The following is a 71,247-nucleotide window of genomic DNA, read 5'->3' as shown; positions in this document are numbered from 1 at the left end:
TAAAGCTATCTTAAAAGGAGAAGACTGCCAGTCAGAGGCCAAGGAAAACGAACCCTTCCTTCTTAAAGTACTATAAAGCCAAAAAAGGGTGAAGCAAAAGGCTGACAAGGAGAGGGGAAGGATGAGCTTGGGTCCGTGGGATGTTGGTGACATGGGGACTTTCATCGTACTATTGTCAATTGTCGTTTAAGGGGAAAAGGTTCCATCGACGCCCAAGAATCTAGCATTGCAGAAAATTAGAATTTGAAAAGATCCACCCTTTTAATGACGAAAAAATTCATGATCAGCTAATTGACAAACCCAATAAAGTGAACAAATTGCATCTCCTCGATCAGCGCTAAATCATATACCGTTCGAATCGAAAAAGAAATACCTATCACTACGTGGAAAAAACAAGAAAAAAAAACAGGGAGAGAACAAGATCCTATCATAAAAACTTTCTAATACAGACTCAAGCCGCCGCCTGGCTTGTGGCCCGATCAACCTTGCGAAGGACCGAAAAGTGGAACTTGCAAGAGACCGTGTCCCAGAACATCCCGATCTCGTCCCCAACCTTCAACTCTCGCCCCTTGACGAACGACTTGTTCCAGTTCCCGTTCAGCACATAGCTCTTCGACGACTCCCAGTAGCGGAACACGAGCCAGTGCTCGTCGCCTGTGTCCGCGTCCCTCACGACGACCCCCATCCTATCCTTGCTCTCGACCCGCTCCACCATCTCCGGGCTCATCCAATCGCGCACGTGGATCTTCACGCAGCCCCACGGAAGCAGAAGCCGCGACAAGTGCCCGAGGTCGCTTTTCGTTAGCTTCTTCTTGATCTTCCAAGGGTCGTCGTAGAGCACCAACTCCGTGGAGACGCCAGCATAGTACTTCTCCTCTTCCTTGCATCCCGGAACAGGCCGCTGCTTCTTTTTGGGAACGACGCTACGTGATGATCTCTTCGTCTCTGCACAGATAATGGGCGTCTGATCAGAGTTGACGACTACCGAGTTTTCAGACACATCATTGGATGCCTAAAAAGAATCTCCTTTTGTCTCTTTTCTTCTCTTCTTTCTTCTCTTTTTCTTTTCTAATAAACTACTAATTTCTCAGAATTATGTATCAGCATAAACCATGGAGGTCGCCATAGGATGGCTTGCGTGTGGGTCAATTGAACGAACTGTGCCTACATACCCATTCGCCTGAAACGTGGAAGACCAACTTTGTGGCCGGCGTCTTCTTTCCCCTCACGCCGGATCCGACAAGGGGTTTCTTGGACACGAAGGAACTCAGTGCCGCTCCAGCCCAACCGGAGCGAAAGTGCATGGCCTCCCTCACTGACGACGGAACTCTGATTATCGATAAGAAGGCAAAGTGCTGTAGAAGCCAGAAGGAAAAGAGGGGGGCCTCAGAATGTGAAGTAGAGAAAGAGAGATGCGGGGGCGTTTCAACAGCGTTGGTGCTGCCGCTATGACCCTTACAAGATCAAGAAGACGCTTAATAAGAGCGATCTTGACCACCCGTCCTACGGCTTTGAGGTGGAGGGACTGCTGGATTCTAATTCGTGAAGCGGTGACGTGCTCCGAGCCAGTCGGTCTTTGCTGACTGGGCATCCTCAGGATCCTGTGGCTTGAAGGAGTGCTGAATGAATGGAATTCGTGGAGGAAGCGGACACGTGCTCCGACCCAATTGGTGTTTGCTGACTGGGCATCGTCCTGCGCCTTCTTGAATGAATGTAGGGGTGCTTACGACCAAAAAAAGAAGGGGTGCTGCCGTGCTGGATTGGAATTCGTAAAGCGGAGGGGATTGGACGCAGGCCATGACATCGAGATACATTGGGATCCTATTGCTAGCAACTAGCAAGTTCCATTTCAGCCTTCTCCACAAGGCGAATTAGCGTCTCGTGAAATCGACTATTGATCAATTAAGTGACCGCCCTATTAGAGTAAGTGGTGGGTGGGGCTCTCCAGCCACCCACATTCCACGGACCTCTATAAAGCGTAAGTTGCTCTGCATATGTACCGGGAAGGCACCTGTAAATTTAAGATCCATTAGCGATCCATTCATGCCGAATGTTTTCCTAATTGTTCGTGGCTTGTTGGCATGCAGCAGGGCGGGATCGATATTTCAACGCGGGTTGTTGGCGCTGTTGTCTACTACCGAGAAAGAGAAGTTTTCTTAAATGTTATTCAAGTTCTAAGTAGGGAACAAGTTAAGGGTTGGCTGGGAACGTCAAGATGAAACTTCTTCCTGGGCTCCGATTCTCCGTCTTAACATCGTCAATGTTGGGTAACAATTGAAAACATAGGTCAAAGAGGCCATTGATGGTGCCAGCGGCGAGTGGTCGATCACGATTAGAGGAGTTTTGCGGTTGAAGAAAAGCAATCTCAATGGGTTTTTTTGCTTTCTTGTGATTAATGTTATTTCTTTCTCCAGAGAGACGGTGAGAGAGTAGAATTGGTGGATACCAAAAGATGGTGACTGTCGTAGATGGTTGCGAGCGATGGAACTGCAGTTGGACAAGATCATGTTGTGAAGTAAAACAATCACAAATCCATGCGGTTCTCTATTATTGAAAAAATAAAAAACAATTAGTGGCAAAATTTAAGTGGAAATTAATGAATTTGTCCTTCAATCCCTTACGGAAAAGGGAAGAAAAAAAGGCGATCTTATTTAGGAAATCAATCTGGAATCTTGGATTTATTTCCTTTTCCTTTTCTTTAATAATCCCCGACGAACGCTAATCCCAACCGGACTCCTAATCCCATTTCCAACAGCAAACAACGGTAAACTATAAATTCTCTCCAACCTCCTAGTCCTCGTCGTCTTGGTTTCTATTCTCTCTCCAACGTTGTCTTCTCTCTCTCTCTCTCTCTCTCTCTCTCTCTCTCTCTCTCTAAATTTCTCTGCACCGTGTTGCCCTCTGTTGTTCTTGCGGAGAACTTTTTCCTGCTTCTTCGACCCGAAAACCATGAAGCTTGTCAATCCCTTCACCCTGGAATTGCCTCCGACTGGCGACGTCCCGAGAGGCGAGTTACACACGCTGCTGCCGTCGATCGGCTCTTCGTCATGCGTTTCTTATCTGCACGACCACGAGAGGAATCACGAAGAAGAGGGTGGAGAAACTTCGTCTGCTGCAGTGGTGGTGCCGGCTCGCGTCTTCTTCCCCCTCACGCCGGATCCAACAAGGGGTTTCTTGGGCACGAAGGAACTCAGTGCCCCTCCAGCCCGACCGGAGCAAAATTCCACGGTCTCACTCACTGACGACGGAACTCCGATTGTGGATAAGAAGGCGAAGCGCCGTAGAAGCCAGAAGGGAAAGAGAGGGGCCTCAGAATGTGAAGCAGAGGAAGAGAGATGGGGGGACGTTTCCACGGAGCTGGTGCTGCGCTATGACCCTTACAAGATCAAGAAGACGCTTAAGAAGAGCGATCTTGGCCAACTGTCGAGGCTCTTGATCCCGCGGGCGGGCGTGGCGACCTACGTGCTCCCGTGCATGGATGAAGAGAGAGCGAGGCGAGCCAAGAGCAGCGAGGGTGCCGAGGTCGTGGTGTGGGACGAAGACACACACTCCGAGCACCAACTGGTGTTTGCTTACTGGGCATCGTCAGGGTCCTACGTCCTGAAGGGGTGCTGGATGAAGGAGTTCGTACAGCGGAGGGGGTTGGCTGAAGGCGATGAGATCGGGATACATTGGGATCCTATTGCTAGCAAGTTTGATTTCAGCCTTCTTCACAAGGCGAATTAGCGTCTCGTGAAACCAACTACTGATCAATTAAGTGACCACCATATCATTCAATTAAATTTGAACTTGAATTAGTATGTCTTTTGTTGTTTGGTAGGTGACCAAGGGAAAAAAAACTAATAATAACCTTCGGAGAAAGTGATGGAATTTTTCTGTTATTCAATTCTTGTTGAGTGTTTCCTTTAAAGCCCGGTTCTAATGTCTTCTATATTGTTGAGGCGTTTCCTTTCTATTATGGTAATTATGGTAATATACGTACTTTTCTGTTCCGTTCTTATATATTATATACACGCATAAAGGTATACTTCAGAGAGAAACATATCGTGTTGGCTTCTTTAAATGATATTTGATTAACCTGGAACATGAATGAAGCTTAGGGTTTCCTACTTCATGGTAAAAGCTTGTGCGAATTGGAATAGGTAGCTTGACCATGGATGTGCATCGATTGTTGGTTTTATATCTTAACACAATCACATCATCATCTCAGTGACCAATCTTTTAAGCTTGAACACAGTATATGTCATTGTCATACAAACAGTCAGATCAATGCCTCACCTCCATATACAAGCCTACACTTAGGTAAATATGAACAGAGAGAAAATAAAAGCGGGTTATAAGGGTAATACGAGTAATTAGCGAGAGGAACCAGTAATTTCATGCGAAGGCAAAGGTCAAGTAATCCCTTTTGAGATAGGGGACTTCCCTCCTTTCCCAACCGTACGCTTAAAGAGTGGACATTCCAAGTAAAACTATCCTGTAAATATTTTGCTAGGGAGTGCACAGCAACAAGATCGACCATAAAAAAATGGGATAAAATATAAGAAGGAAAATTGGATAATGCACCATGATATACATCAACAACCAGTTTCAGGTATATCCTGTGGAAGAAAGAGAATTGAAGACAGTTGAAGCTTACATCAACTGAAAGGACAACACTATGGTATGCTTCTAATAGAGATACACTCAAAACAAACTCACTTGTGACACCACAAGATCATTAGAATGCAATGCTGATATCAAAGAACAGAACAATTGTGAGACTGCTAACAATATCATCATTGATGTGAGACTGCCAATATGCAATGTCTTGAGAAACAAGAATTCTACTCATTGAATTTATTATAAGCCGCCGCCTGCCTTGATACATGGCAAGAACAAGAAGCACCTTCACAACCAAGACCAAACAATTAATCATAACTCCAACCCAACAAAGGTTAGCCAGGCCTCTAGAGAAGGATAAATTGGTTTGCTCTTTGATAATTCCACGGAGAACTCATACCATGGGAGCAAATGTCAATTAAATAATATGTAATGACCTCTTGTGCACACAAACTTGTACGTGGAAAGTTGCTGATGGTTCCCAATAATCGAAAGTAAAGGACCAGCACATGCAACTCCATTATCAGAAAATGAACGTCTTTTGAAATGCTAAAATTGGAAGCCAAAAGAAGCCGATTCACATATCACATGAATTCCTTGTAGTGAAAACTATTACTTTGCATGACAATCTCTTGCAACAGTCAAAGATTAGTCGACTTAGCAACATCATACAGCATTGGAGGCAATAATAGGTTTGTTGTTAGCTTCACTTACTAGGTTTGTCATCTCATACACAATGAGTGCCGCGGCAGCTCCTCCATAGTACATGGGAGCCAAGCTGTGGTATCGCTCTTGGCCAGCTGTATCCCAGATCTCAAACTTCACAGTAGCATCATTTACGGCCAAAGTATGAGAAAAGAAGGCAGCGCCGATGGTGGATTCCTACAACATCAGAAGTACTTCATAGTCAAGCTGCTATGATAAGAAATGAAATCAGCTGAATAATATAAATCAACACTCTAGTTTTGTGAACCACAAATTCAACAAACTGGCCTTTGACAAACCGCAGTACTAAGCTAGAAATTTGGGGATATATTGTTAAATCGATTCTCCATCTTAAATTGTCAGTTTGCAGATCATTTCATAACGTGGAAAAATCATATATATGTTTCAAATTGTGTATAATTCCCTTAAAAAATCATATATTATAATGTCACATCTAACCCCAAATCCATGACATCCCTTTTACTCTTTATACATTTTGGCTCTGTGCGCAACCATCTTTAGCTGGAAATAGCAAGTGTCAAGAAATTGAAACCGCTAAGAGTAACCATTGTGAACTTAGGCCTCATTTTGTTTATCGAAGACGAATGATTTGAAAAACATTATCCTAAAAATGATTCTTGTATCATTTAAAATAATTAGTCAATAAAAATGTTTGAAATTAGGAAAGTCAGTCTTTTGAAGTTTTATCCTCATTATAGATAATCGGTTGGGAGATTGTTCATGCTGCTTTTTTATCCTTATTCGTAACCTTGGGCTATCATTATGCATTCTGGACTCCTAATGAAAGGTGGAACTTGATGATTACTAATTCCCGAAGGTGGAAACTTATAACTATTGCAAAGTTCAGGCATCAAAATGACTTTATTTGAGTTGGTTAGATAAAGTGGGCACAAAGCAAAGAACGAGTGTCTCCATTGATTTCTTTACGATGTGAGTTGACTCCAATTCAACGTGGCCATTGTCATTTACGGAGATGACCAGCTTTTTTGAAGCTCAAATGGAAGACAAGCTATGTCGATTTCACTGTCAATAGGCAAGGCATGAGAAGAAGTTGATTGATTACGCAATGGCACTGTTGACAATGATTTTATAGCTCAGTTTTTAATCAGAATAAAAGTTTTATTGATCATCTTTATAATTATATCAGTCAAAGGAGAATCTGTAGGTTTGGTCCACATCGTTGGATAAGGACCGGGACGTTAATGAGACTCATTTTCAATTGTTGTCCTCTATAAATTGCTCATGTCTGATTCCATTTTACTGCAGGAAGCGCAAACATATGCCCAAGAACACGGTCTCTTCTTTATGGAAATGTCTGCAAAAACTGTTGCAAATGTCAATGACATTATCTATGAAATAGGTATTACTGTCTTGTCAATGTAGTCGTCTCGTGAATGCATAATTCATATCATGCATGCCATTGCATTGACTGTTTTTCATTTACATGTACCTGTCTTTGCTGTAGATACTGCATAATGTGAACTCTGTAATTAGATTTACGAATTTGGATATTGTGTATAATTTGTCTCTGCTCTCAACCGAGGATGGTGATTACAGCGAATTATATATAATACCTTATAAATGTTCCCATGAATTTTTGTGGTGCACATTTTCTTACTTCGTTGATGCCATATAATTTGCTGCTTTATTTCTCATGGATACAGCTCAGAGCCTACCCAGAGTTCAGCCTGCACCGAACCCGTCGGGAATGGTTCTCATGGACTGACCCACCGAAAGGACGGCGACTGCATCGTGTTGTTCTTAAAGTAGCCCTCGTTCGTGCTTTCTGTAATAGCCCTTGACTCCTCCCAAAATGCATGAGGAATTTTCCTCTCTCAGAAGTTATCTGTGCCGAATTATCGGGCGGAAATGTGCATGCGATGTCAATTTAGGCCCCTCTAATGCACAGTGTTACCAAGGGTGTGTGATATATAATCTTTCATATATAAATGTAATGACTATGGTTTGGCTCCCATGTTGGTCTCTACCCGTGAGGATTGCGAATCAGTTTCGATGCTCTTAATGATATTCTTAGGATCCTTTTGGTAAGATTGTGGTGGGTTGGTCATTGTGGTTTCTCAGCAAAGTTTGCAACTCTCTTTTTCATGTTTTGATGGTCGAAAATCTCTCGTTTACAGCAATCACCTCTTGTTTTTTCTCAAAAGCTTAAAAGATTGGTCACTGAGACGATGATATGATTGTATTAAGATATAAAACCATACAACCAAAGCTCATCCGCGGTTCAGTTTCCTATTCTGATTCGCATAAGCTTTCGCCATAAAGTAGGAAACCTTGAACTTCATTCATGTCATAGATTAATCAAATATCATTTAAAGAATCCAACACAAAATATTTCTCTCTAAAGCATACCTTAATGCGTGTATATAATATATAAGAACGGAATGGAAAATTTTGTATATTACTATAATAGAGAAGAAACGACTCTAGAATATTGACAACATTGGAATTGGGCTTTAAAGAACAAGAATTGAATAGTAGCAAGATTCCATCACTACTGTTCTAGCTCTAAGGTCCATTCGTTTCGCGGAAAATATCACGTTCCCGGAAAATATTTTCTAAGTCATTTTCTTTGAAAACGACTATATTTTCCGGTGTTCAAAATTTGAACTTTGAATGGAAAATATTTTCTACTGTTCGTTAGCTAATTTAATTATTTGGGAAAAATGATCAAAATTTGAATTTTAATATTTTTAATTGACCAGAAAATTAGTTTTATTTTATATATTTTTAAATGATTTTTTAATTATTTGTATGTTTCAAAAATTGATTTTTTTATTTTAGATTTTAAATTTATTTTCTTTTTCTTTTTCCTTCATCCTCCTTCTTCCTCCTCCTTCCTCCGTTGCTGCATGCCCGACGATAATCGCAGTTTATTAACTTATGTGGTATACATAGGCCAGTAGTTTACTTGCTAAGCTTTGTGCTCACTTGTGGTAGATCATTACTTTTCAGATTAGTAGCATTTTGGGAAGACAAGCCAAGATATTGGACATATAGATGACATAGTACATATGTAGTATCCAGATTGGGATTATACAGACTTGAGTTTTTGGGTATAGTACGGAGTAAAGTACCTTTTGCTTGTCCCCTAGTGCACCTTGACCTTGTACCTAAGACATATATAAATAAGAAATGAAAGTGCTTGGTTTTTATTTTTGCATGTGTTGCTTGAAATTTGTGTGTATTGAGTTGTTGTTACACGTTTTCGCATGCTTAAAAATGGAAAGAATTGGTTAGTCATGTTAACTGTGAATCACAGTGATGCCAACCATTAATTAAGGGTGCGTTGGGTTTAGTATTTTGAAAGCTCATTAGCAAAATGCAAATTAGTTTAGCCTAAAGGACTTTAGGCAAATGCAAAAGCCGTTTGGTAAACTATGTTTTGAGAAACAACTTTGAGAGAAATGTCGTTTAGTATAAAACATATATGAAAAGCCCTTTATGTGATTAATATTATTTTTTTAATTTCATTTGTTTAAAATTGAAAAAAAAAAAATAATGTATGCAACTTTTAAATATAAATTTTGACAATAATACTAAAAAAATATTAAATACATATATAATTTTTTTAAAGGCTAAACCATTCATCAGAATTTTTTAATTTTTATTTGCTTAAAGTTGAAAAAAAATAATGTATGTAACTTTTTAAATATAAAATTTTGACAATAATGCAAAAAAAAAATCAAATACATACATATATATATATATATATAAATTTTTTTGAAAAAGACCAAATCCTTCATTGAAATATTTCAATTTTTATTTGCTTAAAATTGAAAAAAATTAATGTATGCAACTTTTAAATATAAATTTTGACAATAATACTAAAAAAATCAAATACATACATAATATATATATATATAATTGTTTTTTAAAAAGACCAAATCATTCGTCGAAATTTTTTTTTTTTTTATTTGTTTAAAATTGAAAAAAAAAATAATGTATGTAACTTTTTAAATATAAATTTGAAAATAGTGCTAAAAATAAAATACATATATATTTTTTTGAAAGACCAAACCCTTCATCAGAATTTTTTTATTTGTTTAAAATTAAAAATAATAATGTATGCAACTTTCTAAATATAAATTTTGACAATAATGCTAAAAAGTCAAATATAAAAATAATTTATCTTTAAAAAGACCAAAATATATTTAATTTTTTTAGCATTTATATAAATTTGATTTTTAGCATTATTTTAGCATTTTAAAAATAATAAGAATGGAAAAATAAGAAATTTGAAGATTAAGTAATGATATTTTTGGAAAAAAAAAAAATCGGCATTTGGCTAAATGCCGAAAGCCAAATGCCGAAAGGTCAAAGCTAACATTAGGGTTTCAGCATTCTCCAAACTAATTTTTACTTAAAAGCTACTTCAAAATTATTGTCAAACAGTCCAGCATTTTTCTAAGTGGTTTTGGAGGCCGAAAGTCCATTGGAAATGCTGAACTAAACGTATCTTAAATACTGACTTAGTTTGGAATTTTAAATGTTGTTTGAACGGAAGAAAAAATGTCCTGTGTTTGTGTCTGGAGTTAATATAGAAATTTGGTTTCCCTAAATACAAGTTCGATGAGAACGGTTTCGACGAAACCCTACAAACTATTTCATCATTAAACGGTCGATATTTTCACGTTCTAATTTGCCGCACTGAGAGATTCTTGGACGCCAACGGAACCTTTTCCCGCTTAAAGCAGCATAATCGACAAAAGCGACGGCGTAAGCCCCCGTGTCGCTAAATCGTACGGACAGAAGATCATGGCGGACCCCGACCCGTTCCACTTTTGGCATATTCCACAAGATGTCGACTGTTGACTTGGTGCACAACGAGGCGATGGTCCTGCCAATAGGCTTGTTTAATGCTTTGACTTTTGAGAGAGAAGAAGAAGAGGAAGTTAGAGGACGCTAGGACCCACGTAAACCGCTCAATTTGGGAAAGACTAATATATTCAATTAATTCCTAATTGAATATGTTTTCTTAAGAGATACAGGAGAATCACACGTGGATTAATAACTTCCTGTACTTCATCATATTAAATTATCAAGTCTTATGTCCCTCCCCCCAATAAAAAAACACACACACACAAATAGACAATCATTGCACTATCTTTGATAAGAGCACATTTTGTATGTGAAAAAATTACTTTCATAATATCATCCCATAAAAAACCAAATAAATTAGTCTTAATAATCATACTCATCACCATGTTCAATATGGTGCATTTATGCCTTTCGACCAAATTTTTTTTTTTTCAAAATTTTCAGGTATAGTAATTAAATTATCACCTCAGAATCTACCAAATATTTGACAAATGACTATTTAAGCTATTTCGCATTGTCATATTTGCCAAAATACCCACAGCCACTGTTAAGCCTGACAACTTTTTAAGACTAATTGTAACTGTTTTATTCTTTATCTCGGTCATTTTCCTTAAATATAAAACTTTTGGAAACAACATTTTAATCATATACGAGATGTATATGTCATTAGGACTTAAACACAATCTTTGTAGATATGTCATAATTTCAATATCAGACAAAGACATAATTTCAAGCAACTAAAGCTTCCATCATCTTTTCGTAGTGCAGTCTGCAGGCAAACCTCTTTTCAAGTATTCTAGAATGGAACGCTTCATGGACAGTAAGCAAATTTAATTGCTCTTTTCTCAAGCAACAAATCATATGTCCACAACTTAAAATTTGAAGCAGTAAAAACCTCAATAATAATGAAGTTATTAATTACAGAAAATGTGACTAAAAACCAAGTAATATATATAATTAGCATCATGTGAGTACCGTGTAACTTGACATACAAGTACACATCCAGAAAGTTACACGCATAATCATATAATCACCTTTGAGCAGAATACATGACATACAGTTGTACACTCCCCACATGATAGCGGTTATGATAATATATTCCAATTCTTCGTGAATTCATCACCTTTGGGCATATGAATCACTAGAATCAGTCACTCCTCCACCACACTATTTGTATCCATACACAATCACCTCCTTTGGGAGTATGACTACGCATTAGACCAGGAGACATCTCAATCATCATACTAGACCGAAATTTCTCAAACCCAATCAAGTGTGCCACTTTGGCGGTCATTACTCAATTGAATTATTGAAATTCTCTCATACCATGAATATAAACTTTACTCATCACATACACCATATACTTTAGTGATTTTAACTTTAGGGGCAACATATCACCAAAATCGCATATCATGCTAATTACATTACTTTATTCATTAATAAAAATAAATCATACATATATACAGCGAACCTGAAAGACAGATTCCAATGAGATCATTGATCACAGTAACACAAGAAACTTCTCATAACAGAGAATAAAACATCTCTTATGCACCTCGATTACATATTACCAGAACAACATTAAAAGAATGTCGATCCAAATGATCCCTCACAAGTTAACATCAATAGCAATACAGGATACTTCAGATTGACAAGCTTGATAACTAATCAACTATTGCTCATGAGTTTCATACGACAAAACATGACTCCAAGGCCAACAACTGATTTATTAACCAATTTTTAAGTAACAAATTATCATTGTAATCAACCAAAGGGCCTATTAATTTAGTCAAACCAGAAACCAAATATCTAAAATTCAACAGTAGATACTATTGCTCTACATAAATATTGCCATACTCCCTTACCATCAAAAAATATTTAACTCGATAGACATTAACCAGTGACCATATGAGTTTAGGTACAATATGCAATAACTTTACTAACATGCATTATCTACACTCAGCATATGTGTTAATTAATACAATCAGTTTGGTCACAGATTCTTAAGACGTCCATCATTCAAAGGTTACCAACATGTAAAAGAGTATGCATGAGCAATAAAAATTTCATGACTTTTACTGTTTCTCATTATCTCAAGATATATTCAATTACTATCTCATAATGATTATATTTCATTAAGCCAGCTTCAGTTCACAATAAAGTTTGATTTTTATTGATGAATCACACATTTATAATGATTATGTGATAATATACCTATAACCCAACACTTAGATTTCCAAAATTACAGAAAATATAAGAAAAATACGCAAAAATACACTAAAAATACACGTATTTAGGGTTTCATATGCAATTTCACATCAATAAAACCATCAAAAATATAAAATAAATATACCACGGGATAGGAAATCACCATACGAGTCCAATGCCGCCAGCCACGCACCGAACTTAAGCTCCACACGCCCACACGTGCTGCCTAAGTGCGCGGCGCGTGGATCTCACGCGCGGCGCGCATTCAACGCCCAGGCTGCGCGTGGCCGCGTGTGGGGGCGCGTGCGGCATCCCCCGGCGACGTGCCGCCGACCCTCTTGCTCGTCTCGTCTCCCCCAATCCAAATTTGTGATTTAATTTAATTTTTATTGAACAAAAAGTCTCAAAAATCACAAATTATGGCAAGATCTGTACTAATTAGGGCTAAATCAATTGCGTTCAAGTTCTAAGGTTATGGAGGCTCTGATACCACATGTTGTATGCAAATTGCACAACCCCAATATCTCCATAACTAGAACAAGAACATGCATAATTGAGTAAAAAAGATTAACGCACCTGTTTTGGGATCCATCGAATATAAAGCGGAAGCAAAAAAGGGATTACCCACATATCAAGGGGATCCACGCATCAAGTCATTCTCCTCTATTGCCCTTCATATCACTGGCTCAATGAGACGGCCCCTCTCACGTTTAGCGTTAGGTAAACGCCCATTAGGTGAGGATACATGTGATAATTAAGGTTAGAGGAGAGACTTTTATAGAGTTTTCAGCCAGTCCCTCTCATTACAGGCCAGGCTCAACTCGACCTACACTAGCCAGCGCATATTAGACTAATTAAGAAACCTTATATCTCACTTTAGACCAACTTTGTTTTACGGTAACCGTAAAAATAGTAAATTACAATATCAATTAATTTAGTCCACATTAGGAAAACCCTTATAGATTAATCTTGGACATAAAGTTCAACATCTCCGCTTACCAAAATATATATATACCTTATAAAAAAAAAAGAAAAAGTTCAACGTTTCCTACTCTATGGTGAAAGAGCATGCGAGAAAGAATACAAAACTAAACCTTGTATGTGCTCAAGTGATAAATTGAGCATTTGGCAATTGTTAAAATAATTTTACTAAACTTATAAAAATTGCATGGGTCAATGCCAACCGTCGGCTATATCTTGTAATTTGATCAGCGTCCACGTAAACAATTTCCGACTAATGTGAGATCTAATAAAATCGCTAGATAAAATTTTTCCTCGCAAAATCGGCATGCAAAAACATGCACTACGACATACGATGTGGCTAAAAATAGAAAAACAGAAAAATGGATGCTTTATCGAATCAACATCGAAAAAGTTAAATATTCAAACCGTCGTGCGTGCTGCTGACGGTGGGGTAATCATTAATCATCATATTTAATTAAGAGAAAGCAGGGCAACATCGTTCTTCGGGAGCTGCTTTTCTTTATGTTACGTGGTAGTCTTCAAAGAAATATATTTTGGGTGCGCATGGATTTATTTCTTGCTTTTTTGTTCACTTTGGGAAAAAAAAAGTGTTTCTTCGGGGAACAATTTTTGAACAAAAGAACGCGTTTGGTAACGTTTGGTTCGGGAATAAAAATGAACGTAAACACGTTTGGTTAAATTTTATTATTTTTTTGTTTCTTTTAATTTTTTAAACATTTTTTATTATTTTTATTTTTTCCTTTCTTTTTATTTTTCTTTTTTTCGGCGGTCCCGGCCTCCCTGGCGACTCGGGCGACGGGGCGGGCCTCGCCCACCACGGCGAGGCTCGCCGGCCCACGGCGAGGCCGAGCCTGGCCGTGGTGGGCGAGGCTCGCCTCGCCTTGGGCGGGCGCGGCTCGGGCTCGCCCCGGATCCGGCGAGGCTCGGGCTCGCCCGGATCTGGCGAGCTCGAGCTCGCGCCCGGGCGAGGCTCGGAGCTCGCCGGATCTGGCGAGCCCGAGCTCACCCGACCAAGGCGAGGCTCGGCCTCGCCGGCGGGCAACGCCGAGCCTCGCCTTGTTTGGGCGAGCTCGGGCTCGCCCGGATCCGGCGAGCCCGAGCCTCGCCATGGCCGGGCGAGCTCGAGCTCGCCAGTCCGGCGAGCCCGAGCTCGCCGGGGCGGGCGACGCTCGGCGTCGCCCGGTGGCGAGGCTCGGCCTCGCCCGCGCCGGCGACGCCGAGCCTCGCGGGGCCGACGCTCGGCCTCGCCGGATCTGGGGCGAGGCCGAGCCTCGACGGCCGGTCGCCGGCCATGGCCGAGGCCGGCGACCGGCCAAAGAAAAAATAAGAAAAAAAAGAAGAAAAGAAGAAGAGAAGAAGAAGAGAGAGAAGAGTCGTTTTGTTCTTTTTGTTCTTCCGAGAAGTGTTTCTTTTCCGGAGAAACAACTTTTTTTTTTCTTTTTTTTTCGTTCCTAAACAAAAAAAAAAAAAGGAAAAAAAAAAACGCAACCAAACGCGTTTCTGTTCCTTTTTGTTCCCAGGCACACTTTCCGTACAAAAGTGTGTTTCTTAGAAACGTTTCCATGCACGCCCTTTGTGTTCCTCGATCGAGAAAGACAAGCTTTCTCTCAGTTAACCTTTGCTTTGGGCTTGAATTTCAACCGCTGTGGGGTCCTCCTCCCTCCTGTTTGCCCGACACGAATATGTCTCGTCCCCCGTTTGGATTTTTCAACCGCTGTAAGCTTTTTCTAAGAAGTATGCAGCACCGCGTGCACAATATTTTATTGGGCCCTTGGAAATTGACAATTGATTTGGGGGGACCCCTCAACTTAAACAAGTAAACAGTCGTGTGACCAGGCACGGGAGCCGACTAAGACAGACCAAATTTGGTCCGAGTAGGATAGGATGCAACGACATACATACATCATCTAGTTTCATGATCACAATCTCCATGACACCATAGAATGCAATCGAAAATGGATTTTCAAGTCATGCATTGTTACTTTTTAGGATTAGGTGATACATGAATCGCCCAACTCTTAGCGATCCATTCATGCCGAATGTTTTCTTAATCGTTCGTCACTTTTTGGCCTCGAAGGGGTGGACATTGATAATTTGATGTGGGTCGGCGCCGCCAGTGTTCATGACCGAGAAAGAGAAGTTATCTTGAATGTTATTGCATATATGAGTAGGGACCAACTTGAGGGTTATTTAGAATCGTGGAGATGAATCTACTTCCCGGCTCTGATTCTCCTTATTATCATCGTCGATATTGGTAACATTGGAAACATAGGACGAAAAAACCATCAATGCTGCTAGCGACGAGTGGTCGATGACGTTCGGAGGAGATTTGCGGCCAAAGAAATCGAACATCAGACAATAATTAAAAGTAGGTCCAATTGTATCTATTGTTGTCCGAGTTTTGTCAGTAAGTCCGAGGATTGGATATAACATGCTTGTCGCACTAACCCTTACGCTGTCGGAACAGGATCACCTTTGGCAATGACCTTAGAATATTCTTCAACAACCAGTCGTCTAGTCGAGAGGAGAGAAAAGAGTGCACAGGGGCCCCTTGGCTCTGGTCACTGATCTTTTATTCTCTATTATTGCGTGCGCGGAAGCAGCGGACATACGGATCAGAAGAAAGGCTGCACAGGGGCCTCTTGACTTTTTCAATCAAGCGTTACCAGAATTTCACTTTTCTGTCCTGCTTTTTCCCACAGGGGGTACAGGGAGGGGGCCCGCATGAGTTTGGGTCTGACGATGTTAGTGACGCCGGGGAGCTTTCGTCATCACGAACCTCCTAGAGAAAGACGAACTTTGTCCAAGACAAAAACGTGGAGATAAAACTTCTTGGCTCCGATTACTATTCTCATTGTCGTCGTCGATGGTGGCAACATCGGAAACACAGGACAAAGATGCCATGGATGGTGCCGGCAAGGAGTGATTGATGATGATCAGAGGAGATTTGGGGTTGGAAAAAATGGAGCATCTCCATGGATTTCTTTGCTTTTTTTCCAATCCATGTTATTTCTTTTTCTAGAGAGACAGCACGAAATTAGAAGTGTGCACAAAGTATTTCCTAATTTGGGTTGGATTAGGATAAAAATGATCCAAGATAGTGCAATGAACGCACGGTTGTGGGTGGGGGATAGTATTATGTGTTTCCTAAAATATTATAATTTAATATAACTATGTACATAAGTTGTTGATCCGCGTGGTTCCTTTAGAATTTCCTAAAGAAATATATTCAATTAGGAATTAAAAGAAATCTACGGGATCATCCTCCAGATCACCATCGCTCCTCTTGTCTTTATATTACGAGGTTATTGGATTGGTCTTAAAGGGTCGCAGCGTCTCCTATCTTCCTCTTCTTCTTGTCTCCCACAAGTCAAACCTGGCCGTCCGATTCGCCTGTCCTTTATTGTAAACGACACAACCTTTCCGAAAAGGTTTGATGGACGAGGAAAAACATTAAAGAAGCCTATTGGCAGGATCATCGCCTGGTTGTGCGCTGCGTCGACAGTTGACACCTTGTTGGGTACATGTGGAACGGGTCGGGCCGCCATGAGCATCGCTATTGTCAATTGTGCTTTAAGGGGAAAAGGTTCACTGGCATCCAAGAATCAATACAAAATAATTCATGATTAGGATTTCATCTAAATTATTTCCGCAACGAAATATCTTCCACAAAAATAATTCGAAAAGATCGAGGTTATGTACTAACTTCGAGCAAATAATATCTCGTAAGAAAGGATATCGATTTATGAATTTAAATTCTTACCAAGTTGCTTGAAAATATAAAACGTGCATTACAAAGATAAACATACCCACTGATATTTGATTCACGATGCGAACCTAGAGAAACTTGAAGTACAGCAAGATAATAAATAAATAAATAAAACTTTTTAATGAAAACTCAAAGCTGCGGTGCGGCCCTGTGAAGGACCTCAAAGTAGAACTTGCGAGAGGACATGTCCCAGACCATCCTGATCTCGTTCCCGACCTTCAACCCTTTCTTCTCGACAAACTCCTTGGTCCAGCCACCGTTCAGCACGTAGCTCCCGGATGACCCCCAGCAGCGGAACACGAACTGGTGCTTGTCGCCTGTGTCCGCATCTATCCCGACGACCGGCATCCCTTCCTTGCTCTTGACCTGCATCAGCATCTCCTCGTCCATCTGCTGGAACACGTGGGTTCTCAGGCAGCTCACCGGAAGCAGGAGCCGCGACAAGTCGTCGATGTCGCTTTTCATTAGCTTCTTCTTGATCTTCCACGGGTGCCATTGGAGCGTCAACTCTGTGGAGAGGTCAGATGATATCTTCCTCTCTGCACAAACAAAGCGGGTTACGTCAGAGGTCGAAGATCCGGGAGTTTTCATTTCAGATCCATCATACAACACTTAATAAAGTCTCCTTTTGTCCCTTTTCTTCTCTTCCTTCTCTTTTTTAATTTAATAAACTAATCATTTATGTATTAGTATAAACCATGGAGGTCGCCATAGGATGGCATTCCTATATTTCAATTGAACGAACTGTGTTTACATACCCGTTTGCCTGAAACGTGGAAGACCAACTTTATGTCCGATCTGAGAGTTGGACGAAGGGCAGAGGGAGAAAACAACAGTGTATCTCTCTCGAGAAAATATTGGGTGGGTTTAACCCAACACGTAGGCGGTGGGTTAAACCATTCAGCGGTCGACACGTGGCGCCACGTTGGCGAGGGTGTCAGGCGTTCAAAATTCGCGCGGGCCTCGTGTGGGGCCCACCACTCTGACGCTCCCTGCTCTGCGACGCCTGCGCCCCTGTCGAATCGTCCTCTCTCTCTTCTCTCTCTCTCTCCCCCTTCTCCGTTCCGTTCCGTTGCGTGCAGGGGAGAACAAAAAAGTCGCATCTCTCTCTCTATTCTCGCGCACAGCTGCTTCTCTTCCCCTCCTCTGCTCTCTCTCTCCATTCTCGCCGACGAGCCCTCTCTCTCCATTCTCGACTCCGACGCCCCCTCAAGCCGGTTGCCTCCGTCGCCCCCGACTCCGACGCCGACGACGCCGCCTCCGCCTCCGCCCCCGACGCCCTCTCGCGACTCCGACGCTCCTCAAGGCGGTTGCCTCCGACGCCGCCTCCGCCTCCGCCTCCGCCCCAACGCCCTCTCGCGACTCCGTTGCCCCCGACTCCGACGCCGACGCCCACCTCCGCCTCCGCCTCGGCCGACGCCCTTTCCACCTCCGCCGAAGCCTCGACCGATCGTTCGGCTGCGGACTCTGCTCATATCTCACAGCGTCCTCGTCAGGTCGATGTTTGCCGCACCGTCGTTCACCAGATGAGCAGTCACCAGGTCTCTCTCCGTCCCCCCCTCCCGCTAATCTAGCTCCTTTACGTCTCTTCTCGTTTTTTTGGTCCGTGTCTATCCGTGTCTTTATCTCCAGCCGATGGCGTTGGAGGAGAGATTCTAGTTTCTCTGGCTTTGCTTTAGTGTTCCTTGATTCTGTTGGGGACGCCCGTTTTCGAGAACGGGTTGCCTTTGTAAGTGAACCGTAGTTGAGAAGTTTAAACTAGTTGAACTTGAAGATTTGTAGCAGAGTTCTGAATTTGGCCATCGTGTGTTCGATTAGAAATAGGTTATTGACCACGATGATGGGATGCCTCGAGTAAGGATAAAATGTAACGTGGCACCTTTTTGGATCATTGGTAACTTGATACTCTAAACGTCTTTCGGTTGTAAATCCATCTATACCGTTCATGTATGTATGGTGTCTCCTTCTGAATCATCTATCAAGGTTTCGTTTGCTTCATTAAAACACGCGAGTCGCATCACAATAGGAGAAGGGGTCCTCTTATGGAAACAAATAAATCCGAGCACAAGTGGTTGGCATTTAAGTTTAGATTCCTTTAACAGCACTAAGGATTATCTTACAAGCGTCTGATACTACAGGGAATGCAACGCACCTATAGAGTAACAAAGACCTGCAGAAGTGCTATTTCGCCTATTTGAGAAGTACATGGCCTCTGATTGAGTTGAAAAAAATATACATACTCTGATCATTTTCTAAATGGTCCAAAGTACAATGGGCGTTTTGAAATTTCACTTTCTTAGCGATGCCTGCGTTACATGACACGACTGCCAACCCGATGGGAATAAAACCTTACTCCTAGTTTTGTTGATTTTCCGCTTGATATTAGCAGACTTTAATGAGACCTGTTATTGTTGAATGATTGATTGAATTCATGTGCCTGTCAAACTTTGCTTCTCTCTCCTTGGTAGTTATTGTCAACTACATCATATTGAATGTGCTAGATGAGTCCCAGGTACACTAGGTGACAGTGAGATTCTGCTGTTTGAGCATCTACATGTGATCTCATCTCAAGTTCTTGAGAAAGAAAGGAAATTCATAAAGCATTTATGATTGTTCTACATCAATGTGAATATTGCAGAGGCGGATGAATTAAATTAGAAATGCTGAGCATGATCTACATCGAGTTGAAAAGGCTATTACTTGAAGAGCATGTATGTCATTGTATCATAGTCATTAAACTAATGTCCAAAAAGAGTATGCGATAAGTAAGCACTGGTATAAATAGAAAATTTTTTTCAAGCTACCCATTAAGTTCACATTAAATATTAAAATTAGATGAAGTACAAAAAGAAAATAGAAAGACCTAACTGAAGTAGAAGACGGTCCTGTCAATAGCATGATTTAGAACAAGTCTGTTCATGTTCTCACATGAAATTCAAAGCATTCAAAAAGTGTCCTCTTCATATTTTTGGGTTAAAAAGAAAAAGAGAACACTCTTTGGCCTTACAGCATATGTCAACATCTCACAGTCATACTTGTCTTCTTATCATTGGCCTTATACATCTCAGTGTCCATAACTAACTCTCATTGACTAGGAAAATCGCCTAGATACCCGTTCTGCTTCAAGCATTTTGTTAAGTCATTACCTGTATTTTAGTTTCAGCAATCCAAGTCCTTGGACTTCTGTTATCCGTGGAATAATCTACTGTCCAATTGCTGTGAGAACCTGTAATGTATCTATTTCTGTGTGGTAGCCTAGGAATTCAAAGGGATGTTGTATGATTGTCTATTTTCACTGCATTCAGTATGGGGACATATCATTGTTACAAAAGATGCGGCGCTTGTTTTGGAAGTAATGTGGATTGCAAGGAGATTATGGACATTTTTATTTTTCTTACACACAAGAAAAATCAATGATGTATTTAAATTATCTTCTCAGTTTACTGAGAACTTTTTAATAATTTCAACATCTATCTATACTAACAATATCAAAATACTCATGTAATTCTTTTCTCATGTGTATATAGAAGAAACCATACTACAACATTTGATAATTTACATATCAGACTTTCAGCCTCATAGATTTCTTTTATTGCTTACATATATCATCTTTAATCTCCATTGAGCTCTTAAAGAGCTGGGACATTGGTTTGTCTTTTCTCAATCTGTAGGCGTTAATTACTCCTTTTTGAGCTTTACCTTCTACGCTGTGCAGACTTATTCCGAGTCTCGGGGGCACAATTTTACATTAAATGCCACATGCATGTGCGGACGTGAGTGTTCCACTAAAGAACTGTGCCATCGTTTTGATGAAGAGATACCTGAAAGTGCTAGGCAACCTTCAGTCTACCCTAGGAATTTTGTAGAGTTTTGCTCATACAAGGCAATGAATGCGGCAACAAAAGCTCCTGATTCCTCTTCGCCTGATGTAGCATGAGTAATAGGTAGAGATGGTTGGTGACAAAGCTGGAGGCATTTGTTCATCTAGTTTTATTAAGTGACTGTTTGTTTTTCATGTGGAATTTAGTCCCAATGTCACTCATTATTAGCCCGTGCATATTAGTAGTAGGATTATGTCATTTTACTCATAAACGATAATGATTGGGATATTTTATTTCCTTAGGATATAGGGTTAATTAGTGTAGGTGTCAATTTGAGATGGAAATTGCTATTAAAAGTTTTGAAATAGATGAGCGTTGACGTTGTAGAGAACAGCCGAAATCACTGTCAAATGCATTTTTCTATACAAGATCTATACACTGCTTTGTAGTATTGTCTTCTTAGACTGAAAGTTGAAAAAAGGAAAAGCATGTAACTGTGTGAAAGCTAACTCGAAGTCACTGTCAAATGCATTTTTCTGTCAAGAACAGCCGAAATGTGACTTCATGTTTCTCATATTTCTCATCCATGATCAGAGGAGGTCACGAGATGCATCCTCTGGGACAGCTGATCAGGTGGAAAAGCATGATGAACAGAAATCTGAGGTCCCAGAGTTCTGCATTGATGCTGGTTCAGCTGGAAACATTGCCAGGTTTATCAATCATAGCTGCGAGCCCAATCTATTTGTCCAATGTGTATTAAGTTCCCACCAAGACATTAAGCTGGCTAGGTGGTTCTATTTGCAGCTGATAACATACCACCATTGCAGGTAATTCATTTTTCTCTTGTGATGCACTCTTTGCTTGGTAGCTATAGACTTAATTAAATATATTCAGCAGCACTGTGTCAAGTCGTAGCTCTCTCTGTCTGTACTTATGTGTGCGCTTACGAGATATAGGTGCATGCACATAGCTGCTAGTCTGAAAGCCTTGCTTATTCATGAAACTGACTGCTTTTATTTTAGTAAACTTTTGCTGATAGATTTGTTGAAAGTGTGGACCACTGGTTCTCGCTAATTTTGAGGAACTGACATCTTTTAAGCGGGTTTGTTCTGGTTCTTCTCAGCATGACTGACTCCCAGTTATTTCGTCTGTAGGAGCTTACGTATGACTATGGCTATGCGCTTGATAGTGTTTTTGGCCCTGATGGAAAGGTGAAAAGAATGCCATGCTACTGTGGTGCAGCTGATTGTACGAAGCGCTTGTTCTAAAACATTAAAACATTCCAAGTGCTTGTTCCACCTTCTGTGGTTCTTATGCTTTTCTTAGCCAAGCAAATTTTGTGGTAATGTGCTATTGCGTAAGCTTGTCTGTTCCTGTAATCTTGTCTCTGCCGTGACAGGTTTGATACAGTAGGTTAGATTCTATAGCCAGAAACGGAGAGGGAAAGCAAATAGGTTCTGTTGTGAAAATCAAAGAAGTGCACGTCGTTTGTCGGCTAAGGAAGTTTTGTGTATTTGGGATCTGTCATTTTCCCGTGTTACGATACTTTGGGCTTTGATTGCCCACTATATCTGCAAATGAAAATTCAGGGGTGAGAGGGGAAGCAACAAAAGTGCTTTTCCCTCACTAAAAAGACTTGGTTTTGTAGAACCTGTGCGGTTGATTTCTTATATTGTGAGCCCTTTGGTTTCCTTTCAAGTCACTCACGCCATGCGGTCACTTCGGAGTGTCAAGTGCCTTGCTGCTTCCATCAAGTGGTCCTGGCTGAATTATCTTCCGGGAAGACAACTAGGCTTGTGAAATCTCATGCCTGACAGCACAATTTTGCATGACACTTCTGACCTGCATGTCAAGAGAAAACGCAAGGTAATTCTGATGCTTCTGAGAGCAGAGTATTGTCATCACTTTTTGATATAGATTTAGGGTGACCAAAAATGTCATTTTGTTGCAGATTGAAGAAGCCCATGGGTTAACAAGATTGATGAGCAGTGTCCACCATCCTTTCACTACATACCTCATAGCCTCGCTTTCTCTAGTGCTTCTATCAATTTCTCCCTTTCTGAGATCGGAAATGAGAATTGCTGTTCAAATTGTTATGGTGACTGCCTGCCTTGTCCAGTACCCTGTGCTTGTGCATGTGCAAATGGGGGTGAGTTTATATACACTGTGAAAGGTCTTGTAAAGGAAGCTTTTTTGTTGAAGTGTATTTCTGTCAATCGCGACCCTAAAAAGAGCCACCACTTATATTGTTGGGAATGCCCTCTAGAAAAGTCAAAAGATAACAACATTTTAGAACCGTATACGGGCCACCTGAAGAGAAAATTTATCAAACAGTGCTGGAGAAAGTGTGGTTGTGGTAAACATTGTGGCAATCGAGTGGTGCAGCGGGGCATAAGTTATAATATGCATGTAAAGAATTGTTTTCGTGTTATTTTAAAGCTTTTGCCTGTTGTAGCTCTACTGTCATATTTGGACCTTGTGGTGGTTATCATTCTTAAAAGTGTTCCAGTTACTACTGCAGTGAGTGACTTTGTTTCGGAACCCTTAAGCTTAAGCCTGTACTCTTTTGTGACTGATTTTGTCCTTTAGGTGTTTATGACGCCTGAAGGAAAAGGGTGGGGTCTGCAAGCACTGGATGAACTGCCTAAAGGTGCATTTGTATGTGAGTACATAGGTGAAATATTAACCATCAAGGAAATGCATGAGCGAAATTTGAAGAAGGGTGACGCTGCGAAACGTACTTATAAGGTGCTCCTTGATTCTGATTGGAGCTCCATGTGTGTGAAGGATGATGAAGCTCTTTGTTTGGATTCAACGACCTTTGGAAACATTGCTAGGTTTATCAACCATAGGTATTTGTTTGTTTTGAGAAGTAGCATTCTTATGTTTATTTGGTTTTGAGCTCTTAGATTGTTATTGCATCTGCCTTTAAGATGGAAATTCCTCAATATTGGATGGCTTAATTCGTAAACGTAGCTCCTGGCAGAAAGTTCACTTTTTAAGCATACGTCCTTTGGTCTAAAGCTTTGAGAATCCAACTTTCAGCTGCGCATTGCAAGCTTATCTCCTAAAACAGCATAAAAATTCAAGACACCTGGAAAGGATTTCCCCTATTCATTCATCGTAGAACTCATGTATTAAACCTGGTGAAACTGAGTTATTTGCTTTGTCATCTGGTACTGCTATTGTTTCCTGAGGGACTGTAGAAAGCAGACCTTGACTCTTCTCTTTCAAACGACCATCCCTTGGTCAAGAGAATCAAGTTACCTCCATACCTTCACTGAGATATCTCACACATTTTATGTTTTTTAAATTGCTTATCAAAAAAGAAAACATTCAGATTTTTGGCCACTGTATGTGTTATTTCGAATTGCATGATCTCTGTGATTTAATTGTGTAAAGTACAATTTGAGATGGAAATTGCTATTAAAAGTTTTGAAATAGATGAGCGTTGACGTTGCAGAGATGAATTCTAAATGCCCCCAACTGCAATGCATGAGCTTAAAGCTTTGAGTCATAATAACTTCCCATTTTGATATAGGTCAAAGTTCTCAACAAACTTGCTTCAACTCGAGCTTTAGGAGTAGGTAGCGGCAGCAGAGTCTTGACAGATTTGGTAGAGGGTCTAGAAGAAGCAGCCGTTGCTGTAGAATTGAGGTTGAAGATCAACCAGAGTCATCCGGACTTAAAGGGAGGGTACGTGGTTTCTTGGTTTCTAGCAATGTCGTTTTCTTTTTCCTTCTCTAAGATCCTGATAGTGTAGAGGTTACAGATCTTTCTGAGACTATGGAGAGGCAGTGTTGAAGCACTTGGAGAACTCTATTGATTTGGACCCAAAGCTTCAGAAAGCTCCAGTAAATTATAAAGGAGTAAGTTTTGAATCGATGAAGTTATTCTTAATAGATTGGACCTCATCATTTCAGCAGCTATTTATATTGTGTATTATCGTGTTCATATGCTGAGGAGACAAGTTAATGCTCTAATTCTCAATTAAAGTACATACGTTTTGAATGCTCTTGGGGATGGGAGCAAGAAGGAGAGTTAAACGTCACAATGGAGTCCATGTTGGTTCTTGATTTGTATCTACAAGAGGAGTCAAAATTATAGTCCACAATGAGTTGAGCAAAATGCTGTGTGCTTACCAAAATAATATCTGAACTAGTGACCTCAGAGGAGTATTTTACTATAAAGTAAATGCAGGTCCATCATGCTATCTAGTTAATTCCTCCCTTCTTTTCTCCCTGAATAGCGCAAGACACTGGGTGAGCTTTGCATTTTGCATGTGATGCTGATTGTGATGCTGATCTCTAGTCTGATTGCTGCTTAAACAGGTCCAGGTATCTGGGTTTGGAGGATGGTTCCTTCTGAGGCTCTCGCTTTATGATCCTGTTCTTCCTCTTAACATTGAGGTAGAGGAATCTCACAAGCTACCATAAAAATGATTTTATTGGATTAAGAATTCAAATCAAAATTTATCTGCTGTAGGCACCAACTCACGATGACGCTGTAAAACTTGGACTTGCTGTGCTTGGGGCTATTAAGGAGTTTGCAGCTTTGGATACATCCGCTTTAGACAAGTTTGTTCAAGTATCATGAGCCGATGATGCAGAGCGCTTTGGTACAAGTATCTTTCGGCACATTAGACTAGCAGTTAAAGTTGGCTTTGGCGTCTACCTCTGTACAGTACGTATAATCAGTGCGTCAATCTCTGATGCTGAGGAGGTTCATTTTCCAGATGGTTTTGGTCACAGGCACTCAAAATAGTACTTGATGGCTATGTTTACTTTAGTTTTTACTTATGTTCCATGTATGCAACAGGGATGTTCTGATAAATAAGAAACGTTCTTCGACTACAGAATTTGTCGGAGGGATGTTTGAAGTTGTGATGCAACTAGTTTTCTCGTTTTTATAATGTTCGATTAATTTTGATTGCGCGTATCTCCTAATCATTGTTCTTTACATGGAATGTACATTTTCTGTGCTTAAATGTTGTGATGTTTCCCAAAGACATCCCACGCATCTAATGTTTGTAATGATGAAGACTCATATTGGATGTCTTGATGAACTGACCTAAATCTCTTGCGTCCGACAACTCTGGCTCACGTCCCGTTTCTTTCTGGTTCATGAAACTATTTTCTGAGCGTGAACTTAGTATTTGGGAGGTGGAACAGAGGCTGTCTCTTCCAAGATACTGATTACTTGCCCCGCTGTTGATCTAATATTGAGGTCAAGCGCCATGTACCGCGCCAAATGGGGATCACATCCTCTGAGATTGTAGGCTATGTCAGAAAGAGTCGAGAGTTTATTGCGGTTCACAGTGCAAAGGTTTTTTAGTTTCGTCTCTCTTTTACTTTGTAGTGATGGCTGATGATAGCAATGAGGTTCCGCATGATGAAAGCCACCGCATGAACAAGACTATTATTGTACTTCAGCAAAACATACCGAAGCAGAAATTCCAGGAGTTGTCATGTGGAATCTCTGCTACTACACATGACAGTCTTCCTTCCCATTGTTTACTGTTCTTGACATTAGACAATGCCGCCTTATTGCATACTCCAGGGATTCTTTGGATGTTAATGTTCATTCAATGGATTGGGTCTATAAATGATTACCTTATTGTATTCTGAAAAATCAAATGAGGAGAAACATGAAATTCATGAGAGCCACTATAAGGACTTAATGGGAAAAAATAACTATGGGGGAGAGGGAGGAGAAACATGAATCCTGGATCGAGGCAAAGTATTCACCTTCTTAACTTGTATGAATTTATTGGAAAAGAGCATTTGATTCAGGCAAAAAGCAACATAATAAAGTACAGAACCTCCTCTCAGCACCACTTGATTATCGTTCCGCTGTAGCTCAATACTACTACAAAACACGAACGTCACAGCCAAAATCGCAGAGCAAGACTTGCAAATCATGCTCAGCGGCTATGAATGATGAAAGACATACATATGTAGTACCATAACTCACACCCACATTACAACTTGAGGAAAACGAACTCCTCAATTGCAGAGATGTCCCCGATCCTCTTCAGAGTCTCCTTGCTGGGCTGGTCATCAACTCCAATTGCCATCACGGCTTGCTTTCGCAGTGCAATCCTACCAACGCTCATGAAACTGACATTGACATTCTCTTCTCCCAAAATGGTTCCTACTGTGCCAATCATACCTGGCTGATCAACTTGCCTGCACAATATGATGCTTCCCTCCAAGCTCACATCCACTTCGAAAGATCCCACCTTTGTGAGATGTGGGATCCCATCCTTCACCCGCCCCTCAACCGTGATCTCCCAGAATCTGAAATGGCGCTGGCAAATCTTGATTCCACATTTGCAATCTGAACCTGGACATACTCAAGAGGACTCTCTGGTGAACCATCTAAGATGGATTTGGGCCAAAGCCAAACATCAACGAAATTAAACAATTGTATACATATCGGATGATTCCAATCAACCTCAGTAAAAAATGTTTGCCAGAAAAGATCAAACTTCTACTGAGCACTGACAATCATTCTCCTCCACGGTACATATCAAACAATTGGGCCAGCATATTTTACGGTCCTCAAAATCTCACTTCCTCTATTCATCTCATACAAAGAGGAAGCTGGATTTGGGCCAAAGCCAAACATCAATGAAATTAAACAATTGTACACATATCAGAAAATTGCAATTGATCGCCTCAGAACAAATCTTTGCCAAAAAAAGATCAAACTTCTAGAGAGCACCCATACTCATTCTCCTCCAAATCACACATCAAGCAAGTTCCATCACAACAATTATGCATCAGAGCCCAAGCCATGATGAGATATGTCAAATACTGAGAGCACATATATTGAAGATTGAGAGGAAACAGATTGGAGGATAAAAAGTTAGAAATAGACCAAGAGATGCCAAACAGCCAAGTTGTAGAAAAAGTTCTTGATACCTCAGCAGGAACCATCGGCGCATTGACAGCAGTAGCAGCCAACTCTCCTTTTAGAGCTCCAATGACAGCTTCAGCAATTTCAATAGCCACTCCTTCCTGGCATGTCAAGTGACCGTTTTATATGCTTTCTAATAATATAGAGAAGTTAAAGTTGGGTAAACTGTAACTGTTCACAAACCTGAGCTTCTGTGGTACTGGCTCCAAGGTGTGGGGTCACCGTGACCCTCTCGTGTCGTACCAACTTGCTGTCCTTCGCTGGTGGCTCCTCTGTGAAGACATCTAGTGCCGCCTGCAACAAGGCTAGTATGTGCTTCACCTCCCAAGGCAACAAGATGGAAACTCAACATTTCAGATATGAGATAGCAATACCTGAGCAACAGTTCCAGCATCCAATGCCCTCACAAGAGCTTCTTCATCAATCACTCCTCCACGAGCAACATTGACAATTCGAACTCCTTTCTTCATCTTTGCAAAAGTCTCATCATTGAGAACCTTTGATGTAGCAGGTGTCAGGGGCATGTGTAATGAAATGAAATCTGCAGTTGCTATGGCTTCATCAAAGCCCACAAGTTCCACCCCACCGCGCGTGCTCGATCTGCGGGGGCATAAGGGTCATGTGCAATCACATGCATACCAAGACCTTTGGCACGACGTGCGACTTCTGATCCAACCTTTCCAAAACCCATAATGGCAAGCGTTTTCCGAACAAGGGACACACCCACATATTTGTTTCTTTGCCACTTTCCTGCATCAAGCAAAACAACCATATGTCAAAGACCAACATTGGTATAGCCTTAAGAAAATGTTGGCAACTCACTTTGTCCCCTATAAAACTTAAGCATTGACATAACTAAGGAGGCAAAATCCAAAAAACCCGTGCATCTCCTACCAATAGTAGCATGACAAGCTGCTTTAGCTCTTGTTTACTGATTGCACAACTCAATTATTCTTCTAGTTTTGCTTTATGGTATGATGTTGAGCAAACATGCATAGTCGTTGAAATTGCTATTCATATTGATCGTGCAGTGCCAAAGGTCAATTCCTTATCTCTAAAGACTTGAAGGCAACCCCTTGCTTGCAGCGGCCAATTCCATCAGCTCCAGCTGTTCATCCTCCATAAGCTCCATGGATTCCTCGGCAATTCTGCGAGCAGTGGCCTTCTCCACTGCAGCTTTTCGTCTCTCTTCTTCTTTTTCTCGACGAAGCTCTTCTTTTTGTCTCTTTTTCTCCGCCTTCCAAACAAAAAAACCAGAGAAGTTGGTAAAGAAAAGAGAAAAGAAGAGATGCTACTTAACCCATCAAATAAAGCAAAAGAAACTAACTAGTGAAAATGCAATATCAAGCTCAAATACTTACCTTAGATTCTTTCTGCAAATACTACTCCTGTCGCTCTGATTCTCGCCTTTGCTCACATAGCAATCTCTCCTCTCTGCTGTTCACGCATCAACCTTTCTTCTTCCTTCCTTCTTTCATGATCAAATCTTTCCATCTCTTTCCTCATTCGTTCCTCAGACTGCAATAGAAAAATACAGGATATCAGTACATGCCAAAGTTTTCTCCACAAAGCTCACATATCCTTAACACTCAGCACAACTCTTCAAAAAGGAAAAGGAGGAAAAGTGAGGGACAGGGAAAGAAAATCAGTCAATGTCCAAAGTTTTCTCTCGATCTTCTTCACATTAACAGGTTTCAGTATCCTCTGTTTTCTGCACCCACTCTCATTCCATCCACTTTCCTTCATTTCGCAAACAAAGACTAAAGAGAGAATCGAGCCAAAAGGAAACTCCTTTTGTCCCTTGTCACACTTTCATTGAGAACTCATGACGATCGGCGACCCAATGTGAAGGAAGATGGAAAGTATGATGACGAAAACAATGCCGAATACCTCCAATAAAACTCCAACATTCATGCAGAGAATATCCACTTAGGTTTAGTGCGATGGTTAATCTTTCTTTGTTTAATATCAGTTCTAAATGTGACCTTGTAAGCAAAGAAGGTTGTTATCTTTAAACGAAATCAATGTCATGAGTTCCCACCCATTGTAAAACAAGGAAGTAGGTACATCGACTGAGCTCTAGTCAGTATGACAGTTGTCCTCCACGAATCAATCGAACAAGAATGCACACTAAACCACAGCGCCAATGAATCGCCAAGTCACACAGATTTGATAATGCAGGCTACCTTTCCTAATACATAACATGAGGAGGCAATTATATTGTTGATGCAGGGAATGACCTCTTAGTAAGACCAAGAAAAGGCTGCAGCGAATGAACGATAGAAAATGCTGGATCAGCGGAGATTGACTAATCAATGTGTGATATTCACTAATCGACCATATATAATAGAAAACTTCCCAGGGCAAAACTCTGTCAACATCCATGGCCATGTACCGTTCCAAGTGATTCACAAAACACACACCTCTCTCATTCTTCCTTCTTATAGCCAGCACGGAAGTAGACTCCATGCTATTTATTTGATACATGTACAAGCACGAACGTCAGCTAAAAGGTTACCTTTATACCCAGTAGTGCCATTAACTGAAAAATGAACTCTGGGTGACCAGGCCAAGCCGCTCCTGTGACCAAGTTTCCATCGGTGAAGCAGCGATCGATTGGATCAGGTTCTAACCATGTGGCGTCGGCTAGTACCACGTTGAGCTTCACAACAGGATATGCTGTACATTTCTTCCCCTGCAACAATTCACGATGAATACACCGGTTATACCCTGATGATCTCAAGATACAATAACACAGAATGCCATTCAACTTCAGAAAATTTTCATGTCAAATACAGGAAGACAATACCTGTGTATCAGTGGATGCGTTATCTAGGAAGCAAATTTTCTCAAATTCAGACTTAACAAAACTAGGATGACCAAGAGAAGTGGCAAGCAGCGCCCAGGCTTCCATAGCACTTTCTGCACTAGAGAAAAGAGTTTTCATCTCCTCCGACTTCTTTTCATCCAATGATGATACGTCTGATGAGACTGCAAGATTCTCACTCTTAGAATACACAGAATCATCACTTTTCATTTTATTATCATTCTTTTCCATAGAACGCGCTTCCTTATTTAGCCGAGAAACTGCCGCAGTCAAAACCATCAATGCCCCCAAAACAGAATCAGTTTGCTGCAACAAATCTTGTGTCACTTTTTTTATATCCGGAATTGAAGACTGAATTGCACTTCTTAGAAGTGGCCCGCTCTCTGCGGAATCATCAATATCTTGTCTACTCGGCGTTGCAAGCCCAGATTCAACGTAAGCTTTTTCTGCAACTTTCCGGGATTGTATGCCAATCTTATTTAGTACATCAAAACCATCCCATTTTACATTCTCAGGGACAGGAAGACCAAGTTTCTGTACAACCTTCTGATTGATAACATCTGCAAAGTTCTTCCAGAAATGTTTGTCAAACTGTATGGATTCACCAACTAGCATTTTTCTCCATTAGCATTCTCAAATCCAGTTGAATCAGGGAAGACTCAACAACAATGTTCTCTTCATTCAGTCTCTGGTCATTCAGCAATGGAACATCTACAGATGAAGACTTCTCAGGTGCAGCAGTGGCATTGACCGATTCCCCTTCTGCTACATATTTACCACTATTTAAAAGCTTATCCTTCCAAGGATATGTCTCATTAAAGGATTTCAACTGCCCAAAAGCATATTCAACAAACTGCCGAGCCAGCACACTATCAGACCCAACAATTGATTTCAAAGTAGACTCAAACCCATTTTGCCTGAGGAACTCTGAAACAAATGGGAGCTTCCACCACTTCTTTCCCTCATCAATTTCATCAAAACTTTTATATCTAACCTGAAACAGCATCACCAGTGAGCTTGCTCATTTTTCCAGCATAACACGCAGAAGGACGATAACTGGTATCTTAGTAAAGCATGGAAAGAAATCCACAATAATGAAACCAAGGTTAGAATTCTCATAAATGGAATTCAGATACTCATCACCAATTTTGCCTGGTTCAGATAGGATTCTCTAATATTCCTACCAAAGTCCAATAGTGGAAATATTTTTTCTCCTCCCAGCATTATTGTCTGATTTCTGAAAGATTGTTATTAAACTTGTTTATTAGTAGTTCTTATTCACACTTCATACATGTGAGACAATATACAAGCACTGCGTGTTTGTGTCATATGCATCTCAGTAGATACTCGATTTTGACATACAAGATCAAATGGACAAACAACCCCCATGATTGATTCAATGTCTTTGAAACAGATAAGAGGTTTACTTTGTATTTCAATGTCATCTTTTCCACCAATATAATAAAGCAAGTTTAGCCTATTGGAAAGGGCTGAGCTGGAGTGTGTGCAGACTTAGATGTCCAGGGTTCATAGCATATTGGTGTAAACTGGTTCTTCAAGCATCTAAGATTTACCCAGCGACTGTTTCATAATAACAAAAGAGAAACGATGTTACAACATGTTGGAGAAAGCTCTTATACAGTAATTGCCAGGTACTCAAATAAGCAAACGTTAATAAAAAGCTCTTGCTAATGCTCAATGATTCACAGATAGATGCTGGAAGCTATAGGCCTAAACGAAAACTCTACCTTCTAATTGGAACTTCTCTTGAACAATTACAAATCATATATAGATGTTTATTTCAAGAAGTCAAGAGTCTTCAAACAGAAATCCTAATCGTCCTTTTAAGAGAGCTTCCAACTATGTGATTGATATAAAAATGTTTCCACACTTACCTCTAACTGTATCTTCCCTCCACCACCCATTCCTTCTAATTCCACAACCATTTCATGTGAATCTCCTGGAAACAGACATGCTCATCAAGAAAAAGTACAATTTCCATATGATAGTCATTTCATCCATTGCCAAGGTCATAGAGTATCAAATAATGTTTCACAGGAGAAAAACTGATCTGGTATATTGCTCATTTATTTGACTTCTGAACCACCAAACTAAACCACCACCAGCATTGCACAATAAAGTTCAAAATACAAATCGACAACAAATTCAATGATTCTCACCATCACACAGAAGCTCCAAACAGATTCCTGCATTGCCCATTCGCTTGTGTGGAGTTACCAAGTTTGCATCCCAAGCTGCCACCTAGCATCCACACCACAGTGAACAACAAAAAGATCAACAATTATTCAGCTTCAGTTCATGCATTTAAGGATAGCTGTATCCATTTGCTGAGCGCCAAAATCAGCAAGGACTTGTACCCAAAAAAAACAAAATGGTGGAGTTGCTTGCTTCGTGTTATGTTAATGCAAGATATATGGCACAATCAACTTGGGATTGTATCAAATAAGGCAACAAATGAGCAAATCTCCTTAGCATGTAAAAGAGGAGTCAAAAATTGATGCAGCAGTTGGCCCCCTCAAAATGGCGTTCATTCATTTATTACAAAAGTAGCATCACATATTTTTAGGATAAGTCCTTCCTAAACATGCCAGCAATTCGGTCTCCAGTTAGTCCACAGATGCAAAGTGGAAAGGAAGTAATGGATACCACTCTGGTAGAGGCTTAACCTGGAGGTTTTTAGTCGAAGGGAGCTTAATGTTAAAAGTGAATTCCTCATTCCATGTTGGCTCTTTCTTCCTGTCAGCAAATTTGATTGACAAATAAAGTTGCAATAAGTCTGTAAATCCAGAGTAAACTTATTTTTCCTCCATATGCATCATATGCTCTCATCTCCTGTATTCTGTATACAGCAGATAAACTAAATTGCAATTAGCCAATGTAAAAAGAGCTAAAGATTATTGCTTCAGAAGCTTCAGCAAAATTGTTTTGCAGAAACTGATGGGGAATGCTAATAATATGTCTTATCATTTAGGTCATCATGCAAGAAGCACAAAAAATAATTAGTAGCTGATAAATATTGTATTTCTCATTTTAAAAAGTGAAAGCACCCTTTAACATTTTAAGGGAAGGAATTCCATAGCCTGCACCAACTTAATATAACCGCTCCTTGAGTACGGCTTTGTCAACTTGGGAAATTACATGGGCCGTGTGGGGTATTTTAGAGAGGAACTGCTAGCTACGTTTAGTAAAGAAGTGTGGAAATAAGTACTTGTGGTCTATGCGGCTGCTAGAACTGCATAAACTCCCAGAATTTCCGTGGCAATGAAAGTGCCGTTTACAAAATTTTTAGTTTTTCCCTTGCATACACAAGTTTCCATGTATGCCAAAATACTCTATAAGGTGGTAGGATAAAGTAAAGGAAGTACCTTGACAATAAGTAGACACCCCATTGGACCAGTTACAGCTCGGATGCCCTGAAATATATACAATAGAGCAAAATGAATCTCATAGACAAGGAGACAAAACATAAAGCAAGAGATCCATGACATTTTCCTTGTTTAGTCATATAATCATGAGAAAACATACAGCTAGAACAGCATCAACTGGTGGAGAAGCAAAAACATCACCACATATTGCAGCTGCTAGCATCCCTTCACCCACGAATCCAGAATGAGCTGGCTCATGGCCGCTACCGCCAACTGACAAAGAAATAGCATAGATCATTGAACTGGAGATTCTTATGCATAAATCATGGCCCGCTGTTGAAGTCCATCACTTTCCTTCTAAATGATTGAACTGTAAATGAATTAATTGGGTAGATGAAGTAGAAGCTGTGGGGAATGAGGAGTTGCGAACAGATCAACGGTTTCTAAATGAGAGGTAAAAAAAGTGTTTCTGAATATAGAAACATTGGCAGGAACTGAAAGATAACAACCATATCACGCTGATGCCATGGACATCACCGACAAAATAAGAATTCAAGAAATTCAATGCGCCCAATTAGATTCTAAAACATTAACATAGAAATGCAGGAAGACAACATTAACCTGATATAACGACGACCTTGTCATATGTAGCAGGCGAAATATCAGCCCGCAACACGACCTTCACCTGCATTTCCACCAATAGGATTGGAATGGTCGTGTGAGTTACCGAATAAACTGTAAGACTAATGAAAGAAGCATAAAAAAAAAAAAAAAAAAAAAAAAATTACGAAAGGGCGTCGGGGGCGGAGGCGGCGTCGTCGGCGTCGGAGTCGGGGGCGACGGAGGCAACGGCTTGAGGGGCGTCGGAGTCGGGGACGACGGAGGCAACCGGCTTGAGGGGCGTCGGAGTCGGGGACGACGGAGGCAACCGGCGGACCCGCAACACGACCTTGAGGGGCGGAGGCGGAGGCGGAGGCGGCGTCGTAGGAGTCGCGAGAGGGCGTCGGGGGCGGAGGCGGAGGCGGCGTCGTCGGAGTCGCGAGAGGGCGTCGGGGGCGGAGGCGGAAGCGGAGGCGGCGTCGTCGGCGGGGCGTCGAAGTCGAGAATGGAGAGAGAGAGCTCGTCGGCGAGAATGGAGAGAGAGAGAGCAGAGGAGGGGGAAGAGAAGCAGCTGTGCGACCTTTTTGTTCTCCTCCGCAACGGAACGGAACGGAGAAGGGAGAGAGAGAGAGAGAGAGAAGAGAGAGGACGATTCGACAGGGGCTCAGGCGTCGCAGAGGAGAGCAGAGCAGGGAGCGTCAGAGTGGTGAGCCCCACACGCGGCCAGCGCGAATTTTGAACGCCTGACACCCTCGCCAACGTGGCGCCACTTGTCGACCGCTGAATGGTTTAACCCACCGCCTACGTGTTGGGTTAAACCCACCCAATATTTTCTCCTCCTCGTGTATCTCTCCACCTCGCTGTTTGTCTGCACCTTTTGCTCCACACTCCTGTACACGTCATTGCTCCACGCCTGCCCAAAAAAAAAAAAAAAAAAAGATGAGCAATTCATACCCGCGCGTTAATCAAGAGAAAATATTAGGTACGTGCGTTCCAACGTTCCACCTCAAATTTCGCCACGTGTCCAACGTGGGCCCACATTATCAGGGAAATTTCCCTCAATTTTTCTCTCTCCTCTCTCCTCTCTCCCCCCTCTGCACGCTCTCTCGGCGCTTTCTATGCGTTTCCAATCCAACCCATTTTAGACTGCTTTTGTCTTCACCGGAGCTAGGAATCGGGGCTTCTTGGAGGGATATGGGTTCTCCACCTCGTCGTCCACGTTGCCGGAGACTGCGAACCGGGGGGAGAACTCCGGGAGTGCCGGGTTGTTCAGATCAAACTCGCGGTGCCCCCTAGCTCTACGTGTGAGTTGACCCCACACCCTCCGAGACGCTCACCCTGTTGGCAGTTGAGGCGGCGACGACGGCGGCCGAGAAGGCAGGAGTGGGGGCCTCATAGTGGCACCTCTTGTGCCACCGAGAGCTTGGCCGATGGGGAAGCTCTTGTGGCAGATCGAGCACTCGTGCACCTTCCTGGACATACCGGAGGAGGTGGCCGTCGCAGAGGTCGAGGTGGCCGGTTGTTCGTCTGTACCGGCGAAGAGAAAGTGTGTTGGGAGAGACGAGAGAGGAGAGAGAAAGGTGGGGGAGAAATTCGCCGAGAGAGCGTGTAGAGGAAGGGGGGAGAGAGAATAGTGGGGGAAATTTCCCTGACAACGTGGGTCCATGCTGGACACGTGGTGCAATTTGAGGTGTCTTTTTATTTGCCACGTTGGAGCACCACCCAATATTTTCTCCGTTAATCATTGTCCTCGTTACACGAGAAAGTCGGAGCATTGATTAAATAATCATTGTTTTGAGTTTGTGCTTCCTTTTTTTGGTTACCTGAAGAAGGTCTCCAGTGCTGACGATGAGAGCGTCACGGTTGGGCTTGACCATGACCCATCGGGAGTCCTTGCGAAGCCGGATGCCTCCTACCTGGTCCGGGTAGAGAATGGTCAGGAAGTCACTGTCCACGGGGGGCACCGGCCGGTATGTCTGCGGTGAGAGCGGGCACACCGGGTAGTGGTTCAACCGGAGGAAGCACGTGCTCTCGTCGCATTTCTCGTTGAACGTGCTGCGGCGGCCCTGGTGCCCGAGGCTCTCCGCTAGGACCACCGCCAGTGTCCTCGCTAGCCCAAACATGGCGGGGGCCAACTCCTCATCACTCCTCCGAGAGAGGTAAATGGCCCGCAGCAAGAGGGGTCATATACCTTCATGAAGGGGACATGGAAGGCCTCAGGCCCGGAGAATCGAGCGAGGGAGGGGGCAGGGGGAGTGCCCCGGCGGTAGGAGTTGTTGAGGAGGCCAGGGTGGGCCTTGGTGTCGAAGGGTGCTCCAACAGCTTAACCAGCTCCCTCCTCATCTTCCCAAGCAGCTCACTGCTGATCCCATGGTGCACCACCTGGAAGAATCCCCAGTGTGCGGCCGCCTCGCATATGGCCTCCGCACACAACTGCCGCTCTGCCTCACGCGCACTGCTCAGCCGATGCAGGTCTATCAGTGGGGGCTCACACTCCTGGGGTGTCATTATGCTGGACAGACGGGTTGGGGCTGAGCTCGATCCTTCCATTGCCACAGAGCGTGTGTGAAGAGAGTGTGGATTGCGAGGGTGGTGGTCTGCCGTTATATTTATAAGCGGAGAGAGGAGAGAGAGTGAAGGAGCACAAAGAGAATAGAAGTGGACAAAAAGCGGGTGAGAGGGAGGGAACATTGGATGACCTCAAGATACCGACAGCAGCATGAGTGGAGGGTCAAGCCTCCGAGAAAAAGTAACGACAAATCTTGTTGTTTTTTCGCAGCAAAATTCTTGTTTGGACTCAGGGTACTAATCAGGTGAGTTCATGAATCGATCGACTCGATCCATCAAAATCAGCTTTCGCTTTCCGCGTATAGCAATTGAGTTTGTCTATACTAGTGGATGCAAGAAGCTTCTCTCAACAATCTTTTGCTTTATAGCTTTTGTTCGCGGGGTGTCATGTCAATAAAAACTTCAACCCTTTTCGAGCCCTCGTCCCAAAGGTTGGAAAACATGCTGCGACATGTGCATACGTCCACACAGTTTTGATAAATCTTGAGGCTCCGCGGAAAATCAATCATTACTCTAATTGGCCAATCAAGATGAGGCCTTTTGGCCAAGCACAATGCACTTAAAGAAATCGATTTCTCAAATTTGTAGCACTTAAATGATCAATTTTTCAACCCACATGTGGGCCGCGCAGGTGATATTCGCTCTCTCCTGCAACGCTACGGTCGAGAGTTTGAATCCCCTCGTTGTCAACACGATTTAAGTGGGGGAACCACCATGTGGTGGGTTCTTTAGCCGCCTCTCCTGGGTTTGCGTCAAATAGTGGCTTGCGACGACGTCCGACGGTGCCACTAGGCATCGAAGCGATGTGACCCCAACTAGTGTAGCGAAAGGGAGTCTCATGGTTCTCGGTCACAAAAAAAAAAAATGATCGATTTTTCATATTTGTAACAATGAAATGAGCGAGCTGATTCATGAGACATAGATATATATCACGGGGTACTTAGTCGATTCGATCAACCTATTAAACTCTGAAAGGGGCATTAGGGAAGCTTATGATGGGAGGATCATCGTCATGCACTGCCTTCACCCCTCGTTGGGTATGGGATAAGTGGAATGTTGTCGGGACCAGACGTGCTTAGGTCCGTAGGATGTTAGTGACACGGCGGCTTTCGTTGATCACTTTTGTTTTTGGCGACTGTGCTTGAAGGGGGAAAAAGATTTGAATGCTTTAAGAGGGTTTCCATGAAAGTTTACAGTTCGGAGAGATTAGGGCACCAGAATCTAGCATTGCAGCAAACTAGAACTTGAAAGGATACACTGTTTATGACGAAATAAAAACCCAATAAAGTGAACAAATTGCATCTCCTCAATTAGTGTTTAGTCACATACATTCCGATTGAAAAAGAAAACCCTATCACTTCATGGGAAGAGCAAGAGAAACTCTTAAACCCTAAATATGCTTTTGTTTTGACTATCACCAGTCACACATCAAGACTAAGAAACGAGAGATTATATTGCCCAAACTTTCTAATAGAAACTCAAGCTGCCGCATTGCTTGTGCCCCGAGCAACCTTGCAAAAGACAGTGAAGTGGAACTTGCAAGAGACCGTGTCCCAGAACATCCCGATCTCATCTGTGGCAATGGTGGTGACTCGCGACTTCTTTCCCATCGCGCCTGATCGGAATGTTTTCTTGGGCACAAAGGAACTTGGCCAGTGTTTCTTTTGAAGCCTAGTTCTAATGTCTTCAATTTTCTTGAATCGTTTCTTTTCTAGTGGTGATACATGAAATTTCCTGTTTAGTTCATATATGTTATACATATGAAGGTATACTTTGAACGGGCACAATTCATTATGGTATATCGATCCATCATATTGTCTCATTTAGATTGCAGTTCTTGCTTACACAATGCCGTTACGATAGATTTTCTAAGAGGAATTTTGAGACTTGCAAAAAAGAAATATTTTGGGTTGGGTTGTAAATGATATTGGATTAATCTTGGACATAAAGTTCAAGGTTTCCTACTCTATGGTGATAGCTTATGCGAGAAAGAATACGAAAATGAACCTTGTATGTGCTCCACTGATAAGTCGATCATTAGGCAATTGTAAAATAATATAACAAAACTTATAAAAATTGCATGCGTTAGTACCAATTGTCGGTCATGCTATATAGGTTGGTCAGTATCCATGTCAAAGGTTCCCCATCAACATGAGATTTAACAAAATCACTGGACAAATTTTTTCCTCATAAAATTGGCATGTACAAGCATGCATTACGATGTAAGATGTGGCTAAAAATAGAAAAAGGGAAAAAATCGATACTTTATCGAATCAACGTCGAAAAAGTTAATATTCAAACCGTTGATAAGGACCCACCAAAGTCCAGATTTTATGCATGCGTGCTGCTGACGGTGGGGTAATCATTAAGCATATTTAATGAAAATAAAGCAGGGCCGACATCGCTCTTCGGGAGCTGCTTTTCTTTATGTTACGTGGTAGTCAGATTGGTTTCAAAGAAATATGGTTTGTGGTCCTCGATCGAGAAAGACAAGCTTTCTGGAATGCTAGTGCAGAGTGTTGGTAGGGAGGAACTTGGTGGTTAGCCGAAAAAGTGGAGATAAAACTTCTTCTTGGCTGTGATTATTATGCTCATTGTTATCATTAATGTTGGTGACATCGGAAAAGCTGGACGAAGAGACTGTGGATGGTGCCGGCGGTGAGTGATCGATAATGAATCGCCAAATAGCGATAGTTATGCACTCAGCAGCATGAGAGAGCTGTCAAGTTTACCATAAAAAGTAATTAGAAATTTTATTATTTTTCCGTAGCAAAATTCTTGTTTGCCCTAGAATCCATCGCACCGCACCCAAGAATTAGTGGGTGAAATACGTGTCATATTGTCACATTCTATCCACTCAACTCAGTCAATAAGTTGGCATTTGCTTTTTGCGATAGCAATCAGGTTGGGGCATTCTTTTTCCTCCTGTAAAAGAGAAAGAAGGGTGTGTAACTTTAGCTTTGGACGTGGAATTTCGAACCGCTGTAGGGTCCCTCCTGTTTGGCCCCGCGAATATGCCGTGTTCTGCCTTTGGCTTTCGATACTTTCTAAGAAGCTACGCAGCACCGCATGCCTTGGGCCGAAAGGGAGAGACCAGGGAGGATCCAGGAATTAGCGATCGGTTAGAACTTTCCTTTTTTCTTTTTCCTTTTTTCCTTTTTTCTTTTTTTCTTTTTTGTTTTGGTCAAAGACCGGTTAGCACTTCGGAGATTGATTATGACGGGGGAGACATGATGTACGGACGGAGCTGGAGCGACGGACCGGGTGAAGGTGGTGGGCCACAGGCGGCGTGATTTTAGCGGGCCGCTTTTCGTTTCTAGCGACTGAGCGATTTTGGAGTTTAGCGGAGAGACAATCGAGGTGGGGGCTGCTGCTGCTGCTGACGTGTTGCTCTTGCCTGTGTGTATATATATATATATAATCCTTTTTCTATTAATTATTCTCTAAATTAATAATGTTATTCAGAAATAATCATAACTGCCCTCCTAATCATTGTTTTCTTGTTTCTCGATTGGACTCGTTGCTCTATTTTCATTTACTTTCATAATAATAGACACAAAAATAAAGTAAAGATCATACTTATTTCACTCTTCCCTTAACTTAAATACTCCTTTCTTTTTTGTGTTTTGATCATATTATTTATGCCAAAGGCGTAAAAAAAATAAAAAACGCGTTGCCCTTGCTCAAATATAATCATCGGTGCTCTCTTAATCATTATTTTCTCGTTTCTCCGTTGGACATAAAGTTCAAGATGGTGAATGCATATGTGAAACCGAATAGGAAACTGAATTGTACATGCGTATGTGTAGTACAATTTTATTTCCTAATACAATAACTCTATAGATTTCTTAAAGAACAAAAGTAAAAAGATAATCTCTTTGGGTTCACAAGACTCGAGTTTTAATTTCTTGAAACTTGCCATTTCCACAATAAAACTGGCTATGCACATAGCCAATATGTATAAGGAGAAATAGGGATGTTACATAGTTGGTATTAAAAGTGCTCGCTATAATATATGACTTTTCGAAGGATATATAGATTATGTAACAAATATATAATTTTTTTCATGTTATGTATTAATATGAAAGCTAACAACTTAAGATGTTTATTCATCGAAAAATATCTCCCAATATATTTTTTTTTATTGTTAAGAGTAGACATTATGTTTAAGAAAACCTAAACAAACTCAGGTTAAGCATGAAGACAACTCCAAAATTATTGAATCTTGAAAGATGATGCGGATAATTAACAGCAGATGATTGTCATAATTGAAGCACTTGACCCATTAGTTTTTCCCAATACCATTCAAGTTAGGAAGAGAGAAAGATGGGATTAACTTAAGAATAGTGCTAAATATACTAAGACCGATCTACTCATGATGTGGCGTACTCTAAGTGGGCATTTATTCAATACTCAATTGATATTTGCTACATCATAATAGAGTATCAATTTTATCTTAAGATCTAGCGTTTCTCTTTAGGAAAATATGTTTCAAATCACTTGTCTTTTGAGAAACAAAATGATGCCCAAGTTCACAATGCTTACTCTTAGCGATTTCAATTTCTTGACACTTGCTATTTCCAGAATAAAAATGTTTGCGCACACAGCCAAAATGGATCAAGAGTAAAAGGGATGTCATGGATTTGGGGTTAGATGTGCCCATTGTAATAAATGGTTTTCTTTAAGGGAATTATACACAATTTGAAACAAATATATGATTTTTCCACGAAATGATCTGCAAACAGACAATTTAAGATAGAGAATTGATTTTAAAATATATCCCCAAATTTCTTATTTTTTATTGTTAAGAATAGACATGAAATGATGCCTTAAAACTGCCAGAGGTTTTTTTTTTTTTTTTTTTTTTTTTGGTATTCAGAATAAATACTTGTTTTTGGGCATGCTCGTGCGTTGAGCAACATGATGCTAACTCCTATGGTGCATGTAGGAACAAATATTTCAATTAACCATTTTAAAACATAAATATTATCCAGCCAATTAGTAGTGAAATACACACTTGCTGATTAGGCAATGGTTAAGAAATATGCTACGTGTACATTTTTGGACCGGTTAAGCTTTTGAGTGAAAAAAATTATCTTGCACGGAGAACGAGGCAAGATGAATGTTGACACTCTAGATATTCCTTTTTTCTAGAAAAATCTAAATAAACTTGGGTTAAGTATAAAGACACGTACCTCTGGACTCCGGAATTATTGAATCTTGAGTGACGATGTGAATAATTAACATTAGATAATTGTCCTAATTGAAGCACTCAACGCATTAGTTTTTCCTAATACCATTTTGAGTTAGGAAGCTAGAAAGATTGGGATTAACTTAAGAATCCGTTTGTTTCGAGAAAATCTACATTTTGAAAAACATTTTCTTAAAAATGATAACTTGCATTGATTACAAAAAATATATAAACAAAAATATTTTTACTGTTTACGAAAAATTTTAAACATGGATTGTTGTTGATAATGACAACTTTTTTGTTACCTAATTATTCCAAGCGATATTATCAATTATTTTTAGGAATATGTTTTTCAAATCATTCATTTTCTAGCTAAATAAACCAACCCCTAGAGTAGTGCTAAAAATACTAAGAGCAATCTACTAATGATGTGTCGTACTCTAAGTAGGCATTTATTTGATAGCCAATTAATATTTACTGCTTCATATTAGTATTGTATCAATTTTATCTTGACATCTAGCATTTCTCTTTGATTTGCACCACTAAATGTATTTGAATATTTTAATGTTGCTAGCATTAGTCTCTTTTAGGGAATCCTACAATTTTAGTACTTAGTAACTCCAATTCAATCCCACTTGATATTTGAACTGGTTGAGGTTTGAACGAAAATCGAGTTTCGAGTACTTCTTGTATATATTCTATCGCAACCTACCCTCAGGGAAGAGGGAACATGTTTATGAGTATTGCCTAAAAAACATGTTTGATTAATGTTATCTTTATTTCCTAAATCGGGTTGTATTTAGAACGTGTGGTAATGAGTGTGTATGCGCATGTAAGGTAAGACTATATATTTCCCAAAATGTGCTGATTTAATGCGAATAAGTAAAATTATTATAAATCCATGTGGTTCTCTATCATTGAGAAAAATAAAAATCTATCGGTGGGAAAATTTGAGTGGAGATCATTGAATTTGTCCTTCAATCCCCTACGGGAAAAATAAAGAAGAAGGTGATCTTCGTTAGGAAATCAATCTTGAAACTTAAATTTTTCATACCTAAATCTAAGTTCAAATTCGAAGTATTTATGAGTAAACAACTTGATTTAGATGTGGACGAGCATTAAAAGCCAACGCCCGCGCAGAGAAGAACAATCTGGAGAAAATTGCCGCCCAGTGCAGAGGAACGGTGAAGCTTTTTTGGTCCCGGACCGCACAATATTTTCTCGGGGTATGTATCCATGTCTTTGTACGTTGGCTGTCACGATCACACCCACATCGATCGACCACCGCTCAAGGAGAAACTCAAGAAAGAAGTGACCGCTCCTTTCCTTCCACTACGGTGAAGACTTCCTCTCAACAACCATGTCAGAGCCCTTCTGTAGTGACAGTTTTTTTTGGTAAAAGTAAGAATCCTGTAGTGACAGAGTTCTTCCCTTCTGTTTTAACTAAATCGGGTCCGTAGAAGGTTGGGACCGATCGAAGTACGGTTGGACATGATCATGCTGTGAAGTAGGCGCCCTAACTACAGTGTTGCTTAATTCGGGTCGGATTGAGAGAAATGTTTAGAGCTGAGATTGCTTAAATGATCTTTGATTAATCTCAAACGTGGAGCTCGAGGTTTCCTAATTTGTGGTGAGTGCATTTGCGAAATAGAGGAAAAAGGATACCTAAAATGTCAAAATTTGGTACATAATGACACTTAAATGCCAAAAATTACGAAAATAATATATAATTGCCACTTTTTTGGAAAATTGGACATTCAAGTGCTAAGTTTGATGAAAATGGTCAAAAATTCTACATGGTAATTTTTTAATAATATAACTCGCCTACATGATGTGCCGCAACAACAAAAAAATCAAAACAACGTTGTTTTGTCCTTTTTAAAATTTTAATATAAATATTAATTAAATTAAAATATTTATATTTATATTTTAAAAAATAAAGAAAAATGAGGAGGAGAAAGAAGGCAAGGGGTCGCTGGCTCCCACAATCGCCGACCCTCCTGACGAAGAGTGGAGGAGCAGTGAGGGCTTAGCCCTCAACCGCTTGCAATCTTCATCTTCCTCTTCTTCTTCTTCTTTTCTTTTTTTATATAAATAAATTTAGTTTTAAATTTAATTCAATTAATATTTATATTAAATATCTACTTATATTAACAGCAAAACGATATCATTTTTGCACTTGTCTAACTACATTAGTATGCAAAACAATGATGTTTTGCACCTGCCTCTCCAAAAAATCGTCACCTCATCATTTTGGTAGAATTTTTTCACTGTTAACACTTAACTGATTTATTTTACTCCAATTTTAGTATTTAAGTGTCAATTTCATAATTTTGTGCACTTATACTCCCATGCCAAGTTTTGATACCTTAGGTGTTATTTTCCCACAAAATAGAATAGGAAACTGGCTTTGTACGTGTGTATGTGTTGTACTATTTTATTTTATAATTAAATGCAACCCAACATATTCCTTAACAAAAACAAATAGAAAGATAATCTCTCTCTCTCTCTCTCTCTCTCTCTCTCTCTCTCTCTCTCTCTCTCTCTCTCTCTCTCTCTCAGTTCACAACGGTCACTCTTAGTCTTAGGTTTTAATTTCTTGAAACTTGGAATTGATTGCGCACGCAGCCCAAATGAACAAAGAGCACTGGGGATGTCCATGTATTTGGTGGTAGATGTACCCGTTATAATATATGATTTCTTTTTAAAGGAGTTATATACAAATTTGAAACAAGTATATGATTTTTCCAAGTTATGAAATGATTTGCAAACTAACAAATTTTAGATGCGGAATCGATCAACAAATAGCTCCCCAAATTTATTATTTTGTTATTGTTAAGAGTGGACGTGAAGTGATTTGTTAAAATAGCCAGATGATTTATTTGGTAAGAACACATGCTTTTATTAACCATTGTAAAACACAAATGATATCTAGCCAATTAGTAATGAAATATACACAAGTTAATTAGGCAATTGTTGAGAAAGATGCTACGTATACAGTGTTGGAACTTTTAAACTCTTCTTTGTGGGGATATATTGGGACCCTATTGCTAGCAAGTTTCATTTCAGCCTCCTTCATAGGGCAAATTTAGTGTTTCGCGAAACATGGTGATGATCAGTTGAGTGACAATTTCATTTTAATTAACCATTTTAAAACATGTTTGGGCATGCTCGTATGTTGAGCAACATGATGCTAACTCCTATAATGCATGTAGGAACAAATATTATAATTAACCATTTTAAAACACAAATATATCCAGCCACTTAGTAATGAAACACACACTTGCTAGTGGTTAAGATTTATGATGTGTTTACATTGTTGGAACGTTTAAGCTTTTGAGTGAAAAAAAATTATCTCACATGAAGCACGAGGTGAGATGAATATTGACAATCTAGATATTCCTTTTCTTCTAAAAAAATCCAAATAAACTCAGGTTAACTATAAAGACCCATACCTCGGGACTTTGGAATTATTGAATCTTGAATGAGGATGTGGATAATTAACATTAGATGATTGTCCAACGGCAAACAACGGTAAACTATATATCCTCTCCAACCTCCTAATCTTTGTCGTCTTGGTTTCTATTCTCTCTCCAACGTTGTCTTCTCTCTCTCTCTCTCTCTCTCTCTCTAAGGCTGCGCATGGTAAAATTTCTGTTTCTCAATTTCTCAATTTCTCTGTTCCCCGGAACAGGTTTGGAACAGAAATCCGTTTGGTAACGCAAATTGATTTCTCTATTCCCCGGAATAGAAATCTGTTTCAGAAATTGTTTTGGGTGAGAAATCAGAAGCTAAAAATTTTAGCTTCTCTATTTCTGAAGTAGAAATAGAAATTGTTTTTCTATCCACCCCCCTCTTCTTCAGCAAACGTCGACTCTCTCTCCTCACTACCACAGCTTTCCCATTCCTTCTCCTCAAAAAAACCGAAAACCCTAGCGACTCCCCGAAGCTGTTCATCCTCGCCGTCGCCGCTCATCTCGCCCTCGCCCTCGCCCTCGCCGTCTGACCCGCCTCGTCCGTCCACGTCCCCAGTCACGCTCCAGTCGCCGTCGCCCAGTAGCCGTCGTGGAGAAACGAACTCCAGTAGCCGTCGCCGTCGCCCATCTCCGTCGCCCTCTCTCATCTCCAGTCGCCATCGCCGCTCATCTCGCCCTCGCCCTCGCCGTCCGACCCGCCTCGTCCGTCCGCGTCCCCAGTCGTGCTCCAGTCGCCGTCGCCCAGTAGCCGTCGTGGAGAAACGAACTCCAGTAGCCGTCGCCGTCGCCCTCTCTCATCTCCAGTCGCCGTCACCGTCGCCCAACTCCAGTCGCCGCGCCCATCTCCAGTCGTCGCCCATCTTCGTCCGCGTCCCCTTCCGCTCTCGATTCCGCGGATCCAGTCGCCGTTGCCGATTTCTGCTTTCGATTCCTCACGAGGTTCGATCGATCCTTCCCTTTTCGCCTCTTTCTTGGTTGTTTTGTGCTTGTGCTCTGCAATTTGTGTTGCGAGTCTGGGTTGTTTCTGTGCAAAATCAATGTGTTGTCTCTGTTCTTGTTCATTTGTTTGGTTTTGGGGTACTTGGCTTCAACCCTTGTCTCGAAATTTAACTTGTTCCTTAAGTTTTGGCTTGCGGAGTTACTTGTGATTCTTGGGAGTGCTTAGTTCGGGGCTCGCCCGCGTTTGTCCACGGGCATTTTTGGCGAGGGAGTCCGGGCTGGTCATTCTGATTGGGCGGTTTCGTGGAATAGGAGGTAGGGAGTGCTGGATTTGTGTGGACGGATTGTGGTAGGTGATCAAGACGGGATTTTGGGAGGTTTCTTGGGAGCCGTTGGAAATATGGAGCCCTTATGCGTGAGGAAGGGGGGGATTCCTGCCGCTGGAATTCCTAGGATAGTTTCCTGAAATAGCTGTGATGGTTGATTGTGGCGGAGTAGATGGTGGTTCATGGCTGCATCTCGAGTTCTGTTAATTTTTTGGCCCTTGACTTGTGTTGGATATCGAAGCTTTTTCACAAAAGAATCGAAACCTTGCTTAGCGTGCATAAAGACGCATGGAGTTGTTAGACCAGTGATTGTTCTTGTGACATACGGATTTGCACTAGAATGATATTTAAGACTTTATATGCTTTTGCTTTCCTTTTTCATCAGCTTGATGATATATACCAATGTGATTGTTCTTGTGACAAAATGTTCAGTTTCTTATCCTGCATCCTGCATGCAAGTTTAGACTTTGGCACCCACATCATAAAGAATGACACTTGCTTCATTGAAACTATTTTGGAGCTCTTTGATTGAGATGCTTCCTCTAGTGATGGCAGAAGTTGCAATTTATCCTGGCTGAAACAGAAAATTCAGGTCACCTATAAGATATCTTGACATCCTCAGATCATACAAAGGACCATGTGATTGTTCTTGTGACATCCTTAGATCACCATTTAGCTTCTATTAATCTTATGTAACTGTTTTTCTTGTTATTTGTTATTCTTTAACTTCTAATTTCAGCTTATCCTACATGATGTGCTTGTTAATCACAAGCTTTTGTTCTTGAATTGGTGCATCATCTGATCGCTTTCATTGAATACTGATTCAGTTAAGGTTAAATGGCACCCCACAAAGAAGCATTTATAGCAAAGTGGACTGAGTCTTTGACCAATGTGCTTATAAGTTTGTTGGTGGAAGAGGTGAAAAAGGGAAATCGCCCCACCTGCACCTACAACAAAGTAGGGTGGAATAACATACATGCCAAGTTCAATAAACAAACAGAACTCCACTATAATGTAATTCAATTGAAAAATAAGGTAAACAAACTAAAGAAGCAATATAGTAGTTTTAAGAAGCTTCTTTCACAAACTGGATTTGGATGGGATAATGTCAACAAAACAGTTACTGTGGAGGATTCAAGTGTATGGGATTCTCACATCAAGGTATCACTTTACTTGGGTCCATTTTTTCTTATTGAGGCTTCAATTATATTGTTCATGTATGTCATTTCAATGAAATTTGCAGGATAATATTGAATGGGCTAAATTCAAGAATGAGGGGTTTCCTCAGTATCCAGACCTTTGTATTGTGTTTGGTGATACATACGCTCTTTGGGCGTATACAGCAGAAATGCAGAAGAAAATGCACAAGAGTATGTGGTGTCGGATGAAGAAGACAATGGTGTTAGTGGCGACAATGGTGGTGGTGCTACCATAGGTGATGCGGAGGAATCTAATGAAAACGATGTTGATACGGGAGTCCTTCCATCGACGCGACTCCCACCTCGGTTCGTGAGAAACACAAGTTGAATAGGACCCCAAATTCCAAGAGGAGAAGAAAGAGTAACAACCATGAACTCGGTGTCACCATGAGAGCCATTCAAGAAATGATCAAATTAAGGACTGCCAAATCAACAAGTGACTCCATAACCTCAGAGGCCCCACCTCCTGTAGCCCCACCTCCTGTAGACCCTTACTCCATAGCAGTTGTGGTCGCCGTTCTAAATGGCATGTCGATTTGGAGCAGAATCTTTACAATAAGGTGTGAATCGGGCATGCCTTAATGCCACTTGGAGAGGCTTTCATGGTTGCTCTACCCGAAAGGAGGCGTGGACTTATTGAATCTCTTGAGTAGTTGTTAAGAAATGTGTTATAGATTTCTATTTTGTTTAATTTCATTCAATGACTTATGTATTTGAGACTTTGTTTGTTTATGTTTTTATGTTGCACTTATGATCACATTATTGCTATTGTTGATTAATATTGGAATCCTTATCTAATGGGTTTATATTCTTATTTTGTGTGATGATATAGGTAATATGGATGATGGTGAAAGTAGCATGTCTAATGAGCAAGTAGCATCAGTTGAATCAATTGGACAGGATTTTGATGATTTTGATCTTGATATACTGATAGCATGGTTGGCCACTGTTGCAGTGGATATGTCTATGCACACGAAAGAACCTATTAGGGATAGCTCATTATCAAGAGCGCAATGGATAAGGGAGGTTCTTCATGGGCATTCCGATAGAGTATATGAAGCTTTTAGAATGGAGAGACATGTCTTTCTCAACCTTTGTGGTCTAATGAAGGAAAAAGGTTGGTTGGAAGATACTCGATATATTGGGGTAGATGAACAAATCGGGATTTTCTTATCTATGATTTGTCACAAGAACTCAAATAGAGATTTATGTGAGAGATTCCAGCATTCGGGACAAACTATAAGCAAATACTTCACTAAAGTATTGCAAGCAGTTCTCAAATTGGCAAAAGAGATTATCATACCACCTTTCTTTGATGTTGTTCCACAAGAGATTCTTATGGATCCTAAGCATAAACATTACTTCAAGGTAGAATTCTCATATATTCCTTTACACCATTAATTTTATTTAGTTGATAATTTTGTATAACACTAGTCTTTGATAAAATGACAGGACTGTATAGGCGCTATTGATGGCACCCACATTCATGCTTCTGTACCTGTGTCGAAGCAAATCCCATTTAGAGGTAGGAAAAGCACCACCACTCAGAATGTGCTGTGCGTTTGTTCGTTTGATATGAAATTTACTTTTGTATATGCTGGTTGGGAAGGCTCTGCCAACGATTGTCGAGTGCTTGCAGCAGCACTGGAGACTCCTCACTTGGAATTTCCTCGGCCGCCACCAGGTATTTGTTTGTCCTTTAAGGAGTAATTTTCTTTATGATCATATTTATAGTTACAAATTATGACCAATGTATAAATACATTATTGTAGGCAAATACTATGTCATGGATTCTGGTTATGCAGCTACTCTAGGATTTTTAACTCCTTTTAGAGGTGACCGGTATCATTTAAATGAGTATAGGGGCAGAGCGAGACGGCCAACAACTGCAAGAGAATTGTTCAATTATAGGCATTCTTCTTTAAGGAATGTCATTGAAAGATCATTTGGAGCATTGAAGAATCGCTTTTTCATTTTGAGGCACATGCCCTCATTTGCACTTTGAAAGCAAGCACATATCGTAATTGCATGTTGTGCCATCCATAATTACATCCGTGATCAAGACAAGATGGATAGGAACTTTTCCCTATATGGAGATCCGATGTACGTGGCTGAACCTACGCAAGATGACCTTGCAAACATTCAGTTGACCGAGGAGGAAAACCAAATAAATACGCTTAGGAAAACCATTGCCAATAAAATGGCAAGGGATAATAATATGCCGGAAATTCCATGAAATTGTATTTTCAACTTTTGTAATGCGTTAGTGTTATTTCGACTATTATTTTGTATTTGAGGATTTTCTATGTTGTTATCTAATCAATTTCTATTTCTAGCACAATTTCCATTTTATCAATTTCGAATCTCTCACAAATTGCGCCTACCTCCATGTCAACTAGTACCTACCATAAAATCACTTCGTGGTCTCAAAAGAATGCAAAAAAATGTAGTGACTTAAACCCGAATCTTGAATGAGGAGAATAAATACATTAACTATTTGCATATTAGCATTTGAAACTACCAAATCTTTTATAGTTTGCACATTAGCATTTTTTATACTAATTACTAGATTTTATTTACATAAATTGCTAATGTTTTGAAGTTCTTAACTACTCTATCGAATTACCAATATAAATTAAAGTGATTTACCAACTTTTATCAAATTAAATTACCATCACAAGCACCAAGAAGAGTGAGATAAAAGGATGGGGACAACATGATTCATAGAAATAGAAATTTTTTTCTGTTATCAAACGGATTTCTGTTTCAGAAATAGAAATTTTGAGTCGTTATCAAACGGGTTTCTTTCTTTTCGAAACTTCGTCCGGGAATAGAAATTGAAATTGATTTACGGCGAAATCAATTTCTGTTTCAGAAATTTTACCATGCGCACCCTAAATTTCTCTGCACTGTGTTGCCCTCTGTTGTTCTTGCGGAGCACTTTTTCCTGTTTCTTCGACCCGAAAACCATGAAGCTCATCGATTCCTTCACCCCAGAATGGCCTCCGGACGTCCCGAGAGGCGAGGTCCAGACGCCGCCGCCGTTGGTCAACTCTTCGTCCTGCGTTTCATATCTGCACGACCACGAGAGGAACCACGAAGAAGAGGGTGGAGAAACTTCGTCTGCTGCAGTGGTGGTGCCGGCTCGCGTCTTCTTTCCCCTCACGCTGGATCCGACGAGGGGTTTCTTGGACACGAAGGAACTCAGTGCCCCTTCAGCCCGACTGGAGCAAAGTCCACGGCCTCACTCACTGACGACGGAACTCTGATCGTGGAGAAGAAGGCGAAGCGCTGTAGAAGCCAGAAGGAAAAGAGGGGCCTCAGAATGTGAAGTAGAGGAAGACAGATGCGGGGACGTTTCCACGGAGCTGGTGCTGCGCTATGACCCTTACAAGATCAAGAAGACGCTTAAGAAGAGCGATCTTGGCCACCTGTCGAGGCTCTTGATCCCTCGGGCGGGCGTGGCGACCTACGTGCTCCCGTGCATGGATGAAGAGAGAGCGAGGCGAGCCAAGAGCAGCGAGGGTGCCGAGTCGTGGTGTGGGACGCGGACACGCGCTCCGAGCACCAACTAGTGTTTGCTTACTGGGCATCGTCAGGGTCCTACGTCCTGAAGGGGTGCTGGATGAAGGAGTTCGTGCAGCGGAGGGGTTGGCTGAAGGCGATGAGATCGGGATACATTGGGATCCTATTGCTAGTAAGTTCGATTTCAGCCTTCTTCACAAGGCGAATTAGCGTCTCGTGAAACCGACTACTGATCAATTAAGTGACCACCATATCATTCAATTAGATTTGAACTTGAATTAGTATTTCTTTTATTAGGTGACCAAGGGATAAAAAGACTTTGATCTTTAGAGCTAGAATAGTAGTGATGGAATCTTGCTGCTATTCAATTCTTGTTGAGTGTTTCTTTAAAGCCTGATTCCAATGTCTTCAATATTCTAGAGTCATTTCTTTTCTATTATGGTAATAGATGAAATTTTCCGTTCTGTTCTTATATATTATATACATGCATTAAGGTGTACTTTAGAGATAAATACTTTGTGTTGTGTTCTTTAAATGATATTTCATTAATCTTGGACATGAATGAAGTTCAAGGTTTCCTATTTTATGGTGAAAGCTTATGCGAATCAGAATAGGAAACTAAACCGCGGATGTGCATTGTTTGAATGGTTTTATATCTTAATACAATCACATCATCATCTCAGTGACCAATCTTTTAAGCTTTTGAGGAAAGCAAAAGGTGATTGCTCTAAACGAGAGATTCTCGACCATCAAAACATGGCAAAGAGAGTTGCAAATTTTGCTGAGAAACCTCAATGGACAACACACCACGATCCTACCACCGAAAGGATCCTAAGTCAGAACATCATTAAGAGCATCGAAACTGATTCACAATCCCCGCGGGTAGAGACCAATGTAGGAGCCAACCATAGTCATTACATTCACACACCCTTGGTAACACTGTGTATAAGAGGGGCCTGAATTGACATCGCATGTACATTTCCACACGATAATTCGACAGAGATAACTTCCGACTAACGAAAATTCATAATGCATTTTGGGAGAGACGACGTCATGGGCTTCTACAGAAAGCACGGACAAAAGGGTTATTTAAGAACAACACGATGCGGCTGCCGTCCTTTCGGCGGGTCTGTCCATGAGAAACATTCCCGATGGGTTCAGTGCTGGGCCTGCTGGCTGAACTCTGGTAGTCTCTTAGCTGTATCCATGTAACACAATAATAAATTATACAGCATCGACAAAGTAAGAAAATGTGCACAACAATTGGCGGGAACATTTCATCGTAGAAGGTATTGTATAAAATTCACTGTAATCACCATCCATGGTCGAGAGCAGAAACAAATCATAAGCAATATTCAAATTCATAAGCCTAATTACGGAGTTCAAAGCATGTAGTATCTAAGGCAAAGACAAGTACATGTAAATGAAAACGAGTATGGCGTGCATGATATAAACTATGCATTCACGAGACGAATGCATTGACAAGACAGTTATACCTATTTCATAGAAAATGTCGTTAACATTTGCAGCAGTTTTTGCAGACGTTTCCATAAAGAAGAGACCGTGTTCTTGGGCAAATGTTTGTCCTTCCTGCAGTAAAAAGGGACCACAAATGAGCAATTTATAGAGGACTATAATTGAAGTGAGTCTGATTAACATCCTGGTCCTTATACAACAATCTGGACCAAACCCACAGTATATTTCCAATAAACTTTCTCCTTTGACAGATACCAATTATAAAGATGATCAATTAAAACCTTTATACTGATTAAAAACTGAGCCATAAGCTCATTGTCAACAGTGCCATTGCATAATCAATCAACTTCTTCTCATGCCTTGCCTATTGACACTGAGTTCAACAAGGTTAGGCTTGGCTGACTGATACATAGCTTTTCTTCCTATTGAGCTCCAAAAATGTCGGTCATCCCCGTAGATGACAATCACCACTTTGAAGTGGAGTCAACTCAGATAGTAAAAAAATCAATGGAGACACTCATCCTTCGCTCTATGTTCCCTCTATCTAAACAAATCAAATAGTGTCATTTTGATGCCCACGATTTGCAATAGTTATAAGTTTCCACCTTAGGAGTTAGTAATCATCAAGTTCCACCTTTCATTAGGAGTCCAGAACGCATAAGGATACCCAAAGGACACGAATAAGCATCTAAAGCAGCACAAACAAACTCCTAACCTATTATCTTCAATAAGGATAAAACTTCAAAAGTCCAACTTTCCTGATTTCACACATCTTTGTCCAACAAGATGATTTCTGTGGAGGCTGAAAGCGAGGATAGGCATCAGATGGTGCAAAGATAAACACAAATTCAACATTTTGTCTACAGAAGAGGGAGAGGAATAGGAACATAATCAGAAGTAGATAGTGAATAAAAAGGACTCTCGGTTATTCTCAATTGATTTCTTATCCAAACATTGCATGAGATTGGAAAATGTAGATATTCAACATCTAGCGGATACTGAGGTAGGCACCCCCTTATTGCCACCTCAATGAAATTGCACTATCCTCTTGATAAAAGAAAACATAATTTCGGATGAAACAGAAGTAATCATCTCAGAAGCAGAACAGTAGGAAAACTGTAATTACCTCGGCAGTAACCTTCCAGGCATCCAACAAATCTGCTTTATTTCCAGTGAGAGCCATAACCATGTTAGGGTTACCTTTGACAAGAATGGAGCAACGAGTTAGCTCATATTCTAACCATGAAATTATTGTAAGATGATATATGGTTATTGCCGAAGAAAGATAAGGAGGTCCCATCCAAACACCTCCACAATAAAATACACAAGATAATTGTGTGTACCGGCACCCCAAGGTCACACTAAACATAAAAAATGTCTCTTTTAACGCATGAAAAGAAGAACAAAATGTCACAAGCATATTGGAGATCAAGAAGTTAAAAAAGTCTACCTACTTAGAAGCCACCAAACATAAATAAACGTGAATGCCAATGGAAAAGCCAAACAAATAACTATAACATAGAGAAGCTGAGCAAAAAGATTTAATCACTACCATGTGCTTGAAGTTCTTGCACCCACTTTTTGGCTCGCTCAAATGATGCCTACAAGCAAGAAAACAGTCTTGTCACTTTGCTAGGAAAACATCTAAGCCAAAAGAAAGCACTAAGCTGCAGAGCACCGAAGCAGATGCAGAACCGTACAGGTGAAGTCTTCTGATATGGACATGGATCTTTAGCAAGGCAGAAAAATAGAACCATATATGAACACATTATATGTCATTGTCATACAAACATTCAGATCAATGCCTCACCTCCATATACAAGCCTAAACTTAGGTAAATATGAACAGAGAGAAAAAGAAAAGCAAGATTATAAGGGTAATACGAGTAATTAGCAAGAGGAACCGGTAATGTCATGCAAAGGCATAGGTCGAGTAATCCCTTTTTGAGATAGGGGACTTCCCTCCTTTCCCCAACCGTATGCTTAAAGAGTGGACATTCCAAGTAAAACTATCCTGTAAATATTTTGCTAGGGAGTGCACAGCAACAAGATTGACTGTAAAAAAATGGGATAATATATAAGAAGGAAAATTGGGTCATGCACCATGATTAGAATAATACATCAACAACCAATTTCAGGTATATCCTGTGGAAGAAAGAGAATTGAAGACAGTTGAAGTTTACATCAACATAAAGGACAACACTATCGTATGCCTCTAATAGAGATATACTCAAAACAAGCTCACTTGTGACACCACAAGATCATTAAAATGCAATGCTGATATCAAAGAACAGAACAATAGTGAGACTGCCAACATTATCATCATTAATGTGAGACTGCCAATATGCAACGTCTTAAGAAACAAGAATTCTACTCATTGAATTTATTATAAGCTGCCGCCTGCCTTGATACATGGCAAGAACAAGAAGCACCTTCACAACCAAGACCAAACAATTAATCACAACTCCAACCCAACAAAGGTTAGCCAGGCCTCTAGAGAAGGATAAATTGGTTTGCTCTTTGATAATTCCACAGAGAACTCATACCATGGGAGCAAAATGTCAATTAAATAATATGTAATGACCTCTTGTAGACACAAACTTGTACGTGGAAAGTTGCTGATGGTTTCCAAGAATCAAAAGTAAAGGACCAGCATGCAACTCCATTATCAGAAAATGAACGTCTTTTGAAATGCTAAAATTGGAAGCCAGGAGAAGCCGATTCACATATCACATGAATTCCTTGTAGTGAAAACTATTACTTTGCATGACAATCTCTCACAACAGTCAAAGATTAGTTGACTTAGCAACATCATTAACAGGTTTGTTGTTAGCTTCACTTACTAGGTTTATCATGTCATACACAATGATTGCCGCGGCAGCTCCTCCATAGTACATGGGAGCCAAGCTGTGGTATCGCTCTTGGCCAGCTGTATCCCAGATCTCAAACTTCACAGTAGCATCATTTACGGCCAAAGTATGAGAAAAGAAGGCAGCGCCGATGGTGGATTCCTACAACATCAGAAGTACTTCATAGTCAAGCTGCTATGATAAGAAATGAAATCAGCTGAATATTATAAATCAATACTCTACTTTTGTGAACCACAAATTCAACGAACTGGCCTTTGACAAACCGCAGTACTAAGCTAGATTTTCCAGCTCCAACATCTCCTAGAAGCACCTAATAAACAAAAAAGCAAAAACAGAGGGTTTGATTAAATAAGTAATCAGCTCGTGAAGAAGCACAGAAAGAAATAGATCACAATACCGAATCATAACCATTTCAAGTTAAAGCAAGCACGAAAGCTTAAGGAATATAGATGGAGGTTATCAACAAAAGCCTGCAATTTTGAAACAAGATGATAGGCTTTTCACTGTGCAAGTTTTCTAAGTAAGCAGAGGAAACAGTATGCTCATCACACTTATCCTTCCAGTGCCAGGATCACCATTAGTAATGTAACAGATGCTTTTGCAACCAGGTGATTGGCAGAAGACTGCAAAGTCACAGAGAAGTAATGCAGAAAAATGATTGCATAAGGGCCTCTGGCCCCTAATCTTTATTTTCTCATTAGCTTTCTGATACCATGTGAGGAAAACGTAGTTCGTATTATTCAATAAAATTTAATATATATACATAATAAACCTAAAAGTGGTAAGGACTCATTTACCCCTCCTTACTCCTAACACTTTCTATTGTATACAAATAAGCACTTTCGATCAACTATCCATCGACTTTTCAATCTAGCCTTACCAGAATTTCACTTTTCTACCCTCCTATTTTCCCACTTTGATTTTTTTCCCCCACTGCACCTCTTTAGCACTATCATCTCGAGATGATAACCTAGCAAAGCACAATAGGGCATTCCGGAAGTTTAGAAAGATGAAGAACTCCCAAGAAGCAGAGAAACAAAGCATGAAATGACCAAATAACAATTTCATGTCAAATTGAAGTTCAATAAAGCTGCACACCACTCATTGCGCGCAATATGAAGTAACGCATATTTAATATAAGCAAGCAACAACTCAAATTACAGAATAGAGAAGCTGCAATATGAAGACTATCAAGGACATCATCACAGCTCAAACACACATTAACAGCGAGCAGCAACACAAATTGCTCCACGGAGCTATCTTAAATGGAGAAATTGACACTCTTCCTTACTCAAGTATTTCAAAGCCCAAAAGGGGAAGCAAAAGGATAACAAGCAAACCACTTTTTCTGCAAACCAACAGCAAAGCCAAACAAATAACTATAACATAGAGAAGTCAAGCAAAAAATATTTATCACTACCCTGTGCTTGAAGTTCTTGCACCCACTTTGGCTCGCTCAAATGATGCCTACAAGCAAGAAAGCAGTAGTGTCACTTTGCTCGGAAAACATCTAAGCCAAAAGAAAGCACTGAGCTGCAGAGCACCGAAGCAGATGCAGAATTGCAAAGATTAATTTCACTAAATTTTTATATGGACATAGATCTTCAACAACACACAGAAATAAAGCCAATATTACATGCATTTTCTTGTAGTGGAAACTATTACTTCACAATAAGATCTCTTGCCACAGTCAAAGATTTGTTGACTTAGCAACTTAATACAGCATTGGAGCCCGTAATTGGTTTGTTGTTAGCTTCGCTTACTAAATGTGTCATGAGACACGATGATTGCCGCAGCAGCTCCTCTATAGTACACAGGAGCCAAGCTGTGGTATCTCTCTTGGCTAGCAGTATCTCAGATCTCAAACTTCACAGTTGCATCATTTATAGCCGAAGTCTGAGAAAAGAAGGCAGGGCTGATGGTGGATTCCCACAACATCAGAATTACTTCAAAGTCAAGCAACTATTATAGAAAGAAACAAAATCAACCTCATAAATCAACAATCGAGTTTTGTGAACCTGAAATTTAACATATTGGCCTTTAACAAACCGCAGTACTAAGCCAGATTGTCCAGCTCCTACATCTCCAAGAAGCACCTAATGTACCAAAAACATCGAGCAAAATCAGGTGGTTGGATAAAATAAGTAATGAGCTTCTGAAGAAGCACAGAAAGAAATACATTACAGTACTGAGTCATAACCATTTTCAAGTTAATGCAAACACGAAGGCTTAAGGAAATATAGACAGAAGCCTGTCAATTATCAAGCAACTAGACGATACGCCTTTCACTGTGCAAGTTTTCCTAGTAAGCAGAGGAAGAGATATAACGTGCTTATTGTACTTATCCGTCCGTTGTCAGGATCACGATTAGTGATGAGCTAGATTCTTCTGCAACCAGATTATTAGCAGCAGGCCACAAAGTCTCAGAGAAGCAATAAATCAATAATTCTGCATTGTTTCTTTCTCAAGGTAACTTGAGGAAAGAGAGAAATGTAATTGAGAGCAGAGGGGCCTCTAGCTACTAGTCTTTATTCTCCCATTAGCTTTCTATTGCGTACACACAAGCACTTTCGATCAACAATATATTGACTTTTTAGATCTAGCGTTACCAAAGTTTCACTTTTCTACCCTGCTATTTCCCACTTTGATTTTCTGTTTGTGTGCACCTCCTTTGCTCGGTCATCTCGAGATGATAACCTAACGAAACAGAATAGGGCATTATGGAAGTACAGTAACTCTAAGAACTAGAGAGACAAAGCAGCGAATGACCAAACAACAATTTCATGTCGAACTTTGGCGAATCCCATGGTTCACCACCTGGAAGAATCCCCAATCTTTGGCGGCGCTGCATATGGCCTCTGCGCACGACTGCCTCTCTGCCTCACACTCACTGCTCACCCCACTGCTCACCCCATTCAGGCCTATCACTGGGAGCTCGCAGGGGTGTCGCCGTGTTGGCATTCAAGATTGGAGAGGAGGAGTTGGTGGGGCAACTGCGGAGGACCTGGGTGAAATTGGTCGGAAGGGGTGGGTCTGCGATGGAGCCTCTCGTTGCTGCAGTGTGTGAAGAGCGTTTGGGTTGGGGAGGTGGCGGTCTGGTCAAGTCCGTATGTATAGAGTGGAGAGAGAGTGAAAGAGGCCAGGGAGAACGAGAGAAGGGGACAAAAGCGGACGAGGGAGGCAAGATCCGGGTATGACAGATGCCAGCACTGTCGAGGTCGCCGGCGGCCTCGGGGAGCCCATCCAGCCACTGGTGAGGTGCCATCGGTGAGGTCCCCTCGAGCCTCGCTGTGGCTATGCGAGGTTGAGCCTCGACCAACCTCAACAAGGCTCATGGGGCCTCGCCAATGATCGGCGAGCTCGAGGTGACCTCGCCAAGGCCGGCGAGGCTCCATTGAGATTGTACTTGTAGGGCCTTGTTTGGCCAGTCGCTCGTCATCACTAAGGCCATCGATCAGCTAAGGGGAAGAAAAGAAGAAAGAAAAAAATTGTTTGTTTTCTGTTTATATTCTAAATCTATTTTGGGAAATATGTTCTTATAAACAAAAAAATAATTTTTTATATTTTTTGTTTCTATTTAAAATCTCTTCCCAAGAAAAAAACAATTACCAAACACGTTTATATTCTATTTCTACTTTCGAGAGAGTATTACCAAACCTGGCCCAAGTCTCCTTGAGAAAAATAATGAGAATTCTTATTGGTTTTAGGGTGCGTTTGTTTGCGTTTACTTTAAAAATTGTTCAGAATGAAATAGAAAAAAATGTTTACATTCGGGAACAATTTTGAACAAAAACGTGTTTAGTAAACTTGTTCCTAATAAAAAATAAACGAAACATGTTTGGTAAATTTGTATAATTTTTTTATTTCTTTTTATTTCTTTTATTTCTTATTTTTCCTTATTTTCTTTTTTCTTTTTCCTTTTTTTCTTTTTCCTTTTTTTCTTTTTCCTTCTTTTGGCCGGCGGCCTCGCCCGACCACGGCGAGGCTCGCCGAGCCACCGCCCGGCGACGCCGACCGGGGCGAGCTCGGCCTCGCCGGATCTGGCGAGATCGAGCTCGCCCGGCCGGCAAGACGAGGTCGGGCCTCGCTAGATCTAGGCGAGGCCGAGCCTCGTCGGCCGCCGGGCGAGCTCGGCCTCGCCGGGGGCGGCGAGGGGAGCGGCGAGGTCGCCGGCCCTCGTCGGCCGGTCCGACGACCATGGCCGGGCCGGCGACCAGCGAAAGAGAAAAGAAGAAGAAAATAGAAACAAATTTTGTGTTTCTCATATGTGTTTTGAAATAAGAACACAAATTTTGTGTTTTTTTTTTGTTCTTTAACAAAAGAACAAAAAAAAGTTTACATTTTTTTGTTCCTGAGAACAAAAAAAACAGAAAAAGTGTTTAAAAACATAAAAAAAAGAAACATAAACAAACAGGCCCTTAGTGGCCAAATTCTTGTTTGGATTGAAGTACTAAATCTAGTGGAAAAAATAGAATTAGTCGCATCACACTCAAGAAAATAATAAAGACAAAACCTGAGTAAACCTTAGAATTGATCTAAACTCTATGACAAGGTAGATTCCAAGTTATAAGATATGCTTAAATCTATTTCAATGACTAAGTTTTGGATTATAGGTTGAATTTATATAGAATCCGAAATCATCCACCCTTAATATGTGATATAACCTGAGTTGGAAAGGTAAGTGAGTTGTCAATAGGTTCATAATGGACACATTTATGATCCACTTATTTTGTCATCTTTATTTTGTAGGCCCATTATATTGGCCCACAAAATTTATTACGATGCAAATTGTTTTTGGGTTATTAAATAGGTTTTGAATTCTTCTTCTTCTTTTTTGTCAGTCCTACTCTATTCCTACTCTATACTCACTCTTAGACTTTTACCGACTCTTTGCAGGCGTTTTTAGTCAAACCCACTTCGAAACTTACGCGTCACCCACCCCATCCCCCTCGAAGGTGGGGATTTCAACCCATCACCTCCCCATTCCATGTTGAAAGGGTGGCCACTGGGGTTTTGAATCCATTTTGATAGGCCTAATATTGTATCTATTGACCAAGACTTTAATGGGTCTTGTGTATCTTTTGAACAAATCATCCCTGTACATGAAAAGTGTATGACAGATAGCTTATAATATTTGCCCCTCTAGGCATTATCCCTAATTTTCTTTCTTTAATATCAACCATCAATAGCCAATGGTGGACTGAGAATTTGAGCTCAAGAGGGCGAGACACAAAATTTTCATTGAAACAATATACTTATATTTATTCGAGAAATATTTTCCGATCAAATTTTTCATCATATGATTTCTTCAGTAAGATACCCATAAATAAAAAGAACTGGTGCGTTTTAAGACACGGCACTGTCATACATCTACTGATCAAGTTTCTTAGTATTACCACATAAGAGATTATTCATCGGATTAGTTATACATCCACTTCATTGGGTTGAGGTGAAGTGGGTCGAGGGATAGATTGACAGACATGCACACGGAGCCGAGGTCAGCGACATCGCTAGGAGACGACGACAACAAGTTGCCGGCATCCTTGACCCCTAGGAATGGAAATTTCCATGTAGAATTCATTGATAGGTGCTGATGAGCTGGGTTACAGAAAAAGAGAACCCTGGCAATACGGGGCAACAGAATCTAGCATTGTAGCTAATTAGAACTCAAATAGATACACTCTTTAATAACAAAAGTAATTCATGGTTAGCTAATTAACATCTCCTCAATTAGTGTTGAATCATATGCATTCGAATCGAAAAAGAAAAACTTACTACTTCATAGGAATAATAAAAGAAACTTTTCAGTCCCAATCATGCACTCATTTTGACAGTCAACAGTCACAAGCCAATGTCGAAAAAAGAGTAAGATCCTATCTTAGAAACTTTGTAATACAAATTCAAGCGGCTGCATTGCTTGTGCCATATGATTTATTTGGTAAGAGTAGACATGAAGTGATGTGCTAAAACTACTAGATGATTTATTTGATAAGAATTAATATTTTCACTGAGGGTTAATACCACGAAAAATCTAAAATTAATAAATTTGTGATAAATTTACTCCATATTAATTTTTGACAACAAAAATCACAAACTAGTATACCGATAACAAATTTACCATCCGTTATATTCTGTTAAGTTTTATTGGTAAATTTCTAAGTTTGATGACATATAATAATTGACAGATGTATTAATTTAGGGTTTTATCCATCATTTGTCACAGGTATATCAGTTTATTTTTTTTATAGTAATAATCAAATTTAATGAAAACTAACAGAAGATAAATTTTCACACGAAACATTATTCCCTAAAACAAAAGATGACTTGTTGTAGACAAGAGATTGTCCACCAATAAGATATGAAAAAGAACGTTATGAATTTTGCTAAGAGTCCACGATGGGCAACACACCCCCAATGTTATCAAAGTGGTTTGGAACTTTGAAAAAAATTGAGAACAACCTTAATTTACTCGGTTCCTGATTTTAAAAAAAAAAAAAAAAAAAAAAAAAAAGAAGAAGAAGAAGAAGGTAGGGCGGGTTTGGTATCAATTCTAGAATTGGTTGTTTTGGTTCCAGAATGATTTTAGGGCCAATCAATTTGGTTCTCCTTCCAAAATTAGGAAGCAAATCTAACATAATAAGTTCTAGGTTCCAAATTAATGACCTACTCATCTCGAAACCGATGACCCTAGTTAGAAAATCACGAAAAATTATCCAAAAATTCATATATCTATCATAGAGTAGCCAATTTAGTCTTAAATCTTTCAATTATGCCAATTTAATCCTAAACATCTTGAGGATTTGCCAATTTAGCAATTCTGTCCAATTTTGGCCAAAAACCACTAATGTGGATGTTGATCTCTACATGGCATAGCAGGCATTGAAGCGGACAATTTTTATATCTTTTTTTTATATAGTTTTATGAAGTTTTTATGTTTTTTTTTTCCACTGGCCGAGACTCGGCAACTTCGTTGGCCCATTGGCGAGGGTTGTGATGCCATCACTTGTGGTCAGCAAGGGTATCGTTGTGGTTAGTAAGAGTGTCACGGCTCTTGTCAAGATTTGACTACGATCGCCAATCCCGTGAAAAAAAAGGAAAAAATATTGACACCCGAATTTTTATTGATGTTTCAAGTGTCCATTTTTTGCAAAATATTTTTTTTTAAAAAGAGGAGAAAAAGAAGATATAAAAAGAAAGAGAGAGAGAGAGATAGCAAAAGTTTAATTTTAAAAAAAATGAAAATGAGAAAAAATGAAGTCGAGCGGGCCGGCATGTCCAGCCCACTCATTTAATAAATTTTCGGCCAGTCCCTTCTTTCATCTGGCCCATCCTATGGTTTCTCTTTTGAGCCCATTTCTCTTATGCTCTTTGGCCCACTAGAGACCAAGAAAATAAGGCAAAAGTCCAGCCCGCCCTCCAGCCTTTCTTCAGTGAGGACCGGCACGAGAGGGGCGGGCGACGCAAGGAGGAGAGAAGGTACCGGAGAAGTGGCCGTGAGCGAGGGATGAGAGAGGAGCCCGTGACGGAAGCATATCCGAGAGAAACCTTCTAGAAGGCTGCTGAGCTGGAAAGGGCGTAACGGGAAAAGATTCGAGCATGCTCGGTGCGGTGCGTGAGGACAGGTGTTGGCCTTCGGCGGAGGAAAAAGAGGGAGAGCTAGACAGAGACTGAGGTTCTGGAATTGATTAACGATTTTGTGAAAATCCTGGCAATGTGAGAGTAATCTGTCTTGAGTAATGGTGATGTGAGAGCATGTGTTGTCGTTAGGCGAGAATCGCTCGGAAAGTGGATCTGAAAACCGCTGTTAAATTAGCATTGTCATGTGTTCGACAAAATGCTTAAGAGGGATTTCGAAATGGTTCATGCGTAGCCCGTTTCTCTAAGGTCGCTCTAAGTTGAGTTTGCTTCTCTCAATCCATGTTTCTTGCTCTTGCTGCCTTTTTTTGTCCTATTTATTTTTCCGGAAACGCATTGGTTAGAAGTAGGTGGTTCGGAGAGCTCACTTTTGAGCCGGAGAGGGAGACCGGTATTTCGGACGGTTGCCGAAGTAGATGGCCAACAGAGGTATTTCTGACCACCTGGAATCACACAGAGCGAAGCAAAATGAACCAAAGCGAAGTAGAACGAACTTGTAAGAAATTATCAAAGTCACTTAACAATCACAATACCCACATCAAGACTTCACCTCTCACCTAGCCAATTAAGATATAAGTAACTAAGTAGATTTAAGTTAAAACACTAGAAATTTCACTTACTTCGAACGAACGAACGCAGACTGCAAACTACTAATTGCCTTCACCATACTAGTAGCTCTTGAATATAAAATTTGCTCTCCAAATTCTTGGATAATAATGCATGCAGCTTCCTCTTTGAGTTTTGAAGGAACGAAAATGGGTTCCTTGACAAGATAGAATGGGTTTTGTTAAAACCAATTAAAATAATTTGATTTCTTGCAATGTTATGTATAAATTTGCATGTTAATCTTCAGCTTGATGTGGCAATAATGCAAAGCAAGGCCCTTGCACATGGCCAAGGGGAATGCATAAAGAAAAATGAGTCATTTGGAGAAAAAAAATTCATGATTTAATCCTTGGGGTCAAAATTAACAATAAAATATGGTTTGTTAGAGATATATGACCACGCAATACATGATATAAAGACAAGTGGCACTTAAAATTCAAATTAATAAATTTTTGCAAGGTAAATAGAGGAAGTCATATAGCCATCTTCTCACCACATTCATTAGCATAGATTAACTACTTTTATCAATAATTAACTAAAGTTTACACTACTAATACCGACCACCGACTATTAAGACAATAGTAATTTAATTAAGCCCGTTCTACTATTAACACACACATAATTCGATCCACGCATCAAACCTGTGATTTACATTCACGAAAATTATCCATCGTGTCCCACGAAATTTTACGATTTCATTAAAGTCCCCATGTGCTTGTCCAAATACTAAGGCAAATAATACTTTAATACTTAGTTCAAAATCAAAGTATCATTATCATAACACGAATTTCCAAATATTACATAATTACAAATACATAAATTCTAGATGTCACAGCCCATATCGCTTACAAAAATAGAACAAGCGAAAAATATTTCCATCGTCACGAAAATGTTTAAATGTAAATTATTGTTGTTAATAAAAAGAGTTTTCATTGATTAATTATTTCAAGCAATACAAGTTATTATTTTTAGAAAAATTATTTTCAAATCATTCATTTTCTGCAAAATAAATGAAACTTAAATTTCCTTTGTTCTAGAAAAATCTTTAAAAACTTGATAACTCTGAAATTTGAGTTATTTTTACCTAATTTAAGCAACAAATAATGCAATATTTGTGAGAAAATATTTGGATTCTCTTATATTTACTCAAATTTCCCTTATTTATGCCGAATAATGAGAAATTAAGAAGATAAGGAAGAAAGGGCAAAAAGAAGGAAATGAAGATTCTTTGATTTAGAAATTCAAATCAAAAGCATTGAAAGGTAGATACTAAATCAAGGATTTTGTAATTTATTCCCTAATTATATGTGAATAATAAGCAATTGCCTTGTGTTATGAGTCTTGGATGTATCCTACAAATAGGATAGCATTGAGAGCTTGGAGAGACAGGCAGGTTTTTATTTTTATATTGCTTTTCATTATTTTGAGAGTTTTTTTCGCATTTTGAAGAGAAAACAAACGTGATGATAGAATTTTTGTTCTTTAATTCAAGATGTTGAGTTTAATTTACATTTTTTGTTTCTTCTTCTATTATGTTCTAATTTTCTTTTGTTAGAACTACGATGTAGATTGACCATGATAATATGAATTTCGGGCTTTTTATGTTTTGTAAGGGATTTCATTCATGTGAGTTATATATTATTGTGTTTAATGCTTTTAAATGACTAATCGCCATTTGAATGACCTAATGTGTATATTTGAGACTAACACGTAATAATATGCAACTACTCCTTATAATATATATCAATGAATTAAATGTGGACAGAGATATGTAATGTTATTTGTGTGGCTTTCAGTGATAAGATGGTCGAAAAGATTCATTATAAATCGGGACTGTTTACAAATTTTAATGCACTTATGTTTATTTAAATTCACATAGAGATGTTGTGGATTGATAAACTAAGTAGGTTTGTTATACCTAGAGATAGAATAATAAAAAGATTAGGAAATTTTGCTATCATATGTTTGATATTGTTATTGCGTGCATAATAATATGAAATTCATATATAGTAGTTATGATGAAATCGAATACTCTAACATATTTATTTGATTGATTTACTACATTTAATTCCAAAATTTTGTTCTAAGTTTATCAATTTTAATTTATTCTCAATTTTATTTTGATATGTTAGATAAATTATAATTAGTCCATTTTTAATATTTAATTGGTTTTAAAATCATCAATCTCTATCGGATGATATCTTTTTTCATTATTATATTACTTATTCGACACGTTCTTTTTTTTTTTTAGAATTTTACGAATAAAACTCGAGTTAAGCATGAAGACATGTACCTCTAGACTTCGGTATTATTGAATCTTGAAAGACTATATGGATAATTAACGTTAGATGATTCCCTAATTGAAGCAATCAACATATTAGTTTTTCCCTAATGACATTGATTAACTTAATAGGCCATTTTTTTCACGGAAAATCCACATTTTGAAAAATATTTTTCCTGAAAATGATAGCTTATGTTACTTCCAAAAATATATAAATGAAAGATATTTTAATCATTCACAAAGAAGTTTAGGCATAGGTTATTGTTGATAATTTTTTTATTGCTTAATTATTCTAAGCGATATAGTCAATTATTTTTAGAAAAACATTTTTTAAATTATTTATTTTATCGCGAAATAATTGGACCCAAATAGTACTGCTAAATATACCAAGGCCAATCTATTGATGATGTGTCATACTCTAGGTGGGCATTTATTCATTACCCAAATTAATTTTTTTTTCTACATAATAGTAGTGTGTCGATTTTATCTTAAGATCTAGCATTTCTCTTCAATTTGCCGCACTAAATGTATTCAAAATCTTTTAATATTTGCGAGCGTTAGTCCCTTTTAGTGAATCGTACGATTATAGTAGTCCGTAACTCCAATCCCGCTCGTTATTTGAACTTGGTTGAATTTTCAATGATGGAATTATTTTATCTCAAATAAACAAATATCACGTTTTGTGTACCTCTTGTGTATGTTGCGCATCTCATTTTCATCGCTCCCGATTTTTAACATCAAATCATGGCCATAAAATCCTCAATTTAGTAATTTGAGTAAGAGTTCGAGTAAGATATTACCATAATTCAAAGGGAATTATAAATTTTAAGTGATAAATTTACCGGGCAAATTCAAACCTCTCTAGATTATCATGCAAGAAGCCATACCCAATATGAGGTACATACTCATTTCATTGTGCTCAATATAATACCTACTATTTCTTATCGGGAAATTTTATTTATCAAGACAAAACCAAAATTCCGCGCTTGAATTGCAAAGTATTTCCTAAATCGGGTTGGATTAAGAATGCGCGGTAATGAGTTCGTGCGTGCATGTGCGGTAAGACTATATGTTTCCTAAAATGTGATGATTTAACAGAAATAAAGTAGAAAAATTATAAATTTATATGGTTCTCTATTGTAAAAATAAATAAATAAATCTATCAGTAGAAAATTTAAGAGGAGAATAATGTACTTGTCCTATAATCCATTAAGGAAAAAAAAAGGTAATCTTGCAGTATTAGTAGGAAATCAAGCTTGAATCTTGAAATTTATATCCTTTTTTTAATTAATCCTCACACATTAATCCCCACATGACTCAAATTCATCTCTTACCGATGCCGTCTATTTTTTTATTTTATGTAATTTTTTTGTAATGTAACTACTCTTGTTTTTTTATATACTCATTATTGTATACATTTTGAATTCTTTATTTTGTTAAAATAAATCAATTTTTTCCAGCCTTTTAAAGTTCCGTCCTCTTACATGATGAAAAATAACGTAACAAAGTAGGAAATAAATTTTGAATCTTGAATCTATTTCCTTTTTATTAATCTCCACATGCACTAATCTGAATCTGACTCAAATCAGGAAAGAACCTCTCTCTCTCTCTCTCTCTCTCTCTCTCTCTCTCAGCGCGCTCTCGAAACTTGACTGCAAAGGTTGATGACGTCACCCCCCATCCCAATTCCAACGGTAAACTAACTATATATTTCCCTCTCTGGCTTCCGAGTCTATGTCTCTTTCTATTCTGTCTAACGTTGTCTTCTCGCTTTAGCTCTCTCCAAATTTCTCTGAACCGTGTTGCCCTATGTTGTTCTCGCGAAGCACTTTCCTGTTTCTCCAACCGAAAACCCATGAAGCTCATCGATTTCTCAGGCCCTGGATCACCTCCGATTGGTGACGACAGCCCTAGAGGCGAGGTCCACTCGCCGCCACTGATGGACTCTTTGTTGTGCCTCTCTTATCTGCACGATCACGAGGAGAACTGCAACGGAGAGGCCGGAGAAATTTAATTGCAGCGACAGTGGCGACTTGTGAGTTCTTCCCTGTCACGCCGGATCGGGAGGGTTTCTTGGCCACAAAGAAAATCAACGACCCTCATCAAGAAGCCGTTCCCCCCGCCCAACTGAGGCGAAAGTCCACGGCCTCACTCACTGATGACAGAACTCTGATTGTGGATAAGAAGGTGAAGTGCTATAGAAGCCAGATGGAAAAGAAAGAGGCCTCAGAAAGTGATGAGCCATGACGGAACTCTGATGACGCAGTGGCGTTTCCACAGAGTAGGTGCTGCTCTACAACCCGCATAAATCAAGAAGAAGCTTAAGAAGAGCGATCTGAGCCACCTGTCAAGGCTCTTGATGCCGCTGGGCGTGCGCGATGAGCCATGTGCTCCCATGCATGAGTGAAGAGATAGTGAGGCGAGTCAAGGGCAGCGAGGGTGCGGACGTCATTGTGTGGGGGTGCGGACACGCGCTCCGAGCACCAACTAGTGTTCGTTTTGTGGGCGTCGTCCGGGTCCTCTGTCCTGAAGGGGTGTTGGATCAAGGAGTTTGTGCAGCGGAAGGGGTTGGCGGACGGCGACGAAATCAGGATATATTGGGATCCTACTGCTGGCAAGTTTCATTTCAACTTTCTTTGGAAGGCGAATTGGTGTTTCTTGAAACTTACTAATGATCAATTGAATGACAATATTATTCAATTAAACTTAATCCTGAATTGGTATTTCTTTTGTTCAGAGACCAAGGGCAGAATTGTTGATCTTTAGAGAAATGATATTAGTGAAGAAATTTTGTTGTTACTGCTATCGGGTTATATCTCGAGTTTCCCCTAAAAATTCAAGTCTTGGTGAGTGTTTCTTTTAAAGGCCAGTTCTAATGTCTTAATTTTTTAGAGTCGTTTCTTTTCTATTGTGGTGAAATATAAAATTTTATGTCTTGTATGGACAAAGTTCATTATAGCAGATTGATCGGTCATACCATCTTGTTCAGATTGTAGCTCTCGCTTGAATAGTTGCATTCCCATATACTATTAGAGGAATTTAAATACTCACAAAAGAGAAATACTTTGGGTTGGATTGGATTGTTTAAGTGATATTTGATTAATTTTGGACAAGAAGATCAAGGTTTCCTAATTCATGGCGAAAACGTATGCGAGATAGAATAGGAAACTGAAGTGCATATGTGCTCTGAGTGATAAATCGAGCATTCGACAATTGATAAGAAACGATTTAACGTATACATTTGACCTATTGAGAAGAGATTGTCTTCCACGGAGCATTATTCCCCAAAACAAAAGGTGATTGCCGTAAACGAGAGATTCTCCAACATCAAGAAAGAACGTTGCAAATTTTGCTGAGAGTCCACAATGGCCGACACCCCCCGAATGTTATCAAAGAGGATTAGAACTTTGAAAAAATTTGTGAAGCGACCTCAACCAACTCGGTTCCCGATTCTGAAAAAGAATAAGGAAAACAAAAAACAGACGGAGGAAGAAGAAGGTAAGCCGGTCCTCATATCGATTCTGGAATTAGTTGTTTCAATTCTAGACTGATTTTAGGGTTGATCGATTCGGTTCCCATTCAAAAAATTAGAAAGCGGTTCTGATAGGATAGATTCTAAGTATCAGATTAATAATCTACTCACCTTGAAACCGATCACCCCTGGTTTGACAATAAAAAAAATCATCCAAAAAGTTTTAAACCAATTATATGATAGCCAATTCTGCTTAAACATTTCTAATTCAGTCATAAATATTTTGATAATTTACTAATTTGGCACTTCTAGTCAATTTTGGTCAAGAAGTGCTGATGTGGATGTCAATCACATAGCCATCATTGATATTGACAATTTTTAAAATTTTATGAATATTTTATACTTTCTTTTCTTTCTTTTTTTTCCACTGGCTGAAACTCGGCAACCCTCGCTAGCCCATGGGCGAGGGCCATGATGCCATCACTATGGTTAGCGAGGTGTTGCGACTCGCCAATGTCCGGTGAGGGTCGCTAGTCCAATGGAAAAAACAAGGAAAGAAAATAAGGTAAAAAAAAAAGATTACAAAAATTGTCGGCGTTAGCTCTAATCATCGATCATGTCATGTAGGACGATTGATGTCCACTTTAACAATTTTCGACTAATGTGACTTCTAACAAAATCACTGGATAAATTATTTCCTCACAAAATCGGCATGAAAAAACATATGCTACAATATAAGATACGGCAAAAAAAAAAAAAAAAACAAGAAGAAAAAATCGATAGTCGATCGAATCAACGTCGAAATATTAATATTCAAGCCGTCGATATATAGTCACCAAAGTCCTAGATTTTATACAGGCTTGCTGCTGGCGGTGGGGTAGTCATTAAGCATATTTAATTAAAAGTAATGGAGTAGGAAGCTTGGGGGGGAGGATTAATGCTGCCGCTTGTCTTTACCTTCTCTGAATCATGACCGCTCTTCGAAAGTTGCTTCTCTTTAC

General features: G+C 40.0%; 4 protein-coding genes, 2 long non-coding RNA genes and 3 pseudogenes across 12 annotated transcripts; 3 read left to right on the top strand and 6 right to left on the bottom strand.

The window, feature by feature from the left end:
• Positions 1-21,733: 21,733 nt before the first annotated feature.
• Positions 21,734-22,465, top strand: LOC120293330. Its single transcript, XR_005551086.1, has 2 exons — positions 21,734-21,776; positions 22,104-22,465. It is a non-coding gene; the product is annotated as an uncharacterized LOC120293330 (long non-coding RNA).
• Positions 22,466-22,726: 261 nt separating this feature from the next.
• Positions 22,727-25,828, top strand: LOC120293328 (histone-lysine N-methyltransferase SUVR4-like). Of its 7 annotated transcripts, XR_005551085.1 has the most exons (8): positions 22,727-22,815; positions 22,901-23,098; positions 23,539-23,611; positions 23,698-23,801; positions 24,491-24,645; positions 24,722-24,818; positions 25,281-25,358; positions 25,435-25,828. XR_005551085.1 is itself a non-coding variant. In XM_039312421.1 (6 exons), exons 1-4 carry the CDS (start codon positions 22,756-22,758, stop codon positions 24,528-24,530), a joined length of 561 nt encoding a protein of 186 aa, XP_039168355.1. In that variant the 5' UTR covers positions 22,727-22,755; the 3' UTR covers positions 24,531-24,645; positions 25,281-25,358; positions 25,435-25,828. The 7 variants fall into 7 exon arrangements, 3 of the variants coding, with proteins under 3 accessions (XP_039168355.1, XP_039168357.1, XP_039168356.1); XR_005551084.1 differs by having other exon boundaries at positions 22,901-23,611; positions 23,737-23,801; XR_005551083.1 differs by having other exon boundaries at positions 22,901-23,611.
• An 852-nt stretch (positions 25,829-26,680) lies between these two features.
• LOC120293329 lies at positions 26,681-28,657 on the bottom strand (annotated as a pseudogene).
• A 310-nt stretch (positions 28,658-28,967) lies between these two features.
• Positions 28,968-33,465, bottom strand: LOC104424574 (the record flags this gene model as incomplete). The annotated part of the gene is made up of 8 exons (XM_039313519.1): positions 28,968-29,107; positions 29,232-29,388; positions 30,389-30,565; positions 30,680-31,316; positions 31,357-31,691; positions 32,593-32,657; positions 32,878-32,959; positions 33,385-33,465. Coding segments are annotated over 7 exons (1,482 nt in total), but the record flags the coding sequence as incomplete, so codon positions are not given.
• Positions 33,466-33,521: 56 nt separating this feature from the next.
• LOC104433250 (putative 3,4-dihydroxy-2-butanone kinase) lies at positions 33,522-34,844 on the bottom strand. Its single transcript, XM_039312424.1, has 4 exons — positions 34,705-34,844; positions 34,244-34,356; positions 34,084-34,131; positions 33,522-33,557 (listed from the first exon to the last, which is right to left on the bottom strand). The coding sequence occupies exons 1-4, from the start codon at positions 34,772-34,774 to the stop codon at positions 33,534-33,536; spliced, it is 255 nt and encodes an 84-aa protein (XP_039168358.1). The 5' UTR covers positions 34,775-34,844; the 3' UTR covers positions 33,522-33,533.
• Positions 34,845-35,347: 503 nt separating this feature from the next.
• LOC120293776 lies at positions 35,348-37,233 on the bottom strand (annotated as a pseudogene).
• An 11,055-nt stretch (positions 37,234-48,288) lies between these two features.
• On the top strand, positions 48,289-50,387 carry LOC120293775. The gene is made up of 5 exons (XM_039313518.1): positions 48,289-48,344; positions 48,527-48,618; positions 49,215-49,750; positions 49,835-50,066; positions 50,155-50,387. Exons 1-5 carry the CDS (start codon positions 48,289-48,291, stop codon positions 50,385-50,387), a joined length of 1,149 nt encoding a protein of 382 aa, XP_039169452.1.
• Positions 50,388-52,770: 2,383 nt separating this feature from the next.
• On the bottom strand, positions 52,771-57,357 carry LOC108959849 (annotated as a pseudogene).
• Positions 57,358-57,544: 187 nt separating this feature from the next.
• On the bottom strand, positions 57,545-59,634 carry LOC120293147. Its single transcript, XR_005550838.1, has 4 exons — positions 59,070-59,634; positions 58,271-58,348; positions 58,016-58,167; positions 57,545-57,719 (listed from the first exon to the last, which is right to left on the bottom strand). It is a non-coding gene; the product is annotated as an uncharacterized LOC120293147 (long non-coding RNA).
• Positions 59,635-71,247: the final 11,613 nt, after the last annotated feature.

This window comes from Eucalyptus grandis, chromosome 5 (assembly GCF_016545825.1).
Source record: "Eucalyptus grandis isolate ANBG69807.140 chromosome 5, ASM1654582v1, whole genome shotgun sequence".
NCBI lineage: Eukaryota > Viridiplantae > Streptophyta > Magnoliopsida > Myrtales > Myrtaceae > Eucalyptus > Eucalyptus grandis.
The sequence above is the reverse complement of the archived record's forward strand: the minus strand, read 5'-3'. Positions and strand labels throughout refer to the sequence as shown.

What these genes read in the sequence shown, in the direction of transcription:
- LOC120293328 (XM_039312423.1), top strand. Translation starts at nt 22,756, where the DNA reads ATGCCTGACAGCACAATTTTGCATGACACTTCTGACCTGCATGTCAAG. An exon ending in ATGTCAAGAGAAAACGCAAG is followed by an intron (nt 22,816 to 22,900) that starts GTAATTCTGATG and finishes ATTTTGTTGCAG; the next exon opens with ATTGAAGAAGCCCATGGGTT. An exon ending in TTGTGCATGTGCAAATGGGG is followed by an intron (nt 23,099 to 23,538) that starts GTGAGTTTATAT and finishes TTTGTCCTTTAG; the next exon opens with GTGTTTATGACGCCTGAAGG.
- LOC104433250 (XM_039312424.1), bottom strand. Translation starts at nt 34,774, where the DNA reads ATGCAGGTGAAGGTCGTGTTGCGGGCTGATATTTCGCCTGCTACATAT. An exon ending in CAGTTGATGCTGTTCTAGCT is followed by an intron (nt 34,132 to 34,243) that starts GTATGTTTTCTC and finishes TATATATTTCAG; the next exon opens with GGCATCCGAGCTGTAACTGG. An exon ending in GGTGTCTACTTATTGTCAAG is followed by an intron (nt 33,558 to 34,083) that starts GTACTTCCTTTA and finishes TGCTGTATACAG; the next exon opens with AATACAGGAGATGAGAGCAT.
- LOC120293775 (XM_039313518.1), top strand. Translation starts at nt 48,289, where the DNA reads ATGTCAACAAAACAGTTACTGTGGAGGATTCAAGTGTATGGGATTCTC. An exon ending in TATGGGATTCTCACATCAAG is followed by an intron (nt 48,345 to 48,526) that starts GTATCACTTTAC and finishes GGGCGTATACAG; the next exon opens with CAGAAATGCAGAAGAAAATG. An exon ending in AGCATAAACATTACTTCAAG is followed by an intron (nt 49,751 to 49,834) that starts GTAGAATTCTCA and finishes ATAAAATGACAG; the next exon opens with GACTGTATAGGCGCTATTGA.